Source organism: Ambystoma mexicanum, chromosome 11, assembly GCF_040938575.1.
Source record: "Ambystoma mexicanum isolate Mex_15411 chromosome 11, UKY_AmexF1_1, whole genome shotgun sequence".
Classification (NCBI taxonomy): domain Eukaryota; kingdom Metazoa; phylum Chordata; class Amphibia; order Caudata; family Ambystomatidae; genus Ambystoma; species Ambystoma mexicanum.
In genome coordinates this window covers 1446591363-1446663451 of record NC_090934.1, presented here as the reverse complement: position 1 = coordinate 1446663451, position 72089 = coordinate 1446591363, and positions in this window count along the sequence as shown.

Below are 72089 nucleotides of genomic sequence, written 5' to 3'. Positions count from 1 at the left end.
CCAGGTGACCAGTGCAGTTTCAGTCAGGAATTCAGCAGGGGAGGGGTGGGGAGAAAGCAGAAGTGAAGAGAAAAGTTTTGAGGTGTTTCTGGAACTGGAAATGGTTCTCCACGAGTTTCAGGGAGGCAGGAAGGCTGTTCCAGAGAGAGGCCCCTGCCAAAGAGAGTGATCTGCCAACAACTCGTTGCTTGGAGAAGCGACTGACCCTGAGGGAGTTGGAGGCAGATGAGCGAAGAGCTCGAGAAGGAAGATATTTAGGGAGAGAGAGTTGAAGGTACTGTGGCCCCAGACCCCAGAAGGCCTTGTGTACAATGCAGAGGGTTTTGAACTTAATCCTTGCAGCCACTGGTAGCCAGTGCAGAGATTTCAGTCCTGGAGGGATACGATCCCTGGGCTTGAGGCCAAGGACAAGTCTCGCAGGTTCCATGTAATAATGTCCCCACAAAAATATCGCCATGCAAAAATATCGCCGTTTTTTGTGGGGACATTATTGCATGGAACATGCGGGGGACACCCCTGTAACCCCCAAACTCTTTTTTTTCCTTTTTTATTTATTTTTTGGCTGCCCCTATCCCCATATATATGGTCACCCATATAATTTCGCCACAACCTTTTCCCGGCGATATTATGTACGGCGACCATATATATGGGGGTAATATTACCTGATACCGTCTCGCAGTCCTGTTCTGGATAAGTTGTAGAGGGCGGAGAGTGGAGGCAGGCAGATTTAGATAGAGGCTGTTACAGTAGTCCAGATTAGATAGGACCAGGGCTCTGGAGACAGAGAGCTCCTGGGGGAAGGAGAGGAAAGGAAGAATACCTCTGAGGAGGTGCAGCTGGTAGTGTGACTTTTTAGAGACGTCAGAGATGTGAGGGGAGAAGGAGAGTGCAGAGTCAAAGATGACCCCAAGGTTTTTAGCCTTGCAGGTGGGAGTGGGAGGAGGGCCAAGAGAGGCCGGCCAGAGAGCTGTAGGGAAGGTGGGAGTGGGTGTGCCGATGAGTAGAATCTCAGTCTTACTGGCATTAAGGCAGAGGTCGTTGGCGGCACACCATCCTGGATGGCAGACAGACAGTCAGAGATGAAGGAAGGAGAGGAGGAGAAGGCCGAGGGTAGCCTGAAAATGAACAGGGTATTATTCTCACAAACGACCTGATCAGAATCCTAATCATATCAAGACCGGATTTCTGCCACTGAACATATATTGGTTCTCTTATTAGGATCATTTACTAATGGTAAACATTTTTTTTTAAAGCCGCCAGGAAGGTGATATGCTTAACCTATGAAACCACATAACCCTGTCCTTAAAGTCCCTCAACAAAACAGTATGCATGCAATCACTTTTTATATGATCAAACAGGATTAAACCAACCCACCCGCACCCCACTACGCACCACCCACCATCTCCCTTTCCTACTTACGTCTTTCCTTCCTGCTTGGTGCACTTCAGCCCTGCAGCGTCAGTTCCGACCCTCCAATGCATGCCGGATCCAATGCTGCAGGGTCCCCTATAACCCGCAAGGGTATAACATAAGGAGCAGGGACACCCCCAGAACCCCCGCTCCACATGTTCGGTATGTATTAGCCTAATTGTTTGGTTTAAGTCGATTGAATCTTACTGACCAAATTTGGTCAAATGTAACATTCGGTCAAATAAAACCAAGCAATTATACTAATACCCATTTACCAGATCTTCCAAAAGCATGTAATCTCCAGATTCCTGCTATCAGCGTACAGTGGGGGACTTCTCACTCCCAGATTAAAAAGAGCGAAACATGGAGGCAAATCCTTACCTTCCAAGAGACCATGCTGTTTAGTAAGTTTACCCCCAACTTCAGAAATAAAACAAACTACAAAATAGTTCAACACCATCTCAAAGCACTTCTCCATAAGCAGGAGTGTGGCACCTTGCCTCCAGTTGATCAATGTTTTTCCTACGTAAAAGATTGGTCACCTTAGACTCCACGCACACAGTATTTCCTGCATCCTGTTGTAGTCCGAATTCAAGAATCAATTGTCATATTCAACTCACCTGACCCTCAATTCCTTCTCCTCAGAATGATGCATTTTTGTCATCCTGTCACTCATTATGTATGTTTGAGGAATTTCCGTATGAAAAGGGTGTAGAAACCTCAGCTTTTTTATTTGTATTAATAAATACAATTATATGAATAATTCCATCTCTGAGAGGTTCATCTGCTAACTAGATTTACCTTTTCAAAAGCTCTATGCCAAACGCATAATATACACTGCATTCCACTGCTGCATCAGTCTCCTGATCTGCAGCTCCTGATCTCCAGTGGCACAGAACAGGTTCATAAGTTAGGTGCATGGTAAGACAGCGTCCCATTCCTGCCTCCCCTCCCTCCCTCTCTTTCCCCTTTACCATTTCCCTCCCCTCCCCCACCTCCCCACTCTCTCCCTTCCCCACCCCTCCTCCTACCCCTCACCTGTCCCCACCCCACCCAGTCCTACTCCACTATTCTCCCTATCTCCCTTCAGTTAATTGCTCTTCTTGCTGTGTTATTGACTGATTCATATTGTAACTTCGCTTCTACTGTTATATTGTTTACGTTTATGTTTTATGTATTAAGTTGTTCACTTGTACAGCGCTTTGGTGTAAAGCGCTTTATAAATCAATAAATACAAATACAAATACAAGTTATTGGAAAGCAGATGCTGAATTTAAATCTGCATCACTGCCTTAAAACCACATAATTATGCATGTTACAAACCTAGTGGTGGGCAGTTGTAAACTTTAAATAGAAGCCATGTCTGATTTTAAGATATGGTGGCTACTATTTCTCATAATTATATGAGCAACATATGGTTGGTATCAAACATGTGCCAACACTATGATTGCAGACCAACTGTGAACAGGCTGTGTGTATTCCCCCAGAAGGTCTGTCCCTGGTGCACCCAGTGCACTGCCTCTCTTTTATTCTCTGTAAGGCTAGGTAACACCTCCTTTCAGCAAAACAGCCCTCAGCAGGAGCTGCCATGGGAAAGAGGAATTAAGGGTCATGTCCAACACAAAAAGACCAGCCTCATGTCATAGTGTTGTGTGCCAACGCGATATTGATGCAGTGGGCAAGGAAAGGAGAGGGGTTTGTGTAGATAGAGGGAGCTCTGCATGGATGGAGGAGAGTTCCAGCATCTTGTTTCTTTCTGTACCTCTCTTTCCTTCCTGTACCCCACGTCCTTTAGCACAGGGCACTGTGGGTATACTGTCAGAAGTCAAAGACCACTTGTCTCAAAGAGAGAGTTTGGGCCCCTTTCAGCAGGCTTGCTTTTCTCTAATCACTGTGGACTTGGCCCATATGAGGTATTTATGCCATCTATGTACTTCAGCACTTCAAGAAGAATTCATTTGGGTCCTGTTGAGAGACAGGTCCTTTTCAATGTCCTCCAGTTGTGGGGTGGAGTCGTATTCCAAGGCAGAGACAAACTCTGCTTGCTAACCATCTCCCGGGCACATTGGGGGTGGCCAGATGCTGGAACAAGACCTGCCTCTCTGATAGCTACACGGGTACACAGGACCTCAGTTTAGGTGAAGGGCCTCTGCAGATGTTTGCCAGCCTCCCTTGTGTTTGGAAGAACTGGAACAAGGGCCAATCCTATCAATGATCACCTAGACTCATAGCAACTGAAGAGGCCAGCTGGTAATCATCATTTGAACATGTTCAAACAAACAGAACCTGTGGTGCTGCCTCCGAGACTTCTTCAGGCCGCTGTTGCTGCTCCCCTGAGGAAGCTGAGCATTTCATTTGCACAGCTCAAAGCAAACGCTCCCCACCACTGCTGCATCTTGACCAAGCACCTTACACCCCCAGCATCTTTATCTTCCACGCATGATCGAACATCTAATGAACCCTGGCGGCCCCATCGACCCACTTCATGAGAACGCTGCACCAGACTGCCACAAGCTTAACTTCAAACTTGACTTGACGCCTACTCCCGGTCACAGTGACTCGCTGCATCCTAACCTGATGTGAACCTCTCACGCAGTGCCAAGAAGTCTGGTTTGATGCTGTCGAACTGCCAAGAAGAGTGGGAAGGTATTATTGAAGGTATTATTGACTGCTATCTACCCCCCGCACCCCCAGGTCCATCTTTGGACCATAGAAACTAGTTAGGGCACCCTGATCCTTTTATTGCACAAAAACATATTCTTTTATTAAGCTTGTGGTGTCATTTGCCGTTCACCCCAGCTTCATTACCCTAATTGCTGCATTCTATCTTTGCATATGCTGTGTTCTTTCCATAGGGGGCGTTGTTGTGTTTCTATATGAAGGTGTTATTGTCCACGGTGTGATTATTTAAAGTATATGTATATATTTGTAGATCCTTGATTGACATTGCTTTATTTTGGACTGCTGTACTTTGCTGTTTGGGTTGCTACTGTTTCACATCCACACCGTTCATCCCTTTTCACACACAGGAACTTATCTTTGATGAACATTGTTGTTTCTGATTGCTTTCACTCCAACTTCGTTACACTAAGTGCTACTGTTACACATTCACACCGCTCTTAAAGTGTGTAGCCTGCCTGTGTCCCACATTGTCACAACAACGTGAAAGAGGTATTGAATGGGCCTGTTTCACCTTTATGATTGGAATCACAGTTGTTTTGTAAAAGTGTGTGGGCTGCTGAGTAGGCAGCTTAGCCACTAATATCTTTGCACTCCTGAGGGCAGAAGTGATTGCATCACAGTATGCAGTAACTACATTGTGCATCCAGCTGAACATGCACCTGGAATTACATTACAGCTGCAACAAGACCCACCATACCTGCTGCATCCAAGGCTATTGTATTTTCAGTTCATGTCTATTTCGGAAAGTTACTTTCCATAAAACAAATACAACACAGCAAATAATAAAACCATATGTCAACAGTTCATTCCCACAGATAAATACTGAATCATACTTTCACACCATCCTATGGAGACAACTAATGGATACCCCCCCAGCTAAAAATCTGAATACAAACAAAGGGCACAATCGTGACTGACTACATTAAAAACCTCAATTTCATTACAAACACGATCATTATTCAGACTCCAGCAGCTATAAAGACAGAATGGAAATATGGAATCATATGTGGGCCTTCCCCTTCCACTGCTAGGTACTGATTTCTAATTGTAATCGCGTGCTGCTAATATGATAATAAAGACCAGTCTAACAATGGAGATGTAGCACCTAACAACAAACAAAACACAATGCTGGTCTACATTGGGAAGGAAACACGATCACATAAGGCCATGGTCAAAGTTCTAGTCTGAACAGTTGTGCAAGTGGGTCAAAAAAAACATGAAGTCCTCACAATTATCGGACGCGCAGGGCAATCTTTCGTTGCTGCTGCTCCCCTCCAATTAGAGGTAACTGCTCTCATTGGGATGCAGTTAAATCTTGCTTTTGTAGTTTGTCTGCTGGGCATTCTTAGGTTGGTAGTGACTGCAAACTGCACCACTTTTTTCAACATCCATTCTGGATTTACTCGATTTTTATTTTAGTAATATTTACTTTGTAAGTTGGTTTGCCTCTGCATTTCTTGCTTTTCCTTTGGCTCAACACCTCCTATTGATTTCCCCAAGTCACGATGGAACAGCATTTAATCTGTAATGCTTGCACTTCGAAAAATAACCGATATTATATAATTAAGTAAACAAATAAATACTCCTTGTGTGATTGACTGAGCTAGAGTTCAAACGTGTTTTTTGTTTTAAAATGAAGAAGAATGTTGATGGCTAAAGTGGCAGAAGCTGAATTGTCTTCTATGAGAAGAAAGGAGTCTTGTTTGTCTTCTAAACAATTGGCTGTGTCTGTTTCAAAAGGAACTTTGTAAAATGGTGTCATGCCCACCGCTCACTGTGTGGTCAGCCACTTACCTGGGATTAGGTGGCACCTCTTTCCCAGATGGCGATTCCTTAGCAGAACATTCGGGACTCAGCAGCAGACGGTCAAGGTTGACCTTGCGCATCCCGGTGGCCACTATGTTTGCTCTTCCTTGCCGAGGCGGTGGCCCCGTCCCCTTGGCAACACTCCCACATAGTGGGACATGCCTTGGTAATCACCATGACAACACATCCCCACAGCGGCAGGCTGGACGCCTACAGACATCTGGTGAGTCTTAAGGCTCTGAATACAATGTTCTTGTTCTCTTGCCAGTACTGGTGCTCGCTGCTTCCTGCAGTCCCTTATGTACCTGCCTTACACTATCTACACTCTCTGTCCATTTCCTGCCCTGCCTTCCTCTGGCCATCTGTATTCCTTGCTGCCATTTTCCTCTTAGCCCTGATCTCTTTGCCTACCTTTGCTGGTTACTGGGTAAACCACTGCATATTAAAAGCCTGTCATCTTCTGGACTCCTGAAATCACTGGACACCCGTCAGAAGCATCTTCCTGGCTCCACTGCCAGTGCTCAGCATTGTCCCTGTGTCACGTGAATCAGTGGAAGCCATATCGTGGTACAGGGAGCTGGCTCAGAGGACACCCCACAGTGTTCATTCCTCGGGTGTCGCGATCGACTGTCAGTATCACCAGCACCACGGCTCAGTCCAGAGAGGCCTAAAAAGAGACCACCCGTACAACAGGTACACACCAGAAACAAAACTCATTACCTAACAGATTAAGGCGCCTTAAGGGGAGCACAGGGATGGCTCTGGTTCAGGGACTCTGTGAAGAACTACAAGCCCTCAGATTGGAAATAGAAAGCCAGAAACAAGAGAACGCAACCTTACAACAAGCCATGAATCAAGGTACTGCCTCAGGATATTCAGAAGCCACCATGATCCCTGCAATATCCCTGAAGTTTGATGGGAACACACACTATCTGAATTTTGGACCCATTGCAAAGTACACCTTTTTTCAACCGATGCATTTCCAACTGGATAAGGACACGATCAGATATATCTTACAGGATGTTTCTTGGCTTGGGCTGCTACATTTATATCTACCGACCATCCTATACTAAACAATTTTGGTGAACTTGAGATTGTGTTTCTGGAGGCATTTTGGTCTCTGAATTTAGTGGCCCGTGCACGGAACCAGTTAGTCGACATCAAGCAAGGGATCTGCCTATGTGCATCTGTAGATTCTGTCCACTAGCCACAGACTTACAATGGCCTGAAATTACACAGAAAACTCTTTTCTGGCATGCTCTTAGAGATGATTACCAAGGTGAACTAGTGCATCTCCAGGAACAGGAATCACTAGAGGCATTTATTGACCAAGTGTTGCCCATCGAGAATTGCCTTGACGAAAGACGTGGTGAAAATTACAGGCAGTGGAACTCATGAGGGAACCCAGAAGTCAACACAGTTCCCACCACTACATTGCATTAAGTATCTCAAGTGGAGCCAATAAAGCTCAGAGTTCTTAGGGGCCCACTGCCTGAAGCATAACGAATACGACACCATGTGAATCGGCTCTGTCTACATTGCGTCAGGTCAGGACATTTTGGTACAACGTCTTTTCATCGTGGGAGGTTTTTTCGCTGGTTTTTTTACCCTGAATTTTTTGATGAAAAAAAGTCATCAGATTTTTTAGGGGGGTAAGAATGATATATATTTGGGGTGTGGGTGTTCAGGAACATATAAAAAATTAAAGTGGAGGGCGGGTTTGGGGGAGAAACCCCCCAAAAATAAAAAATAAACAAGTGATGAGTTTTTTAGTTGAAAAATCTGCGGTAAAAAACCCCACGAAAAAACATACCTCGATGAAATGAAATAGAACCGCCATTTTCTGGGGTCTTGTCCCCTACGCCACCCCAATTATTTGGGAAACAAATGAGCTTGCTATCCAAACAGAAGTCAATGGTGAGCCCAGTCCCTCCCCAGTCCCTCCTCCGGTCTTTCCCATTGACTACAATCTCGAGGCCCAGAGTTGTCACCAGCTATGCTTTTTGTCATCAATAACCAGGTGTTGTGGAAGGGGGTTAGATGAACACCTGTGCTCTGTTTGGCTCTGGAGCCACTGGAAACTATGTGGATGCCCTTTTTTCACGTAAGCATGCTCTTTCATTACGGGACAAGGAGAGGGTGACACGAATAGAGGTCACTGAAGGCATCCTGCTTGCACCTGGACCAGTTGTGCAGCATACCAGACCTTTTCCATTGCGTAATGTAGGGCATGAAGAACACTTGTCCCTGGACGTGATCCAAACCCCATTTGCTTCTGTGGTCCTTCAGATACTCTGGTTGCAGTAGCACAATCCGTTTTTTAATTAATGGACCCAGACTACAGACTTAACCTCTGATTTTTGCACTACTGCTCTCAACAGTAAAAGGCTGTTATGGAAGGAAAAAAGACTCAATTTTACCTGAACAACACCCATGCCTCAGGGTCTTGCATGGACCTCTGTCAATACCAATAATAAAGTGCAGTGCTCTAAAATCCAGAAGATATCCCACTGCAACCACATCATACTTTTGATTGCGCCATCAACCTTAACCCTCAAGCCCAGATACCTCATGGTAAAATCTACTCCCTTCCCTCACTGGAACTTCAGAAGTATATTGATAATAGCCTGGCCAAAGCATCCTTTGTTCCATCCACTTCTCCGACCGTGGCCTCTTTGTTTTTGTGCCCAAGAAGGAGGGAACCCTTCGTGCATGGATTATCGCAACCTCAACGAGATCACAGGGAAAGACTGCTACACGTTGCCTTTGATTTGGGACACAATGGAATCCCTTCATTCTGCAATCATCTTCACCAAGTGTGACCAGAGAGGGGCCTACCATTTGGTATGCATAAAAACTGGCCGTGAGTGGAAGCCTGCATTTAAAACACCACTGGGGCACTTTGAGTACTAGGTAATGCCGTTCGGCCTGTTAATTGCCCCTGGGGTGTTCCAAGAGTTTATGGACCACATCTTCACCAACCTTTTGGGTCTATCGGTCTGGGTCTAAGACGACATCTTGGTATTGTCTCTTCATTGGCCGACAATGTGAAACAGGTGTGACAGATCCCCACTTCACTGGCAGAGAACCATCTATACGCCAAAATTGAAAAATGCTTCTTTCACCAAGTGCAAATAGAATTCTTGGGATATATGATAGGAAGAGAGGGGACACATATGGATCCACGGAAAGTTCAGGGCATCTACAAATATAACAGACCCCAGTCAGTGAAGGCCCTTCAGCGTTTCATCAGGTTTCAGAACTTGTACCACCAATTTATACTTGCATTTTCTCATCTCACAGCTGTAGTGACCAGGCTTGTTAGCCCAAAACATCTCTTTCAATTGGACGAGAGAGGCAAGCCCTGAAAGAAGTATTTTGCACATCCTCTATCCCATGGCATCTGGATGACACCAGGTGGTTCATAGTGGAAGCAGATACTTCCAATATAGCCATGGCGGCTCTTCTGCTACAGGAGGATGAAGCAGCACAAGCAGAATTGCCAGTCACCTATTTTTCACTTAAAGTGACCCTCAGCGAGCTACTGGCTATAAAAGAGGCATGCACAGAATGGCAACATCACCTTACTGCCTGGGCCTTCCAAGTGAACTATGCACTAGTCATCGGAATCTGCACTTCATTCGCTCTCTCCAATGTAAGTCTAGTCATTAAGCCAGATGGGAGTACTTCTTTGCTCAGCACAACATTCAGATGACTATGTTCTCAGAACAAACACTACTCAAGCAGATACCTTGTCCCATTCCCTAGGAACCACAGAACCACAAGAAGACCTGCAGGGGCCCATGATTCCAGTAAGACATACTGTGAGGCTTTTGCACCAATGTAGAGATACAACAGACAACAGCGGCAGACCTAATGTTGCTGTCTCTACTGAAGCAAGATGATATGAAGACCATGCTGAACAGCGTGTTGTTTGGAATTGTTAGGAGGTTCTTGGAACTTTCGGAGTGGAGTGCATCCTTATCTGGCAGCCTATTCAATCTACTTCGCATCTGACTGCAGACTTCAGTGTGTTTTCCTGAATTTGGAGAAGTGCAATTGGTGCTTCGTAGAGTCGTGGGACAATCAGGGGCTGTGTACTCACGCACTCTCGGGGGAACTTTGAAGCACTTGTTTGGCAAGTTGGTACGACGTCTATGATACCACAGTCTGCTCTTCTTTGAGTGCAGGGTCTCTAAAGCTGTGAAGCTGTGAAGTTGCTCCTTTGATAATGACGTAATGACTTAATTTGAGCTGGTACTGCTGTTCTGGTTGTGCTTGAATTAGCCCAAACTCTCAATTTTAAACCTCACTGTCGGTTCTGGAGGACAAAACAGTATTTTAACAGGATTGCCGAAGTTTTTCAAGAGCCATCCTGGCACAGAAGTTGGGGCGGTCGGACTATGGATGCCCCTTAAACAATGTGTGTGTTCCCTCTACATGCTTTGCATTTTTTACTTACAGAGCTGCCTAGTTTTGTATACTTTTACTCCTTCTTTATTGGGACTCACTTCATCTTCTGTGGATATCGCAACACTTGCAAGGAACAACATTGGTCTAATAACGTATTGCATATGTGTAAGTGTAAGCGCATAGCGCAAACAATCAGTGTTACTGTGAATTATTACATACTTACATTTATGTAATCCACAACCCTTTCTGTACCAGTATTAGCAGCTGGAATTATCTCTGAATTGGTAGTATTGTGGTTCTGTGTGTTGCTTGATGTGTGGTGTGAATGTCACTAGAGTTTATTGTACGAGGTTGATACCCACTCATTTATGCTCAATAACTGAATACATATCGTGCCTATTGATACAACATGTCCAAACATAGGACTATAACATCTATTTCACCTAAGGATTGACAGAAAAAGATATGTAAGATTTTTGAACCCATCAGGAAGGTCAATGTCCTGATTTCCGGAATACAAGGTCTGATACAGGGCATTGGGGGTCATTACGACCCCGGCGCTAAGTGGTTAACGCCGCCATAAAAGGCTGCGGTGCCATTAACCACTTAGCGCCTAATTACGAGGTCCCTTTGCGGGACCCGACCTTAACGGCTGGTGTAGACCAGCCGTTAAAGTAGGGACCCGCAAAAGGACCTTGGTGCTAATTATAGTACCGCAATTTGCGGTACCGTAATTAGCGCCTTACCCATTCCCATTATGCCCTATGGGGCAAAAATGGGAATGGGGAAGGGCCATGGGGAAATGGGGAAATACCGCCCCGCCAACCTTGGAATGGGGCAGTATTTCCCCATTTCACCATGGCGGACACGTTACGATACCGGCACCAAACATGGTGCTAATAGTGCCATGGTTTAGCGCCGGTATCGTAATGAGGGCCATTGACTGCCTGGAGGGGAAGATCGAGTCGAATTCAGAAGGCTGAGAAAACCTGGTGTAGGTGTAGCCATGTGTTGGATGGTGGTAACGTTGAGACTATTAGTGCATATATAGGTGATACAGAACTATCTGCTTATTCTTGTGTACCCCAATCGTCAAACCAGTGCAAACATTGGGCCTCATTACGAGTTTGGAGGTAGCCATGCGTTTTTAGCGGCATGGCTACCTCCAAACTCGGGTCCGGGTCCCGCAAAAGGGGACTTACCGGGCCATTCCGACCTTGGAGGGCCCGATAATTCCATTTCGTGGGACCCGTATCCGGTACATGCCCATGGGAATGGGGAGGATGCTAACAATTGGCCGGTTAATGACTGTCTGCTAGCGGGTCCCGCTCTGCACGTGTGGTCTGACCAGGCGTGCAGAGTGGGTCCCGCTGCAGACCTCGTAATGTGGCGGCCCGGAATGAACGGTGCCGGTCCCTTTACCGGCACCGTTCATTCCGTGGCCGCCTACCTCGTAATGAGGCCCATTGTAAGGCTCCCTTGTTGGACCTTGAGATCGGGAAGAGAAATAGGGACAAGGGGGCGGAGACATTTCTTTCTGCAAACTACAATAGGCCCTAAAGCTACCAATTCTACTCAAGTAGCTTCTAGGGACATTGTTGAGATCTACAGACCCGTAATTGGGGAGGTATGTGAGGGGCTTATTACGTCCCATCAAGTCAGCTCTGAAAAGTGTGGTAATACATTGGACAAGTCATCCCCGTGAAAGAAAAGGGAAATGGGAGTTGACAAAATTGAGAAAATGATCATGATTAGTCCATCTGTTTCTCTAACAAATAGGTTTAGTGTTTTGAAATCAGAAATGTCTTCTAGAAACACTGACACAAACAATAATAGTGTAAACTAAAGCTTTCCCAGTGCTGCCCAGAAGAAAAGTGCTTTAATAACTAAAGAGGACAGAACAAATAGAAAGTCCAATCAGAGCATGAAGGTGGCTCAGACATTGGATATGATGGGTACAATTCATTGTACTTCCCAATCAGCCCCAACAAATTGTAGCTGTGCAACTATCCCCCCAACCCCGCAACTTGGTGGAAGAGTTCAAGAACCTATAAACAAGCATAAATGGCATTGTTGTGCATGATATAGTTAAGGAGATAGGAGGGTTCAAAGACCAAATGCAGATATTGGTGCAGCTTCATCAGGATGGTGGCGGAGGGAGTAATGTTTTGCTGCCCTTGGTTAAGACAAGGGTGGCGACACAAGATCCCTCAGTAGAAAGTAATACATATAACAGAGGACCCAGGGAGCCCTTTCATTAGGCCTCCTTTTGTCCTGATAGCCCCACGTGCATTGAAAATATGGAACCACTCCGGCGCAGGCCTCCCTCTAAGTGTAGCTGGAGATAGTGCCTCTTCTCCGGCATCCAATCCTCTTATTGATGCTATGAACCGGCATGCTGCAAATCATCCCCTCCTAACATCGCGTAGACACCCAGATGGTGCACCACCTTAGAGTAATGGGGGGACTCAGCCCAATTGACAGAGACTGTGTGATGCACGGTTGAATGTTCCATCTGTTACCATGTTCGATGTCCCCAGGATTTCTCCCAATGTATTTGAGTCCCAATTTTCATTGACCAACACATGTATACACTGGATTAGGACAGTGAAAGGGTGTACATCGCTCATTAGGGAGGACATAGTAAGATGCCAGCTGTCCCAAATGCCACGCAGCAGCCATGATTACATTCAAATCTTCATTGTAGCTATTTTGTGGCTGAAGGATTACTCTCTATTGACTTCAGAACATACCCCTGATGGGCTAATCTACAACATTGAGGGTCTGCCCCCTACGGACCAACCCCATTCCTTAGGACAGAATAATGAGGTGAATGGCTTAACAGCTTTACCTTCTAATATCCAAGACCAAGGATTTTTTTGCCTTCAGATATTGAAGAAGAACCTGAGGGGGTCGATTGACACGCTGAGAATGCCACTGCTACCATTTTGGCACCTATTCTGCAAAGTTCTTTCCTAGAATATTAAAGGAGTCATCAAAAATCTTCAGGATCCAAGTTGGCTTAACTTTATAAGGCAATATCAAATTGTCTTCCTCCAGGAGATTTGGGCTGTGGCCCGATAGATCTCCACAGACACAAATCTTTCCATATTCCAGCACTCAATGGACCTAAGGGAAGACAGTAGACCACATTCTTTACTGAATTGGAGATTGTCAGTACCAGACACAGGTTCAATGGATTTTCAATCAATTGATACTACAACCCCATAGGGCAATCATTTTTGGATAACTAATGTGTACAGCAAACCCAACACAATGGCCACAACTGATTTCTTGGTTGATTTGTTGGGTAGAAGTGAAGGTAGAATTATGCCTGACGTACCCACATTTGTGGTTATAGACCTCAACCTGCTGTTTGAGCCCTTGCCTGAGCGTGACTACATGTGGGAGGAACAAGATGTACCCTGGGACATCCCCGGATTAATGTCCCCTAGGCCATTAAGAGCCCATCAATAATGGTTGATGTTGCCTGTGCCTTGTATTCATCGGACCTAAGGGCATGTAATGGCCGCTTTAGCAGCGAGCAGCCCAGAGGGAAAACATTTGTTTGTCCAAATGTATCTGTCTTTATAGATTACATCCTCATATCAGCCAAAGCTTGGGGTTGGTTGACTGCCAAAGTTAACACACATTCTCAATGACGGAGCTCCAGATGTTGATATACAAGGTGAGTTTGAGAAGTACGTGGTCAACATACAACCTTTTGTAGCATATAGTAGATCTAGGCTCAAAAGCATGCCATGACCAGAAATGCTTGGTATGACCTTGAATGCTCATCTGCAAAGCAGGTATTGCTGGACAGAATAAATCAGCGGACCTCCGGTTCATAAAGAACACCTCTGTGCCTCCAGATCAGAGTACAAAAAACGAATCAAGACTAAGAAAGGGGAGCCTCTAAATATGGAATGGCAGCGATTTATTGATTTGTATGCATGAGAAGATTATGTATGCTTGAGTGTTTCCCAGACAGCCTCACATTTATTTGGCAGAAAGTGATCAGTTGCCTGACTACATTTGATTACTCATACAACTTAAATTGGAATCGTGCTGACTAATGGGAATTTTGATTTTGTTTGAAGTGGAGATTACAGGCTCACGCTCTCTGTTTAGCCTTTTTTGCCAGTACAGTAAACATTTTTCGATTTTGCTATAACTGCCTCATTTTGGGGGATCGTGTTATAAAACCACTAGCAGTTTAGTCCACTTGTTTAAGCTTTCCCACTCCCATATTTTACTTTGTGGAGCCCCTTTGCTAGAAAGCCAGGTCTTCTTTGCATTTAGTAGTTTCCTTGAACTACATAACCCAGCAGCACCAGGGCTACTAAAACACGTCGGTGGTGCGTTAGCGCCAGCGCATTTGACTGGCCGTTTAATGCCGGTCCATAAGCAGGGCACATTTCTGAGTTCTCATTTATTGATTTGTATGCATGAGAATGTTTTGTATGCTTGAGTGATTCCCAGACAGCCTCACATTTATTTTACAGAAAGCGTTTAGTTGCCAGACTGCGCTTGATTACTCATACAACCTAAATTGGAATTTTGCTGACTATTGTGAATTTTTATTTTGTTTGTAGCGGAGATTACACTGCTCCCACTCTCTGTTTAGCACTTCTAGCCAGTGCAGTCAACATATTTTGCTTTTGCTATAACTGCCTCATTTTGGGGTATCGAGTTATGAAACCACCAGCAGTTTAGTCTGCTTGTTTAAGCTTGCCCACTCTCCTATTTTACTTTGTGGAGCCCAAATGATTGAATGCCGGATATTCTTTTCATTTAGTAGTTTCCCCAAACTACATAACCAAGCAGCACCATGTTGATGGTGGGTTAGCACCGGCGTGTTTGACTGGCCGGTTAATGCCGGTTTACACAAGGTTTGTGAAAGGAAACTTTCCTTCCCCCTCACTAGCTCTGCTTGTCCATTCGTCACACCTTAGCACCCTTTGATTGCTTATATTTAAAGGTAAGACTCTATGAACATCATAACACCATCCCTACAATGTTAAAAACTAGATATCAATCTGCCAGGTGGAAATTCTTGCCAAATACCAATCCCTCGAAACCCTTATCAGGTCTGAATCTATCGAGGGCAGTTATCCCCATCAGATTCCAAAATTCAACTAGAAATGACTGACACTCCTCCGAATAAACCAAGAGCAATACCAGATTGCAATAGCCCTAAAACAAAATATTCTTTCATTCTGGAGCATTACCAAACAGAGGAATTAATACCTACGCCCCAAACATCCATTTATACTGAATCATTGCCACACATCTTAATGGCCACCCCTGATGCCAAAACATTGTTGCCAAATGCTCCAGATCCTGACAAATAGTCCACTACAGGAGGCCTACACAGAAATCCTCCTACACTAAACAATAAGATTGCAATGAGCATACACCAGTCCATTAAGACCTCAGGACATCAAGTCTTAAAACCTGCTGAAGATGCAGGTACTAAACTGAACACTAATGATACCCATCCCTGGAAGAAATTGAACCTCTCCCTTATTAACAAACGTTTATTAGTACAACACGGGATAGAGGTTTCCGACCATATTGCTCTACATGACATTGATATGCTAGTAGTTAGCAAAACCTGGCTTAACCATACAGTTCAGATATCAGCCTCACTCTCGTTATCCCCGGAATACAAAATATTAATAATTGACCGCATAGGACAATGAGGAGGCGGCGTAGCTCTCATTTTCAAGGAATATCTTGACTGTCACTCAGTAAATACCCCTATTATTGAGGGATATGAGAGTCTGACGGTAAAGATGAAGATTAACTCTTCCTGCTCCCTGACAATCGTTATTCTCTACAGACCTCCACTAAACTTACCATCCTTTGAAGAACAACTACTTGCAATAGTGAACAATCTCACTAAACCCAAATCTCACATCATCATTGCAGGTGACTTTAACCTCTGGGGCGAGGACCCACTTGATCCACTTGATGCGCATGCAGTATAACATTTGGCAAGTTTTGAGGACTTGGGTTTCACCCAACAGGTTACAAAGCAAACGCATCTGGGAGGACACATCATAGATTGGATACTGGCTCACATCCTTAGCGTTATATCCACTTCTACTCAGCCCTGTATCTGGTCTGACCATTTTATGTTCAATATGTTCTTGTCCCTTCCCACAGTACCCACTAGAATGGACAACAACCCTAGTATAGCAGGGCAATGCAGGAACCTCAAAACATAACTTCTTACAACTTCTCCACCCTACTACAAACTAATTTACAACCTATTGAATCATTCACTAATCCCACTGACCTAGTGCAACATATCTTGCATACCATTGTCTATACTATTGATGCACTAGTACCAGAGAAAATTAGGAAAATTAAAAGTGAGACTATTAAATATTCATGCTATAATGATAGCATGATCTGAGCGAGGAAAATGAAGAGAGGCCGGGAATGGCGTAAGAACCCATCTCTCAACACATTAAATAAATATAAAGAAGCATTGCAAGTATTTAAACGAGCTATCGTAGAAGCTAAAACCGAAAGTTACAAAGAATTACTAATGCTAACTCTAGCACAAAAGAGCTGTTTTAAGAGAATTTGAAACAAAAACATTACCTTTTCCCTCCATTCCCAAAGACCAGGCCTGGTGTCAAGCTATACAAAATGAATTTGTAAATAAAATCTGTGGGCACCAACAGTGCAATGCTACCCACCAAACATACTTATTCGAAGCTCAAGAAGATTTTAAACCACAACAATTATTGATACCAACTAACTGTAATACATCAACTCCCAAATCTGAGTTTAACATCTGTATCGAAGACGAAGTCAGTGGTTAAACCAACCTCATGCTTGGGGGACATGTGTCCTGCGAACATACTAAAGAACTCCATGGTGGTACTTCTTCCATGGATTACCAAAATGTTTAACTTGACATTTCTAGATGGCTCGATTCTGCAGTCCATAAAGAAGGCATGGATTGCTCCATTGCGTAAGAAAAATACGTTGAACCCAGCATCCACAAAGAACTACGGACCAATTACCAATGTCCCATATCTCCTTAAAATATTTGACAGAGTGGCCTACTTGCAGTTGCAAACATGTATTGAGGACAAAACAATCTTAGGGTCCCTCCAATCAGGTTTCAGAAGCCAATAGAATCTAACATCATTGATATTGTGGAAAAAGGGAATCCTTCTCTATTTGGTATTGTTGGACCTATCTGCAGAGTTTAATCTTATAGACTATGGGCTACTAAAAAAGAGACTAGAAGAAATTGTCAATTGCTTGGAGAAAAACACTCAGTGGATCATGTCTTTCTTAGGCCCAAGAACCTTGAGAGTAGCAACAGAGGATGCCCAGTCACCATGTATTACCACCACATTTGGTATTCCACAGCACTCTTGTTTGTCCCCTACCCTCTTCAACATCTATATCAGTCCCTTCCATGATCTTTTTGACAACATAGAGGTCCGATATGAAAACTATGACGATGATACACAGGTACTCCTGGCATTATCAGGCAATCACGCAGAAGACTCTAAAATAGTGAACAAAGTATACACAGCTATACAACTATGGAAACTATGGATAGCAGCCAACACACTGGCGCTAAACAGTGAGAAAACAGAACTACTCATTGCTGACAGAGGACCACGATTAAAGAAATTAGACCCTCTTTTTGCCAACTTTACAATTCTGGGTCAAAACATTAGGATTATATCTTGACTGTAACGTTTCAATGAAACAAGTATCCCATATAAGTTCGGCCTGCGGATACGTGAATAAACTTCTTCACTAGATCAGACCCTTCCTAAAGCTCAGGAATAATGCCCATCTGGCTACTGCCACAATGAATTCCCGATTATACTATTGTAATAGCCTCTTGATCGGGACATCTCAGCACAACTTGCAATGTTTGCAGACAATACAGAATGGTGCATTCAGAGCAATCCATGGACTGTTTAAACGTGACCATGTAACCTTACACAGAAAGTCCTTACACTGGCTACCTATTAAGCAAAGGATCATTCACAAGACATCGGCCTCATTACGAGTCCGGCGGCAACCAGCCCGCTTTTCCGGCTCGGTTACCGCCGGACTCATATTACCATTCCACCTCCGTGACTCCCGGAATTACCAGGGCATTACGACCCTGGTGTCCCGGGAATTCCCGAGGCGGAATTCGGTAAATCCCCATTCCCATTGAGTCCTATAGGACTCAATGGGAATGGGAAAGTGGAAACACTGGCACATCTCGTGATGGTGCTGGTGTTTCCACGTCCGCCTGCAGGCGGGCGGTGTTAAAACCGCCAGGTCAGACCTGGCGGGAATGCCACCTCCCGCCTGCAGGACTCGAGATCAGGCGGTCCGGAATGAACAGTGGCGGCGGGTTTACCGCCACTGTTATTTCTGGACCGCCCGACCTGTAATGAGGACTCTTAGCACAAATGCTGGAATGCAGTGGCGCCTCTGCATTTGACCAAACGGCTGGAAGTTAGGCAACCTGCACGAATACCGTGGATGTGAGATAATTACACTCTCAGTCAACCCCGCTTTACACTATCACCACATTCGGTGGTACAAGCTATAAAATTCATGCAGCCCAAGAATGGAATGAGCTTCCCCTCTCCTTAAGAACAACTCCTTCTTTAGATGATTTTCAAAAATGTTATAAAAACTCACCTCTTCAATTCAGCTGACTAGCCATTTCGCATGATCTGCCTCCCAATTCTCCTACCCTGCCTTTCTCAAGTTAAATTCTTGTTTGTTAGCCTTGTCTTGTTCTTTGTGCACTTTGAGGCCTAGGGGAATGTAGCACATTACACAAATTAAAATAAATAAATATATTAACATCAACCTGTGATAGGGGAGACACAATCACCTCCTGGAAACTGTTAATTGGAGCGGAGGTAAATGGGCCTCCAGATATAGAAAGTAGTATTACGTCGGACGAATGGTGTGTGCACTTCCGAAGCCTCTATACCAGGGAAGAGCTCCAAGGTACAAAGGTAGTTAAATTGACTGAGCTTATGTAGAACACATTGTTGAGGGAGGAAGGTGGCCATCTATCTCTTGAGGAAATTGTTATGTCTAAAGTGGGGGGACAACTCAGACCCTGACTGTACTGCTGGTGATAGCTTTAAGGACAACATTTTGATTTGAGCACCTGTCCTATAGAAATTATTTACTGCATGCATTAACTTGAACACAGTTCCTGCCTCTTGACAGCATGCCATAATAATTCCAATCTACAAAAAGGGTGGGAGAGAACACATGGTGAACTATACCCCCAATTTCCCTGTTGGACAGTACGGGCAACATTTTTGCTAAGGCATTTCTAAATCACATTCAGGTATGGGTGACCAAACAATGCATAATCCACCCATTACAGGCAAGCTTTCAAAAAGGCAAGGGTACTGTGGACCAGTGCTTCCGCCTGTCTTTTCTGGTGCAAAAGTATGCCGTCTTAAGCGGAATTCATTTATATGCTGTATTCGTTGACCTCAAAAAGGCATTTGATGGGGTGCCCCGTGATTTGCTTTGGCAGATTTTGCAGCATAGAAACATTCCGGCCAAGTTGTTGTCGATAATACAAATACTTTATCATGATAACATAGCAGTAGTTCGATATGGTTTGGCAGGTGAGACAGCACCACAATTTGAAGGGTACAGGGGGTCAGGCAGGGTATGTATTGTCCTCTTCAGCTTCATTATTGATGACATTATTAGGACATTTCTCGAGAAATGCTTGGATCCCCCCAGGTTGGGCTCAGACAAACTACTAACACTCTTCTTTGTGGATGATACAGTTTTACTATCTACGTCTCCCCCGGGGATCAAGAGGATCTTGGCGTCCCTTGTGAAAAGGTGTGGTAAGCTTGTGCTTTCCCTCAATACAGGGAACACCAAATCCATGGTATTCATACCTACGTTTTCCAAACAACAACGGATAATTGGGGGGGGGCCTGGCTAATTAGCCATGGATTAGGATGTGTCTCCGTGCGCTGCTCCAGACGATCCGAAAATTATCCTTGAAACTACACTTTAAAATCCCCCGGGGTTCCAGAAATGAAGGATTGAACGTTGGAAATAACGCACTGCCATAATCTTTCCTGGCGAGTGCATTAAGCCCGGCAATCGGAAGAAATTAGACAGCAAAGTGAACAGCCGTGTGGCTACGTTGTTGCCAAGATGGCGGACAACAAAGGGACTGTGCACGCAGCCTCAGAGGAGACCGAGGGAAGCTGAGCTGCAGGGCAGAGCAGGAGCAGTGAGCCGCTGTAGAATACGCGACGCCTCGCCTTTGGACTTGCTACTGTTGCTGTTATGTAGCTATAACGAGGCGGCGCTCCGGAGCTCGAGCGGAGGAGCTGATTGAAATATTGGATACAGTTGCCCTGTAATGTAGACGTGCGGCCGGTGCCTACGCGATTCCCTGCCGCTTGGGAAGGGCATTGTTACAAGCATGAATTGCAGGCAGCAGCGTGGGCTGGCTGCGAGAGGCTGATAAACAATTGAAGCGGAGCCGCAGCTGACTGAGGAACATCGCAAAGGATTATGAAACACCCGCGAGGGTGAGGCGAATAGGTGCTGGAGGCGAGCTGTGTATAAACACAGGAAGGTGGCAAACCGCATGGAACAAACAACAAAGAACATCCTTGGGGTGCAGCGGAGTACATAACTTTAACCCACACGCAGCCCTATTATAAGGTTTGTTGGGTGCTGAGTCTTTATGGGAAGTTGTGACACATTAGCACCTGGAGTGCGCCGGACACCCGCTCTCAGTGTCAAAGGGGCTTAGGAACCATATCATCACAGAGTGCAGGAAGAGCACCCAGAACCTGCGCGAGGAGACGGGTAATGCACCTAAGCACTTCCAGTTTACACAGATATTTGGGTATACTGCCATCCCTGTGGCAAGGGCAGTCTGTGTGCGGGCGCCTCTATGGATATTTGATGGTAATAAGACAGGTGGCATGCATCGAAGCGCACAGGCAGCATTGAACATATTTACTGGCAACACTGACAGAGGAGTATCCAGAGATCCAAGGAAATGTGCAGAGGGGGGCCGACTGCAGCAGCCAGAGAAGATACGTGAGAGGACCCAACCCACTTAAGGGGCTTGGAGTGGTAGCCAAGCCGGTATGATACAGAGGGGACTGCAACGGATACAAGCAGTGGCGTGAAGAACACAAGGAGCCCGAGAGATGGGTGGTCAAGCTGGTGGTACGAAATAGTCTCCGGCAAGCAGGAAGATAACTAGAAACGTGGGAGGACACAGCCCACCCGAAGACACAGCTTCACAAACACAAACTTATACAGAGGCTCCTCAAGGACAACTACTCTGGGCCTGGAGTGACACACTGAGGTTACACCACGACAGAGAGGCAGGGTTGATACGCCACAGTACATGTAACCTCAGACACACTGCGGAAAGTGCAAGATGGTGGGGTGAGGAACTGTTAGCAAGAGCAAAAACAAACAATCCACGATGGAGGCATTTGCCAAGATGCAGCAGTCTCCAGCGGCGAAAACGCACATCGGCGTGACAGCACCGGCAGAGAGCGCCTTAGCGGATGAAAACCACCAGATACTAGTGGCTATAATGGAGCTGAGAGACTCGTGGGGAGACCCTGGCAGAGAGAATGAGCAGCCTGGAAAGTGCGGTGAAAATCAACACAGACACTAGCACCAGCAATACCAAGGAGGTCCATATATTGAAGCAATAGGTAGGCAATCTGGAGAACCGTGCTGAGGAAGCAAAGGGAGGGCGAGAAGGAACAATATCCACATGGTCGGACTGCCGGAGGGGGAGGAAGGCCAAGATCCTGCAGACTATGTGGTGAACCTGATCCTGCAAGAAATCGGAGCTGACAAACTCTCGCAGGGATTCACGGTAGAGCGAGCACATAGAGCCCTCATGAGGAAATCGAAGCCTGAGGCCCCTCCTCGAGCGATAATCAACCAAGATACTGAACTGTAAAGATTGTGAGAAGATTTTTGAGTACTTTCGGAAGGGGGGAACGATCGAAAGGGCCTCGAGTACCATCACAGCGTATCCTGACTGCGGGGGTGCCTGAGATCCAGGGATGGAGCTGGGCAACAGTTGGGGGGTTGATATTGGGGATGGGAAGGGAGGTGGGAGGGGGGCATTGGGGAGTTTGGTGTGTTTTTTGTTGAGGGGAGTTTAAACTTGGGAATGAGCCTAAATGGAAAAGGATGGAAATTAGATTTGGACTGCACTGGTGGGGGGGGCAGATTGGAACTCTAACAGGCCATGGGAGACCTTAAAATAATTACCTGGAATGTCAGGGGGCTCAATAGTTATCTAAAGAGGAACAAGGTAATGCTGTACCTGTGTAGGCAAAAGATAGACATTGCACTGCTGCAGGAGACTCACCTGACACGGGAGAAGATGGATGTGATCACTAAAAAATGGAAGGGAGTTGTGGTAGGCTCATCATATTCTGCTTATGCAAGGGGAGTGCTTATCTGGGTGGTGCTGCATGTCCTATTTCAGCGACTGCAGGAGATAGCAGAGGTGGATGGGAGGATGGTTATACTAAAAGGATTGGTGGAAAATAGGGAGATAAGCATTGTAAATACATACGCCCCGAAGCAGAACACAGCGGCGTACATCAGAACGTTATGCACTAATTTGAGCATGTGTATGGGGAGCGTGGTGAATTTGGGAAGGGGGCTTTAACTGTGTGCTTAACCCAAAGGAAAGGTAGATTGGATGGGAAGATGGACAGACCCGCCCCAGCCGCTAAAGTGCTGCAAACATTGCTGGGTGACTTTGGTTTAGAAGACGCATGGAGAACGAAACACCCCCAGGAAAGGCAATATTCATACTATTCTGCCCCGCAGCAGTTGCACACGAGGCTGGACTATGTCTTTGTTACGTCTGAGGTAATAACAGAGATTACACAAATTGGGTATAAAGCGAGGATCCTTTCGGACCTCTCGCCCCTGATCCTCGGTTGCCAATACTGCCCCCCGAGAGCGAGGATTCCGACTTGGCGCCTATGAGCGGAGGCACTGAGAGACCCCTTTTTCAGGGAGGATATGAGGGAGGAGATTATAAACTATTTTGAGACTAATACTGGCAGTGTGGACTTGGCAGGAGCGCTATGGGAAGCCTTTAAGGTTGTGATGAGAGGGGCAGCCTTAGCAAAATCCAAAGGTCTGCAGGGAGGGATTCTAGCTGACCTACGGGAGATGGACGAGAAACTAGAAAAGGCATTGAGAGGTGGAAGTGGCACTAAGGAGGACATGGAACTGATACTCAGGCTACAGCAGAAATGTGCGGAGTACTGGGATAGATTGTGTAACCTCAACTATAAAAAATATGTAGAGAGACAACATGCGGGAGGGGATAAACCAGGAAGGCTCTTGGCGTGTCTATATAAAAGCAAAACCCCTAGATCCACCATTAGAACAATAACGAGGGAGGACGGCAGTGTAGCCGACACCCTAGAGGGAGTCAACTAGGAGTTTGCGGACTATTATAGGTTGCTATACGGGGACGATGGTAAGAGTAGTCGCGCAACGATCATTGAAACATTGGAAGACATAGGATTGCTGAAGATAAGTGTGGAGGAGAGAGAGGAGCTACATGCACCCATTACCTTGGAGGAGCTAGGGGAGGTGGTGAGACAGTTGCCCACTAGTAAGACCCCTCGGGCGGATGGATTCCCAAGTGAATTTTATAAAGTATATATATATAGAAGAGGTGCTCCCCCCTTTGTTAGAAATGCTAAATGAAGTGTTTGAGCTGGGAAAATTGCCAGAGTCACTTAGAGAAGCGATTATAATACCACTTCCCAAACCAAACAAGCCCGGACATTGCTGCGGCTCCTATAGACCATTGTCGATGTTGAATCAAGACAGCAAGATATTAACGGCTGTTTTAGCAAACAGACTGAAGAGGGTTATTAGTAAACTGATACACCCCGATCAGACGGGTTATGTCTCAAACAGGAATATATCTAACAATCACAGACGACTCCAAAAAGTTATTGAGTCTGGGTGCGAAAACAAAGGTGAAATGGCAATTGTGTCCTTGGACGCAATAAAGGCCTTCGATTCAGTCAAGTGGCCATGGCTGCTGGCGGCCCTGGAAGGCTATGGGTTGGGGCCTGGATATATACGGTGGGCGAAGTTGCTATATAGTGAGCCATTGGCTAGAGTCAAAACTGGAACAGTGATATCGGAAAGATGGCACCTTTGCAGGGGAACCAGACAAGGATGCCCGTGGCCTCCAATGCTTTAAATACTGGCCCTGGAACCCCTAGCAATATACCTGAGACAACAGTATGATATGCTAGGCATTGAGGTAAGGGGAGAACGACATCTGATCTCCTTATACGCAGATGATATGCTGCTGTACTTGCGACACCCGGAAGAAAATCTCCAATTTATTTTGGAAGTGATGGAGAGATATGCGGGGTTGTCTGGTATAGCGGTGAATCCTCAGAAGTCTAGCATGTTCCCATTGGGTGGATACAAAGGGATCTTATTGGAGCAGCTACGGGTGTTACAGGTACCATGGGCGGTTCATACATTTAGGTATTTAGGGATAGATATATACCACACAGTGGAAGAAGAGCATAGGCGCAACACAGAGGTGGCTATTACAAAAAATGAAAACAGCATGCGATTCTGGGTGAAGTTGCCCTTAGCAATGATGGGACGAGGGGCAATGCTGAAGATGGTGGTCCTGCCTAGGCTCCTGCATTATTTTGGGAATATACCACACCTAATACCCAAGACGTTCTTCACCAAATTGAACAGTATGTGCAGGGATTTCCTGTGGCATGGCACGCGCAACAGAGTGACGCTATGGAAGCTAGAGAATTTTTATGAGAAAGGGGGGATAAAACTGCCTAACTATGAGGTTTATTATGTAGCGAGCCAACTACAGTATGTAGCCAAATGGTTGTCTGATGAAGGGACCTCCGAATTCAGGTTATTTGGGCAAGATTGTGTCCCATTTACTTGAAGGAGATGATGTGGCTCTCCAGGTCGGAAATGAAAGGGCGTCCCAAGATGATGATATTGGGGTGGAAGATGTGGCGAAGGGCATGCCAGATGATGGGGACCCCGTCTCCATGCTCTCCTCAGGTACCACTAGTTGCATTAACAGGAGGAGAGGAACAACATAGGATGATAATCAGGAACCACTGGGAGCCGGTTGGATTGGCGACAATGGGAAATATCTGGCGAGAGGGATCCATAATAGACTTTGAGGGGCTGAGGGAGGAAATTGGGCGACACACAGGCCAGTATTATAGAATGGTGCATGAAATTAAGAGAATGTGGCCTGAAGTTATATTGGAGGAAGAACCAGATGCTACTATAGATATAATATATGACATAGCGGAGGGAGGCCATGAGATATCTAGAATCTATGAGATGATGATGTCAAAAGTAGGGAATGAGGTCACACAATTGAGACTAGATTGGGAAGAAGAAGTGGGAGCTCCGATGGAAGATGGGCTGTGGGAATGAGTTCAGGGGTACCACAAGAAGGTATCGAGGAATGTGAGATTAAAACAGATACAACTGTATATTACGCATAGAGCGTATATGACGCCCCAGAGGATATCGAGGTTTGAAAATGCAGGACGGCAAGCATGCCCTAAATGTGATGAGGAGAAAGCGGGCATGGTCCATATGTTCTGGTCATGCCTGTTTAATAGAACGCTTCTTTTAGCGAAGTGGTGCAGAAACTAGCGGAAAAGGGGGTCAAGATTGTAGTGGATACAGTGTGGGCCTGTTTGTTGGGGGGTTCCCAAGATCGGAGAAACTCAAGCACCTAGATAGACTGAGGGATCTGGCATATGTGCTTGCAAAGAGGAGAATTGCTATGGGGTGGAAGACATGCCATAGACCGCGAGTGGAGGTGTGGTGGAAGGATTTACAGAAATGGGCAGAGGCAGAAACCATGGTATGGCGGAGGAGACAGAGACCCTGATGGCCTGGAAATTACTGATTGCGGAATTGTTTGGGTCCATACGAGACCCGGCGGAACCCATGGAAGGGGAGACACTACCACAAGATGCAAGAACGGGATGAGGAAAGTAATAGGCTCAGAACAGGGGGTGGGATAAGGGAAGCAGTGCTTGGAAGCAAGTAATGTACAATGGAACTGTTGATGCATGCACTGCCTGTTTGGTTTGTATTGTATGTTTGAAAATAATAAAATTGTTTAAAAAAAAAAACAACGGATAATGGCCAGTGTCGAGGGAATTGTGCTTGACCAAGTGACATTTTATGATTACTTGGGGGTCAGAATTTACGAAAACGGGTTTTGGTCTTCCCAAATAGATAAAGCATGTACTAATTTGTCCAAATATTGGAGTGGGATATTGAGTTTCCATTCCCGTCATGGTATGAGTGCTACCTCCCTTGCTCTTGAATTCTACAGGAAGCAGGCCATGCTGTCTGCCTCCTATGGGACAGAAATCCCGGCTATGCGAGTAACTCGAATTGGAATATTGTGGAGAATATATTCATGAAGAAGTTGTGTTATCCTGAGGGACCCCAAACGCCTTTATTCAGTGGAGGTTGGTTTGGCTTCGATTGACAATGAGATAATGATGAAACCAGTGGTATATTGGTTAATGCTATGGTAAAACCACGGGTTGAGGCTATTTCGCGATGCTGTTGTTCACCTGCTTAGCTTAATTGGAGTAAGGAGCTTACCATGGGCCATTTATGTGTAGAAAGCATTGGCCCTTTTGAATGAGCAAGGCCTTTGGAGCCACCCTGAGCTCATTAATAAAGTAGCGCTAGTCAGTGTTAATAAAGTCTTAATCTTCCTCAAAAGAGATTAGAGATTGTTATAAATTGAAAAGGGCAGATAAGTATCTTGAGAGGAAGCTTAAATTTGGCTTTGAGGCATATTTAGATTATATTGAACCATCATATGCGCAAGCCTTACATTTTGTTTTCCGTTTGGGTACATTGAAGCTAGCTTCATTCACAAATTCCTGGGGTTGTGATAGTACAGATGCTGAGATAATCTGCCATTTTCTGTTTCTCTGTACAAGCCTCAATAGTTTGATGTGCTTTTTAATAAATCCCAAACTGATGGAGGCTAGTGTAATGGATGTGAAGAGGGAAAATGGGGCGTTCCCTTTCCCTGATTCTCATCCAGACCATAGCCTAGAACGTCACGACCCAAGCACCCACCACAAGAGGAATTCGACCCACTCACAGATGCCCCAGACCCCAACATCCACCATGGCCACGGCCACACTGCCAGGGGAACTGCCCGTCAATCAAACCACGTGTTGGAACCTTAGGGGACGCTGACATCGATCATATGGATCAGATCGATTAAACAGCACCAATGAAAACCACCATCGTTAGAGATGCCATGACGACATAGCCAACGGACGGTAACACATGTGCCACCATGCACACTGGTCATACCCACACCAATCCACATGAAGAACATACTCAGTACCATGACGTAGGGGACCTCTAAATTCATTCATGCATCGTTGTTATTTTTCACATAGGCTAAGCTACAGCACTGCAGAAACGCAAGACGCAAGAAGAGCCCGTGTACACGCTTGCAAACGCTTCCTTGCTACTAAAACCATGGTGACCTAAGACACCCATATAGAGGACTCATGTCACCCTGCGTGACCCCCGTGTCGTGAGCCATATGCCTCCATCCATAGACAAGGCCAGAGTAGGCCTCAGCACCAGAGTAGGCCGCAAAAACAGAGACAAAGGCCCAGAGCAGCTCAGACTGAGCTGCAAGACGCTGATCGTGGAGAACAAACCCCGACAAGGGCCTTGCAGCCCACACGCCGCGCGCCCTGAGCCAAGGCTACACCTGCCATGGCTAACCGCCCCTCAGAGCCGAAATACAAATCAAATGCTCATAATTCTGCTCCAGCCACGGTCTCCCCACACGTGACCAGACCGACCTGACGTGATGCCAAACTCCAAAGACCAGGAAAATTCTGAGGTCTCATGTTTGGGACACAGATTGCAACAATGAAGTGACAAATTGGACACTGACAGCGGTGAGAAAGAAGCGCTCCTGCAGCAAATGGCAGACTTGTCCATGGTCCACCACTGACGCATAGTCATACATTGTTTCTAACACCAGGTACACCGTGAGCTGGGAACATTGAAGGTCCCATGTTTGGGGGCTCACAGGGGAACCAATCAGGGCACGGGGGCTAACCACTGATGGCATCACAACCTAGCCAATCACTAACCTTCCCTATGTAACCATTCTGTTGTAACAATTTCTAGGGACGACCCAATTGTAGCACCTGGCCCCTTTCTCAACCAATCACTAACCTTTCAATACTTATCTATACTAACCCTTCCACTCGGGGAGCGAACCCAAGGTGACATTAGGTTTTGGGGGAAGTTTTCCCATGTGACGTACAGTGTGGCGTCACGCAAGCAGAAAAAGGGCCTGCAAGCCCACTCTTGCTGAGAAGTGTTCCCGGATGACCTATGATTCCAGAACCTATCCCTGCCATTTCATCGAATAAACAGCAGTAACGCCTTGCTCTTGCGTGTGTCTCATACTCATTGGGGACTGCGGGAGGAGTTGGGGCCTCCCTAACCCCAGAAGTCCGCGGACAGCCCTGCCGACCCCCCGGGAAATCATCCTGACAGATGCCACTTATACATTGAGCTATCTGGCCTCCACCCAAGATCTCTAGGTCGCTATGTCAGTGGCTAAGTTTATTTACCGGCCTTGGTTCAAAAGAGCCAATAATTGATGTAATACTATTGTGTAGAATTGATTCACCACTCCTATCTTGTTCCTGCTTGTTATTTAAATGGCAAACACAGATCCATTCAAGTTTGTTCTTATATTCCCCCTTCCCTGAAGAAGACTGACTTTAAAGTATGTAAAGGGCTGTGAGCCACCTCTCCCTGTGTTGATAAATGTTACTCTAGTTGGCTGTATTGACTCCCTTGCATTGCAAGGGGTTGTGAGTGACATTTATTGGTGCTCTAATATGCTTTGGACCTGATGTTTTAATAGGATGATCTCATTGCCCACTTCAAAATCTATGAACTTGCAGTTTTTATCGATTTTCAATGACCTATCAAATGCCGCTATAAAATCCAATCCTAAACTATGGGCACAAATATTACATTTAATCTTTAGTGAAGTGGTACAATCGCACCAAATACCACCCTCATGACGCAAATCGATTATAGTTATATATCTTTAAAAAAGGGAACTGCCAAAATCCCCACAGTTATCGCCCTATAGCGTTATTGGACGTGCAAGGGAAACTATTTGCAAGGCTAATACTCCACGATATCAACCGATGAATCCTTCATAACAAACTGTACGACCCTCATCAAATGGGCTTCATGCCTGGTATTGGAACAGCAATTAACCTCACGGTAATCACTGCACTCCAACAACAGGTAAAAGCAACACACCAATCTATATACCTGGCGTTTGTTGACTTTAAGTCCGCATTTGATTCGGTGAGCAGACACCTACTATTCAATAAACTAACTAACGCAGGTTGTTCGCCGTCAATTCTAACTTATATTCTTCAGCTGCATTCTACCACAACCATCCGCCTAAGACTAACAAGTTAATTCATGGAATAAATGTGCGTCGATATCGGGGGTGCAAGCATAAAAATCAAAGCGCACGTGTGCGAAACGCACGCAAGCGTCCCTTCCCGTATTCATGGAACACATTGTGCGCAGCTTAACCTCGACCGGCGTCGAATCCGCGCAGCTTCCACAAGTCATTGCGACATCACGGAAGCCCTGCGCAAGACGCCCAGAGAAGGCGCACACCGGCCAGCGCACACACCTAAAAAGGGGGTGGAACACGTGGAATGGGGAACAACACGTGAAAATGTGGCCGTTACGGGGAAGTTCCGCTGCGAAATCCTTGCAACGCCTACACGCGCGCTAACAACACTTATTCATGGAATTGAACAAGGCAAACTGACGTGTGCCAAAAGATGCGCAAATCCCGAAACACATACACCACGCGAAAGCAGGCGTAAGCGCCCCCGCGCAGCATAAAAGTGTGCGCAAACAACAAACAAGCACATACAGCAATGATGAATGTCCCATTTCTCGCAGCAGTGATCGTGGGACACCGCAGGAGGAGGAGGATAGCCAGGCCCCACATTTATTTACCCAGGACCAGCCTTTTTGGGATGCCTGATGACCAAGTCTATGGCAGATATAGGTTTTCACCTCATATCATCCTAGACCTGACTAAGTGGGAGGATGACCTCACATCACCCACCTTGTGATCCCAAGCACTGAGCCCCTTGGAAAAGGTGCTGAATGTCCTGCATTTTTTGGCCACTGGGTAATTTCAGTGGACAACTGCCATAGTTGGGGGTGTCTCAAAGCCAACGGAGTCACGCTGCCTTCACCAGGTGTTGGCAATTATGACTGCACGCCCCTCACTCTGCAGGCCCATATACATGCCCAGAACACCCGCAGAAAGGCAGGCCGTGGTCCAGGACTTTTACAGGGTGGCACACTTCCCCAAAGTGCTTGGTGCCTTTGATTGCACTCATGTGGCCCTATGTCCACCTAGGGCCACTGAGCACATCTATTGGAATCACAACCACTGGCATTCCATCAACGTGCAGGTTGTATGTGATGCCAAGGGAATCGTCACCTCTGTCTATGCAAACTATCCCAGGTCCACCCATGACATTTCATATTCAGAATGTCAGCCCTACACCGAGACCTGGAAGCTGGGAGGCATGGGAACACATGGCACATTGGTGAGTACAAATGCCTGTGCACATGCATGCATGTCACACACAGACAAATACACAAACCCAACTAATGACAACCATCATCACCTCCCCAGGGGACAGTGCCTACCCTCTGAGCATCTACATGATGACGCCAACACGGAACCTCACCACACCATCCCAAGTAAGATACAACGAAGCCCATATTGCAACCAGGGGCATAGTAGAGCGCACATTCGGAGTGCTCAATTCACATTTCTGCTCCCTTCACCGCTCTGTTGGGCAGCTACTATGTATGCCCCAGTAGTGTGCAGGAGCATTGTGGCAGTGTGCGTCCTGCACAACGTTGCAACACGGTGTGACATACCGTGGACATGGTGGTGCGCCCACATTACCAAGCACATGCACCACCGCTGTGCATGGGAGGGGAAAGGGCACGTGACGAGGCAGCCCACACCCAGCTTGTGGCAACATTTTTCACCAAGACTCCCACCCCTGCAGAGTGCACACAGGCCTGGCAAATTCCAGGTGACAATCGATGATGACAAATGGACAGTCAACTGTCACAAACTTGCCACCCTGAGAATGTGTCCTCGGAATTTCAGCATTGTGTGCATCCCTAGCCACTGAAACAAACACAATTCCGTGTGACCAAAAGGCACACATGCAAGCTACAGATTCCACCACCCCCATGCAAAACAGCACATCAAAATCCTGGTATCTCACCTAAACCCCCCTCAACCCCATGTCACCCGCCCGACACACCATGCCATGGCATGCAATGTGAAAACTCCAAAATAAATTCACAACACATGACACAACTGTCACAAAGTGCACTGTGACAAATGGGCCAGAGACAATTCCTTCAGACACTGACTCTGACGAAAAGACTGATTCAAAATATCCAACCTATACCAAAAGGACGTAAATGCATGCCACCAAAAGTTAGAACACCAAATGTTTGAACCTTTGGTGGCATGTATTTCAGGCAATTCCCCCCCAAAAAAATGAATGTGGTTGCTGCGGGCGTGTCCCCCGCAACACCCCGCTCACTAACCTACACAGTAAAGTGAGTGGGGGTTGTGGGCTGGAAACCCCTCCAGCAGCAGAAAGAAAATCAAAACAAAAGAACCTGCGGTGCCAGTTCCCGATCACTAAAGTGAAAGTAAACCTGCGCAGCAGGGACACAGCATGTCTCTGAAGGTAAGTAGTGTGAGCGTAGGGGTATGTTGGGGTGGAGTTGGGGGTGGGGCTAGGGGTGTGTTGTGTGTGTGTTGTGGGTTTGCAGGGGTATTCAATGTATGTTTGCATGTGAAATGTACGAACCTTCAGTGTTGAGTACATTTCCATGTGAACCACTTCATTGTGGACTCATCGGCAACGAAAACATATCCCCGATCCCCTAACACATCAAAAGCAAACCCAACACTGGACTATCTATTTACCAGCATAACCTATCATGAACACACGACCCATCAGTGACAATGTCAGACAGTGACCAATCACTATAGCACAAGTGCCTCAACGTGACATTGCCACCACCCGGCCCCGTTCCATCTTGAGTGTCGCTCTGACAACTAAAGTGGCCATGGTACCGCAAACAGCATGAAGTGCATCAACAATGTAGACATGCAAGGCAATACATGAATAGGCAACATGAAAACATACCCATTTAACAATATACAAACCATAATGCAGGCCAACGATGCCCTGGAGAAACCATCATGAATCCCCACTGGGGTGTATACATATGTTGGACTTTATTTTGGCCACAGATATGACGGAAGCCCAATGCCACTGTGTAAGTTTCTGTCACACAGTGCCATCCTTGCGAGCCCATGGAAAGGGGAAGCAGGAGTGGCATACGTGTCCGGACCCCAAGCCACAAACACTAACACGAGACAAGCCTGTATGGCCCCAGCCAGAACACATAGTGGATGCCTTCGGATACCACAAAGCAATACACTGTGACATGAATGCACAATAGACATTCCAACACTGACTGGCCTCTTGAGTGTTCTACCCCCAAGACAGGTGTGTCGGGCAGAACAGCATCAACTGCAGAATCCCTCACCTGCGACGGCATGGAATGATGAACATCCGTTTCAGCATCAGGGTTAAAAAAGATCCTCAGAGGTGAACCCAGAGACAGTATGAGACAGTATGGGACAGGATTGTCCGGAGCACCAATGGATGCTCATGGACTAGCACACCACACCACACCCTCCACTGGTGCTTGGTTGGTGCCCTGAACCCTCCACCCTCTCTGCCATCTCCTCCTCCGATGCTTCCAGTGCCTCATCACCTGTAACAAAACAAAAAATGCACATGAGTGCACATGTCACCAGCATATACCACACACATAGACATGACAACATTGACAGCCAACACATGAAGCAGACATGACACACATGACACAAACTCTGGCATGCCTGCAGTGGAAATGAAATGGAAGGTGACCCTGAAAGCAGACATTTATGCATATCAAATGTGAAGCCTACACATGTATTGCATGTTGAATAGAACCCGCATCACACACAAGCTCCTACATTGCATAGACCTTACACAAACATTACAGATGCCAACAAACATATGGCACAGAAAAACTGTCAACCAGCCCCAGATGGAAGTAAAATAGTACGGTCTATGGCACATGTAGAAAGCATGTCCCCATACATTACATGTCAATCACTACGACTAAAAGCACACATGTGTCATAGGATGCAACAATGCCAGTGTGTTGCAATAGAGTGAAGGAAGGCACATGGATACATACATGCTAGGTCACCTTGATATCACACAATTGAATAGGCATGTAGAAGGCTGAAACAGGCTCAGAAGTGTGTGGGTGCAAGCAGTACATGTGTACAATCTTAACTGTTAACTGAAACACAAACACAGTCATATCACTGTTGTGTGATGATGGCAGTGTAAGGGCAATTGCAGTCATCATGTGCAAAGTGTTGGCAGTGGATTGTCGGGATGCAGTAATCCCCCCCCCCCTTCAGGGAATGGCAGGGGGGCAGTGCATGTCTCAGAATGGTTGATCATAGTACTGTGTTGCAGCAGACAGTGTGGGCAGGTGTCTATTGCATAACCTCAGTCATCTGAGACTACAGCAGTTGAGAGGGGGACAGAAAGCACAACACATAAGTAATCATCAGAAGTTCACCAAGACACAGAGAAGCTACAACACCAGTTGCATAGAGGCAGGGAGACTGTACCAGAGGGAGTCCTACACTCGACGCAGATGAGCACACCCAAAAAATGGGCATGATGAGGCACTGACCCTGGGTGAGTATGAAAGGGATGACCGAATACCATGAGACATATGAAATACCGGAGATGGAGTAGAATGAGTACCTTGACACTGACCCATAGGGACTTGCTGGGAATGCACATGGTCCATGAATGAACACACATGTCCACTGTGAGCCTGTGCCATCTGCACAGTGCAAGTGAGATACCCTGCATCAAGGACAAAGGATATACCATATAGTACAGGTCTGGCAGAGTTGCAGAGGGAAGTGTGCATATACACAGAATTCAGGGACAGGCCATTTCGTGAGTCCAACATGTGAATCACCAGTACCATGGAGACAGTGAGTTCTGGGGGATAGAGAGGCAAGGAAGCATGCCGCTGAGGGGGACCAGCTTGCAGAGTGACCTCACAGAGATGTCAGTCAGGTGACGACATAGGCCGAGTGTTGAGTGGAAGATCAGCACAGGCTATCAGCAAACATGTCTGGGAGCAAGGATATGGACACGAGAGGCTGCCGAGTGTCTTGCATGTAAGGAGGGTGCAGGTGTGTAGAGGAGAATTGGCTCTGTTTGCAGCACATGGCCTGCATGCAGACTGCATCACAACAAGCATGCATCAGTCAAGCATTGCATGGGTCACACATGGCACTCATTAATACATAGTCTGAACATAGTCTGAACTGGCAGTCAATCACAACACATCACACAAGCAAAACACACAAGAGCTGGACACACACGCATCAACACTCACCGGACGTTGCATCAAAATCTGGCATCTCTCACACTCCTTGGATTAGAGCCTCATCGATGAACCCTGAAGCTATCTCTTCATGAGTAGTGAGTACATCGTCCACCTATGCTGGCCCACCGCCAGTCACCAGGGTTGAGGAGTAATTAGAAGCCAGCTTGTTTTTTGCACAGCGTTGGAGGTCAGTCCAACGTGTATAGCAATCATCAGCTGTGCGCTTCTCAATCCCATGGCACTGATACTTCCTGCAATGCACTGCCATTGGGCCTTACGTTGGGCAGGCGTAGTTTGGCACCCTGGCCCAGCCAGAATATCGCGATAGTGTCCCGACACGTAGCCCACAAGTGCATCCAGTTCCACGAGGAGGAGGAGGAGGCTGCATCAGAACAGCACATGGTGCCTGAAGGGGGTGATGCTACAGATGCAATTGGTGCAGTCCAGTGGCAGGGGAGGAAGCAGCGCAGGTCACTGCGGAGGAGCCTGTGCCTAATCTTGTCCCTGATCCTGAGACTGCATCAGTGGGCACCTGCAGGCATGCCTCAGTCCAGGCCATTCCGCAGGTAGAGGATGGGTCCACGTCAACTGTCCCTCCTCTACCTGCAGACCTGGCAATCTGTGACAGGGTTGAGCCCGTGCTAGTCACCTTCTCGATGCGCACAGCCGTCATTCGTGATGGCGTGCGTGGTTCCTGGCGGGACCATACGCGTCATCACGAAGAGATCTGTGCCATCCTGGACTGGCTAGCACGGCTCATTGTTGCAGGTTTGCTACATGTGCTGGGCCCTGGTACAACCTCCTCCTCTTCCTCCACTCTGCGCCAGCCATCCTCCCTGCTGTCTTCTGGCCCAGATGCCACCAGGGCCCCCTGTGGATCTGTCCCAGCCACTGCAAGTAGTCTGGTGGAGATCACATCCCTGCCACAGTCGGGAGTCGGAGGTTCAGCAAAGGTGGTCACCCCAACAACAGGACCACTGGCAAGGGAGGTTGTGCAGGCACCTTCGAGCAAGGCATGTGCACGACGGCCCCGGGGGTTGGCATCATCCCGGAGGCAGTCTTGGTGGCACAGGCAAATGGCATCAAGACAGCAGAAGGCTCAACATAGGAGTTGTCAGGACTCTGGGCCAACTACATCATGGGGGCAGGCATCGGACAACGGGCAGGAGGACCGAGGACAAAGTGTGTCTTCCGTGTGGCAGCAGATGGGCTGGCAAATAGGTACAGTGAGGTGGTGGGCAGAGACGGCACGACTCACCATTGTCAGGCCGGAGAACTCCATGCGGTGGGGAGAATGGCGGGCGGAGTACCTCGAGGAGACTCGTAGGGATTTGGAGAGGAGCATGGTGGCGTCCTTGCGAGCCCTAGATGAGAGAGCTGAGTCTCGCCTCTGGGCTATAGACACAGAGTTTGATTATGACCTGGCCAAAACTGTTGGTAACAAGGGTTAGTCGTAGGACTAGCCCACCGCCATTGTATATAGTTCTTTGGTGTTAGGTTTCCTTTGTTTATTTTATTATTTGGAGGACACATATATTGCTCCACTTTATGTATATGGTTGTTTTTTTATAGGGTGTTTTTGGTGGATTCATCTGACTTTTGGGATCATGGACCCTTCATCCTTTCTTGTATATAGTTGAACTTTGGTGGATTTTTTAGCTTTTTTTCCCATGCAGTAATTAAGCAATATGACCCGAGCGGCGGGGGCATTACCGACTCAGGTAATGCCCCGGGGCCTTAGTTATAGCCTTAACGAAGGCCCCGGGGCATTACCAGAGTTGGTAATGCCCCCGCCGCGAGGGTCATATAGCTATTAGTACCCCGGCCTGCATTATGTGCGTGAAAGGGGCGCTAAAACAATTTTTTTCTGTCCCGAAACGCTGCAGCGTTTCGGGACAGAAAAAAAAAGAAACGACCAAGAAAATGGCCGCCATGCAAAGGGAAAAACGGAGTCCATTTTCCCTTTCCATGGCGGCCATCGGGAGCGGACGCGCTGGGAACACAAGTGTTCCCAGCGCGTCCGCTCCCGAGAAAGAAAAAGAAACAGAAGGTAAGTGGGATTGGGAGGGAGGGGGAGAGGGAAAAAAAAAACGGACCTGCGTAAGCCTCCAGCTGTGTGGAGGCGTGGAGCGGGGATGGCCCCGCTCCGAGTCTCCACACTGCTGGAGGCTGCTATCGTCCCCCACCGGGGACGCAGGAGCAAGCAGGTAAGTGGGGTGGGGAGGGCAGGGAGGAGGGAGGGAAGGGAAGAAAAAATAAAAAAGCTTACCTGAGTCCCCGGCGGGGGACGAAGGCAGCCTCTCAGACGTGGGGAGGCTCGGAGCGGGGCTGGCCTCGCTTCGAGCCTCCTCATTGGCTGAAGGCTGCCACGCCCCCCGCCGAGGTCAAAGGCGGCTGGAATCCCGGCCGAGAATGAGAATCGAAGGATTCTCGGGCGGGTAAGGACCCGGCGAGAGCCAATAAGAATGCGTGTTGCATTCTGCTTGACTCTCGCCAGGATACTAATGGTTTTTATTGTTTTACCTTTGGAACTGCAAATATTACTTTGGACAAGGACCAGTTTCTGGATTTTCCCTTTTTTGGATTTTCATGTTCCTTTGGGATTTGCTTTTCCTTTCGATTTACGTTCATTTCATTTTCATTTTCATCTTTGATTATCATTTGGTGTATTTTACTATTTTTAATACATTTTCATACAGTCCAATATGAGTGTTCTCAATTGTTTGGTGCATGTGTCAGTCTTCATTGGCTCTGTCATGTGTCACTGGCGTGTAGCTATGTTGGGCATGTCTTTGGGTGCATGCATGTGTGCTTTTGTGAATACCATGCCATGGGACCAGTACTGGGAAGTGGGGCCAATGGATGGGTGTGGAGTTGCACTGGGTGGGGGCAGCGTGGGGTGGCATTTGGGTGGACATTTGCTACATGATTGTATGTTGTGAAAATGTGTTTGGTGCGGGGACATGAGTCAGGGCCTGCTTGCAGGTTGCCGTCAGTGGTGGGGGGACATGAGTCGGGGCCTGCCTGCAGGTTGCCGTCACTGGTGGGGGGACATGAGTCGGGGCCTGCCTGCAGGTTGCCGTCACTGGTGGGGGTGAGGGGACATGAGTCGGGCCTGCTTTCAGGTTCCGTCACTGGTGGGGGTGGGGGGACATGAGTCAGGGCCTGCTTGCAGGTTGCCGTCACTGGTGGGGGTGGGGGAACATGAGTCAAGGCCTGCGTGCAGGTTGCCATCACTGGTGGGGGGACATGAGTCGGGGCCTGCCTGCAGATTTCCGTCACTGGTGAGGGGACATGAGTCTGGACCTGCCTGGAGTTTGCCCTCACTGGTGGGGGAACATGAGTCCGGGCCTGCCTTCAGGTTGCTGTCACTGATGGGGGGACATGAGTCGGGGCTGCTTGCAGGTTGCCGTCACTGTTGGGGGTGGATGGTTATGAGTCGGGGCCTGCTTGCCGGTTGCCGTCACTGGTGGGGGAGAGGGGACATGACTCTGGGCTTACTTGCAGGTTGCAGTCACTGGTGGGGGACATGAGTCGGGGCCTGCCTGCAGGTTGCCATCACTTGTGGGGGTGGTGGGACATGAGTCAGGGCCTGCTTGCAGGTTACCGTCACTGGTGGGGGGTCATGTATAGGGGCCTGCCTGCGGGGTATGGTGCCATTGTCAATCTGGAAAAGTGAATACCCTTCATTTGGATGATAGATGTATCTTGATGGCCGAAGGCCAACCGTCTTATGCACAGAATTATAGAAATACAGACTGCTATGCTTGACCAACAAGCGGCTATTTTAAATGTAGCAAGAATCGCCATTTTGCTTGTTAACCATTGCTCATTGCTTTCTGTCTAAACTGCTTTGCAGCTTGCAATTCTTGAGAATTCTGCTTACTCTGCTCACTGTTAACATTGTTGTCTGAGGCAAGGCCGCGGGACTGAGGAGTTCGTTGAAACTCCTCATGAGCAGCCCAGAAAGGAATGCCCACGCTCCCTCTCTGTAGCCTTGAGGGAGAGCTGCAGGGCATTTAATCATTTCACAGCTGCCAGCCAGTCTCGTACTGTGGTAGAATATGTTAGAATAAAGCAGCTAAAGGCTTGAATTATGCTCTTCTTATGGCCCCCCTTCACAAAACCCTTTAGAGCGTGTCGGCTCCCAAGACACGAATAGCACCTCATAGATAGAAAAGCTTGGAATGTGACTCTTCCCCCGTGTGCAGCTTGCTTCCAAGAACAGAAGCCCAGTGTTCTGTTCAACAACTAGAAGATGCCTCCACACTTTCTAAATTGCACATTGTTACTAGAATATACATCGAAAGTGTCATAATTGTCATACTCGTCGGAAATGTCCATCATCATCCCGAGTTCAAAGAAACTCAATAAAAGGGGGGTATTAAACATGTCATAGCTGATTGTATGATATGCATTTTGTATATATGTAACTGATGTAAGGGTGTTTTCATGCTATTCGGCTGGCGAGAGCGGGGTGTGCAATTTCAGGGGGTACATGAGCCAGAGTTCAAGCGATTTGCCTGACCCGAGTGTATGCGAGGGAATTTTCCCAGGATTTGGCTGCGGGCTGGACCTCCCCATCACCCGTGACCATGCCTCGCAGGCAGCCCACACCACAGGGGACCCCCATCACCGGTGACCATGCCCCGCAGACATCCGATCACCCGGGACCATGCCCTACAGCCAGCCCACCTCACGGGGGACCCCCATCAACCATGCCCTGCAGGCAGCTTATCACCCGCAGGCAGCTCACACCACAGGGGACCCCCAATCACCCATGACCATGCCCCGCAGCCAGCCCACACCACAGAGCCCCCCATCATCCGTGACCATGCCCCGTAGGCAGCCCACACCACAGGGGACCCCCATCACCCATGACCATGCCCCGCTGGCAGCCCACACCACAGGGGACCCCCCATCACCCATGAGCATGCCCCGCAGGCAGTCGACACCACAGGGGACCCCCCATCACACATGACCATACCCTGCATGCAGCCCACTCCACAGGGGATCCCCCATCTCCCGTGACCATGGCCTGCAGGCACCACACACCACAAGGGACACTGCCCCCAACACCCACATGTGCAGTCTTTTCCACGCGATTTGGCTGGTGCGGGCGGGTACAGGATTTTGCGGAGGTAGGCAAGGCCATTTTCATGCGATATGGATTGCGCGGGCGGGTACGCGTATTCACTGGGTTACGGTAGGCCCTGTTCACGCGATTTCACTGGCGCAGGCGGGGTACGGGATTTTGCAGGTGTGCACAAGGTCATTTTTACACAATCTGACTGCCCCAAGCATGGTACGCTCTGATTTTTCACATGTTTACGATGGAGGGGGGCTGTGTGCTGGCCAAGGAAAGCGCTGAGCCTGCCTTCGCGCCATATTGGACATTTCACTGACTTTTTCCTGCACAAGGGGCGGTGTTGGGGGCGTAACTGGCGCTGCTGGATGTTCACTGCTGCATGGCTGGTAATGGCTCGGGAAATCCATGAATACGCGGTGCGCGAAAAAGGTGTTTTGTGCTGCACCTGGCGCATGGGTGGCACACACTCCCTCTCTGCGTGAGGTGCTTGCAAGACTTATGTGCTGGATTCCATTAATTGTGCCCTAAATCTCCAGGGTCTCCTTTCCGCCCCTATTGGCACTTTCCAATGGGTTAAAGCAGGGCTGTGTGCCGGAAGCCATCCTATTTAACTTGTTTATTTCCGAAATAGGGGATAATTTTGCATGGTTAGTAGCAGATCCTCCATGTTTAGGCCAGGCACTGATACAATGGTTACTCTATGCAGGTGACCTGATCCTTATATATCGAAGACCCCTAGTGGACCTCAAAAACTGCTAACTGCCCTAGAGAACAATGCAGCAGATGATATGGCACAAATTATTATTGAGAAAAAGAAAATCTTATGCTGCTCGCATAAGAAACTACCAAAACCTTCTACGCTTCAATGGTATTCAGGCAACTCAAGGCTGGAAGTCATAGATGATTATAAATATCTTTGAGTAAATATCAACATCCATCCAAAAGACGAACCATATCTCACAGACTTACAGGCCAAAGCCACCTCTGGTACATCCCAAGCTTTAATAATTCAAAGAAAATACAGGAAATTCTCCTACCAAACTGCAATCACCTTTTACATGCAGAAAGTCACTGCAATCCACCTCTATGGAACTGAAACTAAACCATTAAAAACGGAACAGTTTTGGACTAAAATGTAGAGTATTTACGGGAAGCGTGTGCTTAATTTACCGAAAAGCCAACCAATGTGTATTGTGAGATATGAACTAGCAATTCCCTCCCTATGCATCATGGGCACATGGAAATTCATAGAACTATACAGAATGCTCTGTCTTGCAAGTTACTCTAAGATGCTAACCTTTAAACTGGCAAATTACATGCTTGATTCTAACCACCTTTATCCACAACAATGGAGGAAACATATAAAATCTGTATTGGCTGCAGCAAACATCTAAGAGAGACTCCTAATAGCAAACCCAAAAAGAGCTAAACCGAAATTATGGCAATCTGATTGGATTAATACGATGGCCTTATGTCAAACTCATAGAGTGTGTAAAGAAAACCCTATTATGGAAAAGAAGTTAAGATCTACTGAACTCTATCTTCTTAAATTTCCAAACCACAAATTACGTGGTACTTTCCTACGATTCTGTCTAAGTCTTTGCAAAACCCAAGATTTGAAAGCTCGACGAAATCAACTATCTGCACAGGAAAACTTCTGTAGAATTTGCTGCAACCAAAAGCTTTGCGACACTCTCCAACATCTACTGACTGAGTGCCCTGCGCTGCTTAATCAATGAATTATGTCATTCAAGCCATATTTTAACCAGCATAAGATACTGACTTCAGATGATTTATGGAAAAGACTTCACAGTGCTAAATTGATCTCTGTCCAAATTGCAATAGCAAATTGTATAACCGCTCTTAAAATAGATCTCTGAGATGAAATGAAAAGACAGACGTCAACTCTGAGAAATAATAACAATGATGCCATCTCCTCTCTATAATTATGAGTATGTTCATATGTTGTGATTGTCTTAGACCCTGGATAGGAGTACTATGATTGTAACATCTGTTCTTTTTTTTAAGCTCTTTTGTGGAACTTGTGGAACTTTGATGAGTAATGTACGAAAACATTCTTTTAACATTTAATAGGTTGCTAGGTTGCTTTTTTTCCCTTTGTTTTTTAGCACTTTCAAATGATTGTTTTAAGATAAGATATGCTTAAATCATGTTTAAACTTTTATAAATTGTGATAAGTATTTATTGAAAAGTTGTTTTACAACTATAGCAATAAAAATATTCCAATTATGTGCTTAGTTTTTTATTTTTTATGAATGACATCACTATGAAGCTGCATTTGTTTTTTTAATTCTTTCTGTTGTTTTGCACGCATATCTCTCTAAAGATATAAAGACAAAGTGATGTTTTTCTTTGACAGAGTATCCTTTGTCATTGGTGAACTGCGGACGCAGGCCTTGACCGAACACCATGTTTCCCGCTTGGAGGGACATAGGGTCTAAAAACAACTCAAGAACTAATCACCAGACAGTATTGGTGGCCGTGAATGATCATGGAAATCAGTCAGTATGTGACCACTTGCCCCATATGTGTTCAACTTAAAGTCGACAGGCGAAAACCCATCTGATTGTTACACCAACCACAATTAGGTGAGAGAAATTATATCCACCTGTAATGGAAGGTGTTTTTAATGTACCATCTCCTCTCTATAATTATGAGTATGTTCATATGTTGTGATTGTCCTAGACCCTGGATAGGAGTACTATGATTGTAACATCTGTTCTTTTTTTTAAGCTCTTTTGTGGAACTTGTGGAACTTTGATCAGTAATGTACGAAAAAAGTCTTTTAACATTTAATAGGTTGCTAGGTTGCTTTTTTCCCTTTGTTTTTTAGCACTTTCAAATTATTGTTTTAAGATAAGATATGCTTAAATCATGTTTAAACTTTTATAAATTGTGATAAGTATTTATTGAAAAGTTGTTTTACAACTATAACAATAAAAATATTCCAATTATGTGCTTAGTTTTTTTATTTTTTATCCATGACATCACTATGAAGCTGCATTTGTTTTTTTAATTCTTTCTGTTGTTTTGCACGCATATCTCTCTAAAGATATAAAGACGAAGTGATGTTTTTCTTTGACAGAGTATCCTTTGTCATTGGTGAACTGCGGACGCAGGCCTTGACCGAACACCATGATTCCCGCTTGGAGGGACATAGGGTCTAAAAGCAACTCAAGAACTAATCACCAGACAGTATTGGTGGCCGTGAATGATCATGGAAATCAGTCAGTATGTGACCACTTGCCCCATATGTGTTCAACTTAAAGTCGACAGGCGAAAACCCATCTGATTGTTACACCAACCACAATTAGGTGAGAGAAATGATATCCACCTGTAATGGAAGGTGTTTTTAATGTATAAACATTGAAACCCATACATTCTGGGGGACACACTAGCTCATTCATTGACTGGGATGCACTGACTGATGACTGACATGAAGAAGGAGATAAACGAGAATTGACAGGGACAGAAAGTAGAATGGAATAGATTGCTTTCCTCTGAACCCATTTTGGATTATGAGCTGTGCACTGTAAGCGAGGCCCACCTGGAGTTAAAACCCAATGCAATCTTCAGTGAAAAAGGCTCATGGCTATGTGTGCTCAGGCTAAACCAAATACACATATGGTGGGGTGTGTGCTTTAAAAGGTCTACATTCAAGTTAAATAAAGCTTTGGACAATTGAATTGACCAGTGTATTGATCATTCCTCAATGTGATAACCACTGACATTGAGATTTCATAGATGCGTAGCATGAGTATTTTTAAATTGATTTAATTATTTCTATTGTTAATAAATAGACCTTCTATAGAAACCTGCGAGTTTCTTGTCTCGCAAGGGGGAAGCAGGCTGTAGGGAATCAATGCTATTAAACTGGCGTGTCACACGTTCATTAAAAACAAACTTTAAGAAATAAATAAAAAAAAATTACTTGCCTGATTTGGGTTAGGTGGAAAATTCCCCTGAACAAGTTGTGACCCAATTAAAGCATCTTACATACTTTGATGCACCTGCATTGTCACATTCAGGTGACGCTGGAAGGTATGTGGACCGATCAGAACCGAGTCGAACAGAATCATATGCGTGTAGGACGATCAATCTCCAGGGACATGGTTTATGCTGTTGATGGTATGGTTCTGTATTTAGGGCCTGCAAATATGAAAACTGAGCCACTGGTTTTGGTGAACATTGTGAGACTTTGTCACTTGATGGGAACTTGTCTCCAAGATTTCCTGTAGTCTTTGGCTCCCTATTGTTAAAACAACGTAACTTTCACATCATTGAAACACTTGCTCTTTAAGTTTAAAGTTATTCTGAACTCATTTGGCACTCAAGATATTAAAACACAGGTCCTACGGGATAATCAGGGCAGAGGGAATTTGATGGCAACTTAGTGCCACATGAGTATAACCTTTCTTGTGCGCATCAGGCATTTGATCATATTTTTCAGAAGCCTATCAACAAGTTGTTGCCCATGAACAGAGATTACAACTTCACTATCAAGTGGGAGCTGAATTTAGAGGTGGAATTTAGTTGTGTGTGTTCTATAACAGAAAACTGTGAGAGCCTGAAAGAGTCCATGCATGAGACTGTTTAGAATCTGCCCATTGTTCCTTCCATGTCACTAGCCAGACATCTTTATTTTCGGTTTCCAAAATGAAGCCAGCTTTGCAGCCATGTTTTGACTACAATGGGATGAATAGCATAACAATAAGGCTAGATACTCATAATCCTCGTCACTTAGGATTTCACATTTGGGAGAGAAGAGCACGAGGTTAGCCATTTGAGACTCTTCGCAAGTGTTTTTTACAGAGACAGGGGAAGAACCAGACCAAGATTTCCTCTTCCACCTCTATTGGACAGCATGTGCATTGTGTAATGAATGCCCTTTGGCTTATGTTATGCTCTCTCTATTTTATATAATGTGATGGTATCATTTTTAATTTTTCTTTTTTAAATATGCCTTTTTTTATTGGGATGATATATACATTTGCTTCCGGTTATTTACATAGGCATATATGACATGAGATTCAGCTTTCTGGGAGATGCTGATCAGCTCTCAGTCAAATTAAAAAGTGAGAAGTTAAGAAGTCAATGTAATATTTTGGGAGTCTATTGTCAAATGATTGTCTATGGATATGAAGAAGACAGCAGCAACCTTTGAGTGGCATATATCATTTTATTTCTACATTCTGTCTGTTTTTATAGGTGATTTATTCAGAAGGACTCCACATTTTCTTCTGAGATTTCTGGATTGTTAAAGAAAGAGAATTTGCAACATGGCCGTTGTTGGATTGGTCCGAAGAATGTGTATTAAGGACTTTTTAATAAATCATTTGAGTAAACACCAACACGTTGTGAGATGTGATAGGTAGTGCGACAGCTAGTTCAAACTCACAAGAACAAACTCCAAATGAGAAAAAAATCTATGTCTGAACCCATCTTCTTCCTCAGACAAACATTTACTTAAATCCCCAACCCATCTGTTCTTTAGACAGGAGAAATTAAAAAAGACCCATGTTAGATGAAGCAGGAAAGAACCCCTTTTTGTCTTTCCAGCAGCATCACTTCTCTAGGTGGAAGCTCCTTAGACAGTCTCCACCCTAATGACTCCCAAGAAGATACCCTCAGAAACTTCTAGCACAAGTCCACCTAATGTACACCACCCATAAACCAAACCCTAAACACAACATCAAGGCACAACAACTGATAAGTGATTGGTTTATTCTCTGAATTTAGACCCAAGCATAGATTTTGTTTGCTTCCTCTATTGTAAATGGATATTTCTCACTATGCTAATCCACTTCAAGCCATACCAGAAGGCCGACTGTAACTACAATACCCATCATGTTTCAGTTCCTTTTAGTGGGCCGTTTTTTATTTCTGTACTACAAATGCGAAAAACAGCACCACGTGGTTCCAAAGAATGACCTTCTTTTGTATAATTGTTTCCTGTCACAACTTTTTCCTGAGCTGCCTGAGCATAAAGTTAACATTACTCTGACAGCTTTTGCATGACACCTCAGCCGTTCTTTATTCAGAACCATGAATGCACAGTGCGACAATTACCCTGGCCATCTCTTGTATCTTAAACAAGAGCTACCAAAACATCTCACACCCTCAGAAATAGCCCATCTGCCAGTATCTCGCCTGCGCCCTCAAGCTGGGCTATCCTAAGTAGATTTTCTATGTAGAGGGACTAGGATGAGTTAATTTCCTTCTTTTGGATTTAGCATTGGGTTTTGGGTGTTGTAGTTCCATCATTTAAATGAGGAGTTGTTTATAGTTCTTGCTGCTGAAAAAAATTAAGTAAAGCGAAATTGCGTAATAGAAAACATCTGTGACAGCCTACAAAATCCCCCTCTGCATTCCCTTTGGAAATCTCACTTTAAATAACTACACCCGATTAATTCATAAACCATCACATTTCCGTGGCCTTCTCCTAAAGACCAGCGTGAGTGACTGCATACCAGGAAGAAAGCAAAGCAGCATTCAGGGAAAGTGAGTCATATCAGAATATTGATCCAATTAAAGTCAGACAACCTAGGTCGGAGAAGGATCAAGAGGATCTCCCCACCCCCTATTCCCTGGGGAGGATAGCTCAGGGCCAACGTGCTCGCCCTAGGAGCAAGACGACACGAAGCACCACAGCCTCGATCACCGGGTCTGTGCTTAGACACCTCTGGGTCTTAAGAGTGTTGTAAATAACCTGCCATATCATACAGTCAACCCAGGGGTGATTTCTGAAGTCCTGGAACTTGCCCTATTTCTTCGCTAATGCCTCAGCAACTAAACACCTTTCCTTACTTAAGTCGAGGCTCGAAGGCGACTTAATGTCCTTTTTTTTTAAATAATAATTTTCCTCCATTCGCCCCCAACGCACAGATGCTGCGATACTTGCCTCGAATGGAATTGCCAAGCTGATAAATTCTTTAGCCGCATTGCAGATTGCCAAAAAGCTATATTTTGGCCTTAGCGAAAATATATTATGAAACGGCAGATTTGTCTAACTGTTGCACCTGGTAAGAAATACAAATACATCTAAGCAAATCGCCGCTCATTGTTAAAGCATTTTGTGCGTGGAATCGCCATGCTTCCTTAGATGAAGGGGCCTTTGCTTTTCGGCTAGCTCATTACTGAGAAGACCGCCTAAACGGGCCAGCGTAGCAATAGCACATTACAGCGCAAGTCAATGTGACATTTCCACCCTCTGCTGCAGGACGGCACATCCTATTTTCTGCCTCAGTGACCAAAGCCAGGAAACACGTATAGATTTTTCTGCCAAACGTTTTCGGTTTATAGAACAGCTTATTAAGGCCTACCTGTAAATCCCTCGGGACGAATAAATGGGCGAAGGGTTTTCATCGTTCCCCTTTTTAAAGGAAAAGCTCTGCTATTGATGACGTTCATAGTCTTGGCGTGAACGACGTTTTTCTCAGGTGAAGAATTGAATATTGATTGGCCATATGGGCTAATTTTTCTTCTAACTCTTTGCAATTGGGTTAAACTTTAATATTTAATGTCAGCCCCACCCCTTCTCTGAATATTCTAATTTGTCAACAAAAAGGTAGCACCTGAACATTTCAGGGGAAATAGTAGCCATGGTGAGAATTTGATGGACACCACATGAGATGATATGATGTGATAGTTTATTTATATAGCGCCTATACACAATGTGTTTCAAAGCGCTTCAAGGCAATGGAGGGAACAAGGGAAAATACAATGACATTCTAACAGGCCGTGAACAGTAAGGTTGTGAAATGAACTATGTACTCAGCCTGATGACATTTCAGATAGTGCAAGAGCTAAGACATAGATAAGGAAGGGAGGGGGAGAGTGGGAAGGAAATGGAAACAGACAGGGGACTAGCGTAGTAGGCCTGACGACATTTCTGGTAGAGCCAGAGAAAAACAAAAGGTGAAGGAGAGGGGTGCAGAAAAGGAGGGGAGGAACAAAACAAGCGACTATCGTAACTAGGCCTGATGAGATTTCAGATAGTGCTGCAGGGGAGGAGACAAGTAAGGGGATGGGGGAGGAGACAGATGAGGTTGCTATCACACTAAGACCAAGGACAATTTTGACAGAGTAAGTGAATAGAAGAAAGTAAGGGGAGGAGGGGAGGAAATAGGAAAAGGGAGAAAGGGAGAGGAGGAGAGAACAGAGCGTACGCAGTCAAAAAGAGTGGAGAAGCAAGAGGGGAGAGCGAATAAAATTGCAGAAGTCATCAGTAACACATAGGGGGTCATTACAACCCTGGCGGTAGGGGGTTAACGGGACTGGTAGAGCTGCCGGCCCCGTTAACCTCCTACCGCCTCATTACAAGGTCTCCTCGTGTTGTCCCGCAAGCAGACCAGCATGCTAACAACGGGCCCGTCATTAACGGCCCCGTTGTTAGCATGTTCCCCGTTCCCATTGAGCCCTCTGGGGGCTCGAATGGGAATGGGGATGGGTTCCTGGAATGGGGAAATACCGGGCCCTCCAAGGGCGGAATGGCCCGTTATTTCCCCATTCCAGGAACCCGAACCCCGTAACAGGAATGCGGGTAACCATGCCGCAAATAGCAGCATGGCTACCTCCAGGGTCGTAATGACCCCCATAATGTTACAAGTCAGGATACAAGATGAAGACGGGAACAGCATGATCCAGGGCCACCATGAGAAAGGGTGATGGACGGTGAATGAATGAAGTCCATAATGGAAGTGGTGTATCTGCCTCTCCCTGCTATCAGGGATCAAAGTGAAGAGGAACAGTCAGGAGTGGTGTCCCGCTACTTTTATTTTTTACTGATTACAGTTCCACTACTTTTTGCAACCATTGTCACCAGTCTGGAACTGTTCTTTGTGCGGTTAAAGCACACGTCTCCACTTTACTACCGGATACCAGTTACAGCTATAGCAAAATCTATTTCAACTCAATTGACGGTCAACCAGCATGACTGCACCCCTTGAAAAATGTTTGGCATTTTTCTACCTTCTGTCCTACTCTGTCCACCGCGGAGTCACAGTTCTGCTACTTTTTTGGGGACAGTTCTATCACTTCCTGCAAGAGGTTTCTTTTGGTTCCCAATGGTGGTCGCTTTGTGAAACACTCTAGGGATACAAGAGAGTCCTCTGTCAGATGAGTCCAGAATGTGTCAGAAAAGGAGTGTGACCTGCGACTGAAACAACTTTCACACCAGTAGCCAGCAAGTGTTAAACCCAATTATCAATACTCATTCCCGTTGAGGGTTTGACTATGTCAGGAAGGCCCTGCTCACTTCGCGGCGAAGGCTCTCGCCAGAGAATTCTAATAATTCACGGCATAGTGGGAGTGCCAGGAATAGGAATCCGGATGTGCTCTGGTCTCCTCTGTTAACACTGCACTCTGCAGGGAATCAGCTTTGACCTCTGCTATGCGGGCATTACTACATGGGAGAGATCAGAAATGAAAGTTGGCATAATACATCATGGCGGCCACAACACTGTGAACTAATATGTACTCACCATGATTTTAACACTGAAATCTGTCCGTGCACACTCCCATTAAGATGAAAGACTGGCATCAACGTGCCCCTCTACAAGAAAGGCAATAGGTCAGATTATACAGTCTATCAGTGTGGACTCTGTCCATAAAAACAAAAAAATAAAAACGAATGGGAGATATGAGCGAATTTCGGCCGGGCAACAATTACGTACCACTGAACATTTCGACCATGTCCCCCATTCGGTAGCATTACAGTGAACAACGGCAGCGGGGGCAGCGGCGGTGTCCCCCGAACCTTTGTTCACTGTAATGTCATTGTGGGTTTCGGGGGGAGTACCTCTCACCCATCGGAATAAAGTTTAAAAAAAGAAGAGGACCCTGCAACGCAGATTGCGATCCACGCATGAGAAGGGAACCGGCGTTGCAAGGGGATTCAGGACACAGTGGCACACAAGGTATGCCACCCACATGTAAGTATGAGGGCGGTGGTGTAGAGGGTAGTCCGAAATGTTAGAAGGAGAGAAGACCAAAAGTTATTTTCGTTAAAAAAACTTTCTTTTTTTCTCCTTTGAACATTTTTGAATTTGGCAATTTCTCGGTAATCCTATCAGCCTACTTGGCTCCTTTAAAGCTGTGATATTTGCTAAAATCTTCCATGTAGGATTTATGCTGTGGTTTGAGAGTAGGTACATCTTAACATAAATTCAATGTGGGCTCAGTGAGAGGGAGGGGGCTAGGAACAGTTCATCCTTTGATGGTTACATCTACACCTCCAAACTATGAAAAACATTGTTTGACATGGAGAACAGATTTAGCTGGTCTTTATTGATCACTCACCTCCATTCAACCATTTGGCCAGATAGGTCCTGATGAGGATATTGGTGGATATGGGTTGACTGGTGGACTTATTTTGCCCAGTGCTGGAACTATATAAAGAAAACCCTTTAACAATATGATACAGGGTCACCAGAGACAGAAGATCTTGATATTAGAAATGGGGTTAGAGAGAGGTGTGTGTTAGCAAAACTCCTACATAGCCTACACATACACACTGTGAACGATACTCTGCTGGACCTAACCTGACATCCCCTGCATAGCGTGGCAACGAATCCCAATGTCATCCTTTACAGGTCATGAGGATTAACTAGCCAGGACACATGGGGCCCTGCAGATACTAATTGATAGATACACTTGGTTTATGAATGAAAAAGGATTAAAGGTAACCACAATGAATTGTTATAAAATGCATCTCATTGAGAAAACAAATAAAGAAAAAAGAGTACATTTGAGTGTAGAACAAATGAATAGATGTAAACTACATGATAACCTGGGCCTTCATGCCAGTGACAAACAATGACAAAGTTGGTTAGCATGCCACAGCCAATAGGAAGCACGTTTACATTGGTACATATAACTCTCTTACTTATCTAACCAATATCTATAAACCAAGGACAATTTCTACTGACAGCTAGGAATCGGCTGTATGTAGAAAGACCCATATCATTAATTTACAATAAAACATCTTTTTTAAGCAAGATGTTGAACCTTACCTTCACATTGTCAAGCTATGAGGTCCACCTTCCTCTAGATATTCCATATTTGGGTGATACAATAGCATGTAAAGCTCCTGGATTGTGGACAAAAGTATGGGCAAGTAAATGGGTAATCTAACTCAGCTGATCATGTCAGATTTCGCCAAAAGTGATGTTGGGATTTTTCATTGCCTGATGTGTGCACAATAAAATGGTTGACTTGGGCTACTTGCACTAGGACCGTGGCAAATGTCAAAACGATCTTTACATTTGAAATGCGCTCTCTATTAGACCTTAGAAGGCAAATTGGGTAAGAGGATTTGTTTGTGAGAATGCTCTTGCCAGTTGCATCACTAAGGCAATAAGCCTTGAGCCGGCGGGCCATTACCACGTAAGGTAATTCCTTGTGGGGGCCATAGTTTATGAAGTTAACAAAGGCCCCAGTGGCATTACCTTATGCGGTAATGGCCCACCAGCCAGGGGCTTATTGGCATTAGTAACCTGGCCCGTTAGGACAGGATACTAGTGTTTTTTTTTTTTTCGGTTGCGAGACGCATTGGGTTTCGCAGCAAAGAAAAAATATGGCCACCGCGGACCGGGATCCATAGTCCATTCTCCCTTTCCATTGCAGTCCTAGTAAAGAAAATGGCCATCATAGAAGGGGAGAAGGGACCACAGGTAGTCCCTTCTCCTTTTCCAGGTCAGCCATTCAAGTAAATGGAGAAAAAAAATTAAACCAAAAAAATGGCTGACATGGAACAAGGAGAAGGTAAAAACCCATGAAATTCACTGAAAAAAACTTTGTTAAAGGGACGTTATGGTTAAGTTGCACTAATAAAAACCTATGAAATTCACTGAAAAAACTTTGTTAAAGTGATATTATGGTTAAGTTGCACTAAAAAAACTATGAAATTCATTGAAAAACTTTATTAAAGGGACCTTATGGTTACAAGTAAAACTGAAAAACCTCCGAAATTTGCCAGTTATGGTAAGCTAAGCAAGCATAACTCGCGTCACCACCGTGCACTTTTAAGACAAAGACCCAGGACATCAAAGATGTCATCACAAATGTCATTGATGACATCACTAATGACATCACATGTGAAATAAATTTTCATGTAAAGTCACTACAAGGGGTTGTGTTTATAATGTTGATAACAAGAAATAAGGGGTGATCGGGAGACCTATCATGAACTGCTTAATCTATTAAAGAATGTACTCATCTAAACAACATTGTATTGGAGTGTTGTTGTTAATACAGGAACCTAATCATACATACACATAGGGAATGGCTGCAGCATGCACCATAGAAGTACAGTATTTATAATCTTGCAATTTTGGATAGTACAATAATGAATGCTACCTTATCAGAGTTTTGAGTAATGTTAAACATGTAATAACTAGATAACAATCCAAGACTTACTGCACACTTGTGCTAGTACAAACAATACATATGAAGACCCACAATGCATACAAATCAGAGGCAGATACAGGGAAACTAAAGTAAGGAAGAAAGAAACAACATCATCAGAAAAAGTTAATAACATTGAAGTTTATTTTCATGCATACAAATGAATTGTGTGTTTGAGGCCTGCTTATTGCCCCATGTAAGTGCACCATGAGTTGAGACCAAACCCTAAGGAAAGCACTTTAAGAACATATGACAAGGTTAATGTCTAGATATATAACACCTTTTGAATTTTAATTCTCTGAATGACAGTGAACAAAAACAAGTGCCCCAGATATGTTATGTCAGAGTTGTCATCAATGACATTTGTTATGTCATCATTGATGTCCTGGGTGTTAGTCTTAGCAGTGCACGGTGGTGGCACGAGTTATGTTTGCTTAGCTTACCATAACTGGTGAATTTCTGAGGTTTTTCGGTTTTACTTGTAACCATAACTTCCCATTTAACAACGTTTTTTCATTGAAAATATATATATTGCCCCACTCCTTAAGTACAACATGCTTTTCAGTGGTTCCCCTACTTAGAGATTGGTCCCCTGGTGGGCCCAAAGGATTTCCATGCGGGGGCCCAGGCTTTTCTAGATATTATACTGCTTATATGTTCTATTAAAAGCAGTCACCTTAATACTTTTTTTATAATAAAAATGGTAATCTTAATCTCCTTTTGAAGAGTCTGAGGCCCCCTCTGGACATCCTCTGCCCCCCCTCCCGTAGGTGGACAGCCCCTCCAGTTTGAATACCAATGGCTTGGAAAGTGAAACCCAGTTCGCATTAGTTGTCCGGTGGCCAGGAGCCTACGGGCAATTTGGATCGATATGTGTATCTCACAGCTTCCTCAATCACACAGACTAAGACGCTTTCTGCAAATGTGTGTGTGGGGAGATGCAGACATACCCTCCAATTTCAGTGAGGTTTTTCATGCAAGTATCCAATAAATGCAGGTGTCACAACATTTAAAAAATCCACCTAAAACCATACACAATATAGAATGATCATACCTGTCTGCCATGCGTTTAAGCCACCTGTATGAAGCAATCTTAGTTTTTGAAGATCTGATGTGCCCACAACTGAAGCATAATTCAGGCACTGTAACTCCCTCAGTGGCAACAGGTTTTGAACAGAAAATCACACACAAAAATAAATCCATTAAGGGTTGCAGCTCATTTATCCATGTTTCGATTAAGCATTATTCTTGCAAAATGTGACTGTTTTGTCCTGCAAAGTCAATGTCATGATGTCTTGGGTGGTTTGTTCCTGGGGTGAGTTGTGCATCTGCACTGTGAGGGGTTGTATGACTTCATAGAGACATCAGAAATGTGGGGAGAGAAGGAGAGTGTGGAGTCGAAGATGACCCCAAGGTTTTTTGCCTCACAGGTGGGAGCAGGAAGAGGACCAAGAGAGGCTGGCCAGAGAGTGACAGGAAAGGAGGGACTGGTGTGTCAATGAGGTGTATCTCAGTCTTACTGGCATTAAGGCAGAGATCATTGGCGGAACACCACTCCTGTATAGCAGACAGACCGTCAGAGATGAGAGAAGGAGAAGAGGTGGCGGAAGGTAGCCTGAAAATGAGTTGAGTGTCATCCGCATTGCACTGAAAGTTGGGGCAGAGTGTGGCACTGCAGTGGGCAAGAAGTGCCAGGTATTGGTTGCACAGCCATGGAGAGAGGTTAGACCCCTGGGGAACAGCACAGGTAGAGATCAAGATAGATGAGAGGAAGGACTCAAGTTGGACCTGGGAGGGTCGATCGCAGAGGAAAGAAGTCAGCCAAGCCAGGGCCCGATAAGTGATACCCAGGTTATCATGGAGACAGTTGAGCCGGATGGCATGGTTGACTGTGTCAAAAGCAACTTACTAATATCATACTTACCCCAATATATCAACATTTGTGTCCAATTTAAAAAGTTTCACCTTACAACTCTGCCATATCCCACCTTCTAGCATCATTTTTAACACTTCGATACCACTTTTTGCAACTTTTTTCACTATTTTTGAGTTCGTTGACGTCCGCGAACATCTGACGTCATCGCAGACCTTCTGGACAGTGCCATGTGTCCATGCTCTCACACGCAGCATGATGATGTGTCCGTGAACGCGTCCGCACTTTCAAGCCCAAAATGCACCCTTGCACAGCTCCTACACCTAAACTTAGTCATTTTCCTTTAACAATCTAGTACAAAGCACATACTTGTGAATATTAGCAAAACTGCTATTTATCTTAAAAATTGCATCAGCTACTGCTATCCCTCCTCCCCAAGAGCTACCACCATCACTAGCTGGAGGACCTACACAACAAAAAATGCACAGTACTTCCAAAAACAATGAAGATGATCAAGAACATGAGGTAGAGGAAGTGCCTACCTCTAGCACCCAGAGAGAATCATGGGTGTGGCAGTTCTCTACCACTGTTTGGAATGTACCAAAGACTAAAGCTACCAAAGTGAAATGCACTGAGTGCAACTTTGTACTCAGTCACAGACTACGAGACAGTACTCCTATGGGACCACCGCCATACACCGCCACACCAAATCCAACCACCACAATACTCTCAGAAAGGTTGTTCCTTTCTTAGCAAGTAGTAGGCTGTCTTCCTCTATCTCATCTTGGTATCAGGTAATATTATCCCCACCAAAAATATCGCCGTACATACGGTCGTCGGGAACGGCCTTAGTCGATATTTTTGGTGGGGATAATTTATGGGGTATATGGATACCTTTTAAAATATATGGGGGTTGCAGAGGTGTCGCCCGCAGGTTCCATGGGGTAATATCGCCGCAAAAATATGGCGAAATTTCTGTATGACGATATTTTTGCAGCAATATTATCACATGGAACCCTCATCTTCCCAACCAATACTGTAACCACACAGCCTGCTTCTGTGGGACAAACAATCCCAGCAGCTACCTTGCAAGCAATAAAAGAGGCCTTTGAACCATATCTTTCAAAGACAACAGTCCTCTGTATATACTTCAACACACCACTCTGCAGGGGAAAACAATTTCAAAGTGCCTTGGAAGCTGTAATCAAAGAGCTTGAGAAACACAGCCCCTACCGTAGAAGTAACACACGCGCAACATCTTCCCCTGTCCACCTGCCCCTCCATATTAGTGCTTGGTGCCGCATTCCTCATTTCCCTCCCCACTTAACGTTCTAACTTCTCCTGCAAAAAAAAATACAAAAAAAAATTCATCAAACAACAACAAAAGGAAGGTTCCTTTAGGAACCACTTTTCACAGTTAAAAAATGTAACTAAAAACAAAATCTTATAGACTCCATCTACATTAAATTTCTCAGTAAAGTACACAGACTCGATAAGATTTTCCAACATTTCCATTATCATTTTGTGTTATGCTAATGGAAATAATGTGGAGTTCATCCCCCGTTCCAGGGACTGGAATGGGGGATAACGGCCCGGCAGCCCAAGATGTCGGTCCAAGCGAGAGCGAGGGCGGATAATGAGGGCTCTAGACCGTTATCCCCCATTCCAGTCCCTGCAATGGGGGATGAAGACCATTAGCACCCCACGTTCCCAAAGCGGAAATCTGTGCTGCTAAAAAAAAAATAAGGATTTTTCTTCCTATACCGGGACACCTGTGGTGGTATGCAGGAAAATCCTATTGCAAGATGCCACCATGGAAAGGGAAGGAGGGGCTCTACACAGAGCCCCTCTTCCCTTTACATGGCAGCCTGCAGAAGGTGAAGAGAGAACCCTATGACCATATTACCACGAGCACAATTTGTATCCCCCTTACAACCATTCCCACTTTCGAATAACTTTACCACATAGCCGGTCCCAGGTGGACATGGCCACTTTAACCCCATTTGTCGTCTCTCGTGGTCATGGCCAGTAGCCAGAATGTCCGGGTCATGACCCTTGTGCCATGACGCAGACAATCTGGCCACTGACCATGACCACAGGCTATATACCTCAGTCACCAAAAGTATATCACTATTTATTGTACCTACATTATGACGCTTGTCAAAAAATAAAACACGGGCACATTTGCAAAACCATGCTTTAAGTTCTTTGCCAATGCTCCTCACATGAGTTCGCTAGAAATCTGCCCATGTTTTATTTTTTCAAAAGTGTCAAAATGCACGTTCATACAATAGTCATATAACTTAGCCCACACTTGACAAAACCCATTCAGAATTTACACAAAAATTTAAGGTTGGGTCTATAATCTTTATTTTTTTTCTTTTAAAGTTTTATTGGTTTCAAACTAAAAAACAAATTGTTCCAACCACAGCTGCAATACTCTCACAATTTTCACTCCATATTCTATATCCTATGCGAAATACGCCTAGATTTTACATTCCCAGGTTTTCATTTGTTTGGGCCAATCATTGCATTTATAAATGTCAACATAGCCAGAGTATGCCCTTTTTGCTGACCAATTAAGATCCAGTCCCAATATTCTTCCGAGCTTAAAGTTCCCTTCATATGGGGTCCCAGGTAATTTTCTCGATCTGTGGTAAGGCTTTCACAGACTATAGCTATGTGGTAGAGGGATTCGACCTCGTCCTTCTTCTTGCAAAACTGACAGATATTATTCTCAATCCCATTTTTCTGGCATTTAAACTTGATTTCTCTTGCTGGCATGACATTCATCTGGCAACAAAAGTGAAGATCCATTTAAAATGGGGATGGGAACTTACATAAATATGAAGGGGGTTCATTTAGACTTTTTTTTTCCATCCACCATTTAAATGAGTACAGCGTGACTGGTCTTGCTTCACAAGTTGTAATCGAATCGGCTCTTTCCAGACGGGACTTTACTTTCATCGGATTGCCCTTTAGCAAGTCAATATCCACCTCCAAGGACTGTAATATCTCCACCATTACTTCATACCAATTTGATAACAGTTTTTCCTTAGACCCCTTTTCTAAATATAGTATGGAAAAAGGGGCGGAGGGATCTCGCATAATACATTTTCTGAAAAAAGAAATTTCCTTCCACAGAACGATGGAGGCCATTGATGGTAAACACAGTTCATGGCAGATTTTAGCTGTAGATAGACACATTGGTAGACTTAAGATTTTTTACCAAAAATGACCTTCCATTTGTGGCCATACTTTTTTATTTAGATCTAGTAAGGTCTCTGCACCATAAGTAAGAACCTGTATAACTTTTTGTTGATAAAACGTTAGAATCGGTAACAAAGAGAAGGCTCCATAACGTCTGTGGATGGAAATTCCTTGATTCGTCAAGGATTGGAGTTGCACTTTCAGCCAGGACACATGCGCACTTTCATTAATATTTCTATTAATTTTCACGCTCAGATATATGATTGTGTCAGCCACGTCCATGCGCATGTCACCCACCTTCCATGAAAGCAATGTCTGATTCCTCCTCCTAGCAGTTGTCATGATTAAGATTTGGGATTTCCCTACATTCATTTTCATTCCATTGATGTTTAAGTAGTTGTTAAAGACTGTTATTCTACGTTGCAGACCAATTTCCGTTTGATCTAAAAAAACAATATGGTCTGCATACAGTAGCCACGCCAAATCACATCCATTTAGTTTAGGTGGAAAAGCACGAAAACCATTTTGTGAGATACCCAAGTCAGATAGGTAGAGACTAAATATGATGGGAGCAAGCACATATCCCTGTTTTAAACCACACAATGTCCAGATTTTCTTAGACAGCCGACCATCTGATCCAAGTCTAATCCGTATAGAGGTACCAGAAGACAGAGCTTGTATTGTCTCTAGGATATCGGCTGGACAATCCCAGGCCTTTTCTATCAACTCTAACAGGCGATTTCTATCGACAATGTCGAAGGCTTGATGTAAATCTAAAAAGGCCATGAAGATTGTAGTGTTATTAGCCAGCGATCTCTGTTTAAGTAGGTTCAAGATATAGAGATTTATAGAGGTCCAAACCCCCTTTAAGAAGCCTGTCTGTCTAGGATCGAAAATGCCACTAGCAATGGCCCATTTGCTAATATCTCCAAGGATCAAGGAGGCAAAAAGCTTTCCCAGGGAGTCCAGAAGGGCGATAGGACGATAGTTTTTCAGATCAGTCCTATCGCCCTTCTTAAATATAGGCACCACCCAGCCCTCTCGCCAGGATCTAGGTACCTGTCGATTTAACATCACCTGTGTGAACAAGGAGAAATTAAATTTTGCCCAGGCCTCAGGGTTGCTCTTCATCTCACTGTTGAAAACCCCATCAGGGCCAGCAGCTCTAAATGAGGTGAGCTTCTTGATCATAGATTGAAGGTCTTCTTCATCAAATTCAAAGCTCCAGCCATTAACACTCCCTCTCTCGGGTTCTAATGACATAACTATGGAGCCTTAAACAAATTGGTATAATGGCTCACCCAGCTGTCTTCTGCAACTCCCCCAAGCAAGTGATGTTTCTTGCTACCACCATCATTATTAATTAAGTCCCATAAATTGCGGGAGTTGTTACTACAGCACGCAGCATTTTTTCCCATCATTTTGAGCGAATATCTGTCTATGGCTCTTAACCCAGTTTTTGTATACTTGTCTGCATTTTTTAAGTAGAAGATTAGAGGTTGGGATATTTATGTGTTTTAATTTCCTCGGCTCGGTAGAGCCGAGGGACATTTACTAGTTCCATGTCGTACGTATGTGTAGGTACTAATTCAGACCCTCCTTTAGGCCCAAACTTTTTACTGAATCCCTTCAGGGTCCATGTGTATTCCATCAATTGCCCATCTTTGGCAATTTCCTGATCTAACCATGCTGCCAAAAGGGGGGTTTTATCCAGGGGAATTTTTAATCTGTTCAAGCCTTCATTGATCTCAACTGCTGGCATAATAATCGACTTAGCTATACCAGAGGGGGCCAAAATGTTTATAGATAATAGATCATGGTCACTCTGGGGTAAGGGTATCACCTCGAACCTTGAAATCAACTGCCCCAGTGACAAGGAGATGAAACAAAAATCTAAACATGCAGCCTGAGACTCATTCCTCCAAGTGTTCCTATCCAACAGTCACCCACAAATAGGCCATTGACTAATTCCATATCATGTTTAATAATCTCATCCATCTATTCTTGGCCAAACCCTGTAGGTTCTCATGGCATATAGGAATGCCCTCTATTGATAGTAGGTGGAAATTTAAATCACCACAAATATGAATTTCGCAATTACCCCCTCTATAAGAAATTGGTCAATTTTCTCCACAATTACTTTCAACCATCTCTCAATAGAGTGGCCCTTCATTCCTCTATATACGTTCATCAACAGTAATTTGGATAGACCATTTATCAGGGATCTTTCCAATTCTAGGATCTGAGTGTAGGGGTTGGGTGTATAGTGATGAATAACCTTAATGCCGCAGTCCACCTTAACAAGAGTCAATAGGCCAGAATAAGGTCTGCCACGTACCCCCTTCAGAGCCAGATTCAATTACACTTCATATCCATCACAGGCTTGTTTATTTCTTAACCACGTCTCTTGGAGGCCTATGATATTATATCCCCCAAGTATAAGTGCTTTATCAGTGAAGAGAAACTCAAAACCACAAGTGTTCCAAGCATCCGACTCTTAGTTCCTCCACTGAGTCATAGTTGCAGGTCTATATATCCTTTTTCACCAAGCTTTCAACGATCCAGTTCCAGTTCGAATGCTCTACAGCAGTTTTTCTCTTTTTTTCTCAGGTTTTGATTATCATGCGTAGTACAACCTTTATTCCTGATCGTAAAACTTCCCAACTGTGATATTTCATTTTTAGAGATAGACCATATCGATCTTTTTGAATCCGGCTTATATTTCTTAGTTGTTTTTTGAGTTTTTTTAGGCTGCAGGTTGACATTCAAGTATGATCTAGTTTGTTTAGCCTGAATACAATTGTTTCTCTCTCGATTGTCCCCTGGGGGTGTCTGCACATAATCACTCAGGTCATATCCCAGAAACAGAAGCATTTCCTTTTGTTCCAGAATTGCTTCTTTAATAAGGGTGGAATCCAAGTGCAAGATTACCCTCCCAGATCTTCTGATAGAAATTTAATGACACTTATATCGTCAGAGAATATGTTTCGCAATGCTGTCACACGTTGTAATAGCTTCATCACATTAGATCTATTTAGAAGCAGTGACTTTCTGTCATTTGATCTTCTTGTCAATAATAACTTTGGCCTTTCTTTCAAATATTCTTGAATATTTGAATGATTATTCCCCTCTTGAGTGGGATGGGGGTTTGCTTAGTCCTGTTAGATTGATTGGAACCCCTTCTCGGGTAGAGGTCTGTCTTTCTATTGTCCTCAAATCTTACCAAAACAGGTTTTAGTTTTATGTGTTGATTATTAATTTCCGCTGTCAGAGGTCTTTTCTCCTGCCTGTTATTCATATTTCCTGAAGACCGACCCCTTTTTTGGTGCTCCTTTTTTCATTTGTCTTCATTGTTAGAAAAAAGGGTACTACTTTCTCAGTTGCCAATGGACTATGCACTTCATTTATTTCCTTCTTTTTTGAAGATATCAGAGCTTCTTGTTTTTCAATTTCCTGCCAATCAGAGGCACTTAAGTTGTTACATTGTGCCTCTTCTTCATCCTCTATTAGTTCCACCAAATCACTAAACCCACCATCCGATTGAAATTAGAGATCATCCCTACTGCCTTCAGTATTATGGTTTGGTGGAGTGTCGATGTCACGATCCTGTGACAGGCAGAGTGAATGGACTCATATAGTTTACAAAAGGGGTGCAAGGGAGACCGTCAGGGCAGCGATTACTGTGTTTTGTAAACTTGCCAAATCTGCCGTCGACAGGCCACCGTCCTTGCTTTTATCCCTTCCTGAATAGATGAAGATTGAATCCGGGCTTGTGTGCCCTGATGATGAGGCAGTTCTAGATCCCACACTACTATTAAACCAATACCCATCGTTGGTTAGATAGACCCCTGGAAAGTTTTCAGGCAATTTTTCACTATCGAGCCTCTGAGGGGTTTCTTGGATGTTTGACCCCTTGCCGTTATGGGGTCCTGTAGTAAACTCTCTCCGACTTCCAGCTTCTGTTCTTCCACAGCTGTAGATTTATTGTTGGCCATTTTAGTGTCTTCCATGGCCTCCAATTAATCTTTAATAAATGACAGGCTCTTACGTCTTTGAATAATAATTTTATCTGACAGTGCAGACAAATCCACTGAGAGTTTAGCGACTAGTTCAGAGTTCGAGAGGCCAAGCATTTGGTTTCCATCCATGATAGCTGTTGTAATCAGTTTGGAATTATTCATTATAGTTGTGCTTTCTTCATTAATTAAAAGATCTTCCACTGTGTTCTGAATGGGATGATTAACCCGTGTGGTAGCCTCAGTTTCTAAGGTTTCCACAGATCTCCCTCCCTGGCCAGTCAGGGGTATTCTTTTCGGCGATCTCCTTGGAGAGCGGATGTTCATCAAGGGAGTTTTAAGTAGCAGATCAAGGCCAGCACTTCCCATTTTCATTTGAAGGCGCGTTCAAGCATGTGCCTGATTAATTGGCTCCTTAATTGGTTCTGTCGTTGCAGATATCGACACCTCACCCCAAGACTCCGCCCAATGCTACTAAGTACGAAGTACGCTTGGTTATAACCACACTATGGAAAGGCGCCCACCTCACTCAATCTAGGTGTAATTACTTTATCCCCGGCCTAATAAGATCTAATGGGCCCCACAGGGAAGGAGTCCAATAGCGGGCTCATGATTATCCTTGTGGGTGACAGCTGCTAGTTAAGTACGTTTATGGGTCTTCAATAATAGCACAGAATTGTCATAAGCATGTAGTAAGGCTTACCTCCAAGCAGGCCGTCAAGAAGACCAACTGTCCACACCCATGAGAGGTGCTAGCCGGTAGCACGCAGAGTCAATATGCTGTAGAGAGGGCTTTTCCTTTTCTTCACCACGGCAGCCGCAACTAACACACACGCGGCAACCACAGCTGACAAACACAGTGGGACAAAAGTGTTGTGGGCACAAAGTGGGGCAGAAGAGTCGCATGTGGGAGCAAAATCAGCCCTCCTATGTCAGCGCTCCCACAGTGCTACCACTCGCCAACACTCTCCACATACGTTAAGCATACGCAGAAGCTGGAGACTTTGAAGAAGGAGCTCCTCCTCCAAGCCCGGCCCGGTAGCAGCCACAAAGAACAGACTTTCCCTCTTGAGAAGTCACGATAACACTGGTATAACGGTCACACTCGCCAACACTCTCCACACACCCTCCGCATACACGGAAGCTGGAGATTTTGAAGAATGGGCTCCTCCTCCAAGCCCAGTCCGGTAGCAGCCATAAAGGACAGACTTTCTCTCCTGAGAAGTCACGATAACACTGGTATAACGCCACACTCGCCAACACTCTCCACGCACACCTTTCTGAATACATTTGTCCACATTCGTTAAAGGGCAACAAAGTTATAAGCCATTTAAAAATGTTGAGATCCCCCTCTAATTTAGCCCCCTTTTGACTAAACCCCACCAAACATTACAAAACATTTATATCTAGATCTAAAAAATATTTGCAAACTTTTGTGTACATTTATCAAATGGCACCACTTTTATAAGCCTTCAGAATATTTTGGGACCCCTCTTCTAATTTTGTCCCCTCTTCACAGAATCCCACCAAACTTTACAAAACCATTCAGCATCAGGTCTAGAATAGAATTCCAAAATTGCAGATACATTGAGTGGCGCCAAAGTTATAAGCCATCCAAAAACTACTTTTCACCAAACCTGTAATGCAGAAATCGGCATAGATGTCTCTGAACATCAGGACTTCGGGGGTGAAAAACACCTGTTTTTTTGCTTCTTAAGGCCATATACCATCCCATCCTCATCACCCCTCACGTCCCCAGTGATTGTTTGATAAGTTTGACAAGTGCAATGTTCTGCATTTTAATATGTTTATACTGCGAAGTCCGTGCACACTGTCCGCTATCCGCGAATCCAACATGACGGGCATTTCCAAAAATCTGACGCACTTCACACTTTTCACCATCCAATCAGTGGGCGTGTCCGATATCCACGGACATCACGTAGCCCTCTAGGCCAATCGGATGCCTGTTCGCGGACTGAACAGGGAACTGAGTCCACGGACTGAATCCAGATATCACTATTTTTTTGTGCCTGCTTTTAGCCCATTTTAAAGAAAACTACTGGACAGATTTACAGCAAATCTACAAAAGCATGCTTTTGTTACCGAGCCGCCACTCCTGCCACAAATATGGAGAAAATCCATCCAGCGGTTTAGGCTGTAGGCGTGAGCAAAAATGTGTTTCCATTGCGTCTATGGAAAAAAAAAATGTTGGGACCCCCCTATAACTCTGGCTCCCCTTGAGAAACCTCACCAAACTTACCAGAGAGGGCCATAGACCTTCCTTGAAAAGTTTGGTAAGGATTCGTCCAGGGGGAGCCAAGTTATAAGCCACCCAGAAAGTGCTCTTCCTAGGAGTTGTGCAACTTAACCATAACTACACGGCCGCTACCACAGGCATTGTAATATATACCAGGAAAGAACTTTAGTTGCAGGGACGTTAAGGTGAGAACTTAATGCAACAAAACCTTGAAAAAGCCACCTTAACTTTGTGCTCCCTGTTGCGCACACTATGACCACAATCACGACATCACTTATCACATCACTGATGACATCACTAATTACATGTTGTATGGCAACACTCATGACATTACAAATCACATCACTGATGCCATCACTGATGACAGCACCCATTGCATTGTATATAACTGATTACATCAATAATGGAATTAGACATAACATCATTTATGAATTAGCTCATGGAAACTTTGAATACCTTAATAACAATTTAGGCCATAAACTTAGCCATGACAAAGGCTGGGGACACTGGCCAGCACCAAAGGCCATAACTAGTGGTTGGTTAGTGTTCAAAAATACCAATGTGGATGGTTAAAAGCCATGCCTACTAGCCCATCACTGTTTTAAAATATACAGCATTGTGCTAGAGTCCATTGCTAGTTCCTGTTCAGTGTATATTATAAAGAGTGAACACTGTTGAAAGCTGCATCCACTGGTAAAGGCCAAAATCTATGGTTGATAGATTGTTAGTGTTTTAAAATATTCAGTGCATATGTGTGAAGGTTGTGCCTACTATCCATAACTGAAGGCCATGACTAGTACCCATTCATGTGTTAAAATATATTGGGCCATGCACACAGACCATGGCTGAAGGTTTAATGCCAGGTACTGTTGTAATGTAATTAGTGATGTCATCAGAGATGTGATCTGTGATGTCATCATTGTGGTCATAGTCTGCGCAGCAGAGGGCATGAAGTTAAGGTGGTTTTAGCTGTTTTTTTCCCCTTAAATTTCAAAGGTTGTGTTACAATGTATTGCTCACCTTAACGTCCCTGCAACCAAAGTTTTTTCCATGAATTTCAAAGGTTTTGTTACAAATTATTGCTCACATTAACGTCCCTGCAAATTAAGTGTTTTCCTTGAATTTCAAGGGTTTTGTTCTTCCTTAGATTTTTAGAATGATTCCTGACCACTAGCATGGTCTTTGGCCATGGCCAGTGGGCATGGACTTTGGCCATGCCCACTGTCCATTTACGCCACGAAAGCCATTCCAGCGCCGTTATTTTGGTGCAAGGGATGTTTGGACCTGGCTGATATTGCAGCCACGTTTAAATGCCCTATTGCTAAATAAGTTCACAGCACTGCACTGCAACAAACCTCGACACCTCCCAGTCGTGTTGCTTTTCTATTAATTAAATTAAATTAGTTAAATTAAAAAAAAGAAAATACATACAGCCTTGCTCCCTGGTCTGCCAGAGTTCAAGTCCCAGCATTTAACCACTAGGTCACAATGGCCTGGTGCTTCATTGGGGATACATTTCATACTTAGCCTATAATTTAATATGTTCAATGATAAAAGGCTAGGTATGAAACTTGTGAAAATCCAAACAATAACAGAATTGTAGCATAATGATTCAGTCCTGCATCTCAAACTACTTAAGGCCAGGGTTTTCTGATAGCAGCTTTCAGCATAAATGTGATTTTTGTAATTTCTTTTTTTCTGATTTATAATGTTGCCCAGATACAGTGTAGTCCTCTTTTTGAATATATGTGCTGTGTAAAGGGGAATGTGTGATGTGAGGGTGTGCATGTCATCTGCAATGTGTGTGTGTTTGATGTGAGCGTGTGTGTGTGTGTGTACATGGTGTGGATTTGTGTGTGAGGGATAGTTGCATGCAGTTTATAATGTTATAAATGTTTTTCATTCGTGTTCAATTCTGAAAGATGGTGTAATACATGTCCCATCCTGTGTTATAATGTTGCAGTAAATACATCTTTTTCACATTTAATCCATATTACAAAATGCAAAGTGCCTGCAGGTTCATGTCATGCAAATTGTGACTTCTCACACCAAAATATCCTTGCACCGAGAGGTCCCTGCCCCAAATGGCTGCATCCAACTGGGTGCGCACAAACAGAGCCTGCGGCAAAACGGTCACGCCATAACGCATGCATCTAACTAGCCACGCCGAAATGTCCTGTCCCCTGCTCCAAGTAACTTGTTTTATGGCTGGTTTCTTGGTGACTGTTGTGATACATCCCACGACGCTAACTAACCCCATTTAAGCAGCACAGAATCAGCAGAAAATGAATGGCTGCAAGAATAACATATGCCCGGTACTTTCTGCACCCATAGCGAAAATCAAAAGCTGGCACCCATGAATATACGCATAGTACTGCTTAGCTTCAAAGTGAGGAGGGGGCCGTTCCCCTCAGGCCATGTTGCTCTAAGTGGTCTTGCAACTTTGCTTCATTTGTTAGGCACTATGGTCTGAGGGGGCTGGCCTGTTCTGCTTTTTGAAGCTAAGCAGGGTCATTCCTGATTACTACATGGGTGGGAGTCCTGTATCACCAGTGATTTTTCACCCTTGATGTCAGTGTAGCAGTAAAAATATGTATTTTTTTAAATTATGTTTAAAACATGGCAGGCTTTGAGAACTCCAAATTGTATTAGTTAATGCCCTGTGCAATTAAATCATTTGCTGAGGATCACACACTTTAGTTAAGCAGCGTGCTACAAGCCCCTTGTTTTATGGCCGGTCTCTTGGTGACTGTTGTGATACATCACACAACCCCAACTACCTGCATTTAAGCAGCATGGAAATGGGGAACAACGGTTGGCTGCAAGAATAGCATATGCCCAGGTACTTTTGCCCCCATAGTGAAAATCAAAAGCTGGCACCCATGAATATATGCACAGAAAATGAACATATATCTTAAAGTGAAATATACAAATGTAGTTCAATAGACCTATTCCTTAGACGAAAGTGAGCAAGAAAAAATAGCATTATACTTAAAAAAAAATTTATGAACACCATAAAAATAACCTGAGAGAGGAAATCGCTCAATAAATATGCTGGCAAAGTATAAGAGGTGCTCACCTTTTAAACCCAGCAATCTGGAGTGAAATATTCCATGGAAAACAAAATCCCAATATGAAACAAGTGCTTGTGGTCTTGTGGGTAAGCGTCTGCACTGGAAACATGACAACCTGAGTAAAATCCTGGTATCCAAATACTTGAGCAAGCTTACCAACCTCAAAAAAAAAAAAAACAAGTGGTTGCATCCACCCTCTGAAAACAAGTTTTGCTGGCCACCCACATGTGTCCTTTACTCGTGCCCTGAAAAACAACCACAATCAGGGGGAAATAACTGCATCAGTGTCCAGGATTGCAAACTCTCTTGCCGCATTGTGCGCAAATACTCATGACTTACTTGCCCTTTCATCATTTCCCCTCCTCACCCGCATGTATGTCTTTCAAGAATACTCTGCATTATAAAGCTAACTTCAAAAGTACACATATCTTAGTGTCACTCAAATATATAAATCCTTATAGAACTATGTTAGGCAAAGGTGTACAATTGTGGCATTCCCCCCATCTTGACTGTGAGACTTCAAATACCAGAATGCAATTTCGCAAAAGGCAAATAAATTGTCTCTTAGTGCAAAATTTTGAGAACTAACAATGTTTTAGGCAATGCGCAGTGAGATTAAATTATTTGCCATGGAGCACACACTTTGGTTAAGCAGCGTTCTACAAGCGATACACCCCTTTTCGGCGCGGAAGCCATTCTGGCACCATTATTTTGGTGCAAGGGATGTTTGGACGTGGCTGACATGCAGCCACATCTAAATGCCCCCATGCTAAAAAGGTTCACAGGACTGCACTGCAACAAACCTCACCACCTCACACTTGTGTTGCTTTTCTTTTAATTAAATTAAATTAGTTACATTTAAAAAAAAACACACATCCTTGAAGCCTGGTTTGCCAGAGTTCGAGACCCAGCATTTAACCACGAGGCCACAACGACTTAGTGCTGCAGTGGTCATACATTTCATACTTCGCCTATAATTGAATATGATAAAAGGCTAGGTATGAAACTTGTGATAATCCAAGCAATTGTAGCATAATGGTTATATGCTGCATCTCAAACTCCTTAAGGCCAGATACTCTGATTGCAGTGTTCAGCATAAAAGTTATTTTTAATTTCATTTTTTTTTGTTTAATAAAAATGTGGATGCTGAGTGTTATGAGATATTTAAAACTAAGAAAATACCCAGTATTCAGGCCCGTGGACTGTCTGCAATCCATACAGTAACCGGGACCGCCCCTCCTTAGTTTCAAAGCATGGAAGGATCCAGCCCCCTTTAGGCCATGTTTATCTAAGTATTCTTTTAAGGTGGGGCCCATATATTAGGCAATATGGCTTTAGTGGGCTGACCCTTTCCTCACTTTGAAGCTAAGCATTGTTTGTCCCAGTTACTGCAGGGATGTAAATCCCACTGTTGCTGTAAAAATGCCTATGTTTTTTATTATTGACTGGGAAATACAAATGCCATAGTGCAATCAGCAAAAGGCAAAAAATGATCTCTGAGTGCAAAATCTTCCAGGACTGACAGTAGCACGGTTTTAAAAAAGTAAATAATTCAGATGCCCAGTCAGTCGCCCATCCATGCAGTAACCAGAACTGACTCTGCTTAGCTTCAAAGCGGAGCTGACCCAGCTTAGCTTCAAAGCAAGAAAGGGCCAACCCATTCCTCTGAGTGGTCTTGTAAAGTTGGCTCATTTGTCAGGCAACATGGCCTTAGGAGGCTAGTGTGATGCTGGAAATGCATCGGAGGGACCGGGCCTCCGTATCTTGTCCTTTACTGTTTTTTATTGTGTGTTCTGTCGTGTTTTCCATGCAGGAGTTCATGTGTGACTCCTGGAGGTACAGCTCTCTCTTTTGGTTTGGTGAACAGGCCCATGGGATACCCTTATGGCACCCATGGGTGGGGGTACAACCCTGTGCCCCTGGTGTATGTTTTTTGGCACCTGTGTGTGGCCCACAGAGCAGGGTATGGGCTAGTGGCAGCTCCATGCTGAAATTGACAGGTGCTCTGAGTATCCTCCATTTTGGGATACCCAGGCCCTGCCATTGGAATCAGTTGATTCCTGAAAGGAAACAAGAAGGCCCCTGTGGCCTCTTGCTTTTTATTGCCTGTTACCTGGTTTTCCCAAAGTCCTGGGAAGCCCTGACTCTGTTCCTTCCCCTTGATCGGCTGTTGGGTGGAAGCTCCATATATGGTGTTGTTGTGAAGTCCAGGCCAGATTGGCTGGAGCCTTCCCAGTGACTGTATGTTGTGGGTACACCCTGTGGGTGGGACCTGGGTGAATGGAGTGTGTGACAAATATTCACTTCTTGTTGTGGGTGTCTAGTTTCTGGTGTTTGACACAACGACTGAGACAGCCCTGCCTGAAACTGGTATGAATGCAGTCTGGAGCGTTGAATGGCTGGGTACTTGTCCCAATACACATAACTTGTTGTGAGTTCTGGAGAGAAGTGAATGGCCTGAATGCCCTATGCACCTGATTGGCTGCCTTCCTGCATGAATGCCCTTCTGACCGATTGGTTGCCTGAGTGTGACCCAGCAGAATGAATGGGAGATAAACTAGTATATCTGGGGGCCTCTCACTGCTAGAATTTGTGTTCAGAAGCTGAAGTCCACTACGAAGAGTAACTGGAGTAAAATTGAAGCTTAACCTTGAAGCCCTGCTGGACGAGAAGAATTGCTGTTGCTCTCCTTCACAATCTGAAAGCTGCTGTGTCTCCAAGGACTGACACAGAGAGGACCTGGTAAAGCGCCCTCTTCCACAGCTACGAGGGATCATCGTGCATCAGATGATCTTTTCCAAAGCTCCCTGGTAGACAGACCTATGACAGGCTGCCGACAGAAGACGGGGACTGCCACGGAATCCCAAGGAGAAGCGCCCAGACTGTTGTGCGCCACTGTTGACGACCGCCGTCACCGACTGGAGCTGCCATGCTCCTGTTTGCCTAAGAACTTCATTTGATTGAAGGACACTCTCGTCTGCATCACTGCCCGCTTTATCCCGCTGGAGAAGGCCCGACCGGTTTCCCGCCACCTAAAGACCACAGTGACGCCGATGACTCGACGCCCTTGCTGGGCCACAGTTCTTCATCATCTCTTTGCGGTCCAGAACTATCGTCATCGAGGTGCCCGCACGCCTCTTCCTTGCAGGACGCCAACGCTCCGTCGTTGAAGAGCACCGCTAGGAAAGAAGCTGCCACTTCACCGCCGTAGTTCACCCTGTTCTCCGTCGGACATTCGACGACCCATGACTCCTGCCTTAAAGGGAGGGCACTCAAGAAGGGTTGATTTCCCGTTGACGAACGCTACAATTCCAGGTACATTGGGGCTGTAGAACTATTGTAGAAGGAAATAAGACTCATAGAACAACTGGGCTTGTGATATATCTTTGTTTTATAGGTTGCCCAGGTGGGGGGGATCTCCACACAGAACTGTGTTTAACGGTCGAGGCCAGTATTCTGCCAATTGTTCTAACTAACTACTTTCCTCCTATTTCTATTGTTGGTTTCCTTTATTGAGTGATCTGTGTGACATTTGACCAGAGTATAGTTGATGCACTTTAATGAGATCTGCTAATAATTGTGGTACCACTTAGGACTGTATATATATACCATTGTTGACTTTCTGAGCACAAAGTGAGTTATTGTGATAGTGTACATAACCTTGAATATTAATTATATAAAGACTGTGTTTTAACTAATACAGTGCGTGGACATTCCTTTGTGGGGGTTTGGGGGCTACACTGTACTTAATAATCAGCCTGCATCACCTCCCGAGAAGCTAGGCCTTGATTGCTGGACCACGTACCAATAATAGAGAATCTTGGCTGGGGTCCTCTGTGCCTCTCCTCTACCATATAGAGAGCAGAAGTACAGACACCCCCCTCCAGTCTTTACAGCTAGCCCCTTCCTCATTTTGAAACTAAGCACAGTGTTTCCTGGTTATTGCATGAAAGGGAGACCTGGATGGCGATTAAATGACTGGCAATGGCCTTCGGGCATATTTAGTGTTTTTTCACCATCTGAAGTCACTATAATTATAAAAATATCTTTCAAAAAATGAAATGTACAAATATCTCTCGCATCGAGAGAAAAAGATGGCGGTGTTTCATTTCTGAAAACCATGACCCTGCAATGTACCATGGGAGATATAACTATAATTTTGAAGGAAGGGGGTGCCCCGTTCTCCGTCAAATTTTAAAATAACTATGACATGGAAAAACCCCAAACCATGGATGGATCGCGAGTCAATGCTTCGGGCCCAAGTTGTTTTGGAAATGGTCCCAATCCATCCAGCAGTTTAGGCAAAAATTGACCTTTTTTGTCTATGGGAAAATGAATGGGAAGTAGGCCGCACTTTTGCAAAAAAAAAACAAATGTGGGCGCTTATTAACTTTTTGATTTTTTACCAAATCTTTACGAAACCTTGCAGTCTGGTGAGGCCCACAGACTTTTAATCACTTGCAAAGTTTCGGCCATACCCATTACTCAAATCAAAGGTTATTAACAATAGAACTTTGAGGGGTTCCTATGTGTCTCCGACTCACCTTACCTAAAGTGTGGCTATCGCCACCCTATAATATATATATATATATATATATATATATATATATATATATATATATTAATTAGATGGCCACGGTAGTGGCCATGTAGTTATGGTTAAGTTGCTGTTTCCATAGGAAGAGCACTTTTTGGGTGGCTTATAACTTCGCTCTCCCTAGACGGATCCTCACCAAACTTTGCAAAGACAGTGTTTGGGTCACTCTGAATTTTTTTGCAAAGTTTGGTGAGGATTCGTCTAGGGGGGGAAAAGTTATAGGGGGGGTCCCAAAACTTTTTTTTTTCCCATAGACTGAATGGGAAAAAATGTTTGCTCGCGCCTACAGCCCAAACCGCTGGACGGATTTCCACCAAATTTGGACAAGGTGCAGCAGCTTGGTCCCGAAAGCGTGCTTTTGCAAATTTGGTGAAAATCCGTCCAATAGTTTTTTTTTAAAATGACCAAAAAGTAGGTAAAAAAAAATTAGTGATATCTGTGTTCGGTTCGCGGGCACACTTCCCTGTTCGCTCCGCGGACAGTGTC